The sequence below is a fragment of the Zingiber officinale genome, chromosome 6B (assembly GCF_018446385.1).
Source record: "Zingiber officinale cultivar Zhangliang chromosome 6B, Zo_v1.1, whole genome shotgun sequence".
Classification (NCBI taxonomy): Eukaryota; Viridiplantae; Streptophyta; class Magnoliopsida; order Zingiberales; family Zingiberaceae; genus Zingiber; species Zingiber officinale.
The window spans coordinates 8,458,832-8,530,920 of NC_055996.1; the positions used below are offsets into that span (position 1 = coordinate 8,458,832).

The 72,089-nt window shown below is 40.9% G+C and overlaps 3 protein-coding genes across 5 annotated transcripts; 1 reads left to right on the plus strand and 2 right to left on the minus strand.

Annotated features, from left to right (window-relative positions):
* Window positions 1-7,857: 7,857 nt before the first annotated feature.
* Window positions 7,858-10,126, plus strand: LOC121991868 (SPX domain-containing protein 1-like). The gene is made up of 3 exons (XM_042545936.1): window positions 7,858-8,264; window positions 8,547-8,679; window positions 9,494-10,126. The coding sequence occupies exons 1-3, from the start codon at window positions 7,980-7,982 to the stop codon at window positions 9,916-9,918; spliced, it is 843 nt and encodes a 280-aa protein (XP_042401870.1). The 5' UTR covers window positions 7,858-7,979; the 3' UTR covers window positions 9,919-10,126.
* Window positions 10,127-26,934: 16,808 nt separating this feature from the next.
* Window positions 26,935-28,472, minus strand: LOC121991869 (2-alkenal reductase (NADP(+)-dependent)-like). Of its 2 annotated transcripts, none has more exons than XM_042545938.1 (4): window positions 28,077-28,472; window positions 27,812-27,989; window positions 27,487-27,718; window positions 26,935-27,406 (listed from the first exon to the last, which is right to left on the minus strand). In XM_042545938.1, exons 1-4 carry the CDS (start codon window positions 28,302-28,304, stop codon window positions 27,022-27,024), a joined length of 1,023 nt encoding a protein of 340 aa, XP_042401872.1. In that variant the 5' UTR covers window positions 28,305-28,472; the 3' UTR covers window positions 26,935-27,021. The 2 variants fall into 2 exon arrangements, with proteins under 2 accessions (XP_042401872.1, XP_042401871.1); XM_042545937.1 differs by having other exon boundaries at window positions 27,487-27,736; window positions 28,077-28,470.
* Window positions 28,473-43,958: 15,486 nt separating this feature from the next.
* On the minus strand, window positions 43,959-45,689 carry LOC121991870 (2-alkenal reductase (NADP(+)-dependent)-like). 2 transcript variants are annotated; one of them, XM_042545940.1, is made up of 4 exons: window positions 45,100-45,681; window positions 44,839-45,016; window positions 44,502-44,751; window positions 43,959-44,421 (listed from the first exon to the last, which is right to left on the minus strand). In XM_042545940.1, exons 1-4 carry the CDS (start codon window positions 45,325-45,327, stop codon window positions 44,037-44,039), a joined length of 1,041 nt encoding a protein of 346 aa, XP_042401874.1. In that variant the 5' UTR covers window positions 45,328-45,681; the 3' UTR covers window positions 43,959-44,036. The 2 variants fall into 2 exon arrangements, with proteins under 2 accessions (XP_042401874.1, XP_042401873.1); XM_042545939.1 differs by having other exon boundaries at window positions 44,502-45,016; window positions 45,100-45,689.
* Between the last annotated feature and the right edge of the window lie 26,400 nt (window positions 45,690-72,089).

The window sequence follows — 72,089 nt, forward strand, 5'->3', positions numbered from 1 at the left end:
AAGTCTTTTTACCGTCAATATTAGAACCATGTGTCTAATATTTCATCTTTCTCGACAGCATCAATGCCTTATCAAGAATGCACACAATTAGGCATGCCATGAAAGTGATGGACATGGAACAAGGCGTCACGTTGCTACCAAACCTCTCTTAATCGAATTGCTTAAACGGTTCCTTCTCTTTTTTGGATGTCCAAAGTCTAAATTTCTCTTGATGATGTACATCGACTCTTGTTTGATAGAGAAAGGCACTGTATATTATTGAGATTATGCTTGTTTTGCTCCAACTAGTTAACAGAACAATGGTAGAATACAGAAATGGCTGCCATCTCCTAACGTCAGTTCATATGGGCCTAATAGAGTGGATGATGCTCTTACTCGAAAATATCATAAAGTCTAAGAACAAGGACATTAATGCCTTCTTAGTTGAGTTCAAGCCCCACTTACTATTTCGTGCAAAAGGTGAAACGCTTTGTCCTAGCGCTCCTGTCAACTAGTCCCACAGTCAACATATAAGAAGTAAATCGATTCAATTTCTGTAAGACAGGACAGGTTATTTCTAAAACTAATCAATTAAAAGAATTGAATACCGGTTGCCAATTAAAAAAAACACAGCAATGAAGATTCATATTGCATAGAAATCAGGCACACGTCAGTTATTTAAAGCTGGGGCAGAGGAGCCATCGCAACGGAGGGTTCCACAGGCAGCTGGGTTTCAATCAATGAGGCATATTATTGACGTAATTCAGTGAAATTGTCTCATGATTTCCATGTTCACCTTCAATTTTGGGGTATTTTAAAGGAATTGGTTGCAGTATTAGTTTGAGGTTTATTAGGGTAACAAATAATAAGCTCACCTGGGAAAGCACCATTAGGGCATTACTATGTGGATCATAGGCTGTTCACTATTAAGCAACGAATGCTACTCACTTTAAATACTGTTAAGCACCATTAAGGCCCCGAGGCACTGGTGCAATTGTAGATCATTCAATAGATATCTAAAGAATTTAAGATTTCAATTTTAATTATGGCACACTGTAAGAGATTTTTCTTGTAATGTGAAGTGGATCTAAGAATATTAATTGTCTGAATGAGCCTCCATTAGTGTTTCTTAATTTATTTTAATGGTCAGTAGAAAATTTTCATTGGACTAAATTAGTCATTTTAAAAAATAGTCGGTTTGAAGAGTTGGATACTTGATTAAAAAAACAATAAAAAAAAAAGAAAAGGGCAAGCACCATTAAGGAACTTAAATACATTTTAAATAAACTAAATACTCATTTTGTAATTATGATTGTTTGGGCTATTGAAGAGTTTGATAAGTTGGAAGAAACAAGGGTTTGATGGGGCCTAACTCTTGAAAAGATTCATAGAACTATAGGAGAACACAATCCTTTAAAGTAGTAAAGGTTTTGTTAAGGCATCCTTTAAAGTAATAAAGGTTTTGTTAAGATAGTGTCGGACCTAAATGATCTAATTAGAAGACTGAGTGGATAAATGATACTTTTGTTGATTGTCATATGTATATATATTATTTTTAGTCGGCACCATATATCTAATTTACGTCGATAAACAAAGATAATTCCTTGTCGAACCGATAAGATTTCATAGTCCAAGTAATCTTGGTATTAAATGCAATTGTTGGAAACCAAGGACTATGCCAACTAGATTTCACCATCAATTGATTATAAGTCTTCGATTCTAGCACTAGTCGACTATTGTTTGAACAAAACAGAATATGTTTATTAGATTAACTAATCAACTAACATGGTCTTGTTGACTGACTCAGTCAATTGGAATCTAGGTGATCTCACTTCCATTTGTGTTGGAACTCCTCCAATCCTCTATTAGAGTAATTGTAATACTAGGTTCACAATATCTAAGAAATTGGATTTTGTAAATCTAGCAGCATTGCAAGGTTAATGGATTTTTAAAACTCAAGAATTCAGCATCTAAATTTGGATGCTAGTTCAGCAATTTTTTTTAAAAGAAAATATTTAGTGGCGCCCCACATGTGACGCCCACTCCGTTTTTTTTTGTTTTATTTATTTTTTAAAATATATAAATTAAATGGGCCAAATATTTTTTTTTTTAAAAAAATATTTTTAAAATATGCAAATCAGCTAGAAACAGTTATTTTTTTATTAAAAATTATTAAATAAAACTAATATATATTATTAATAAATTAATTAATATGTATATTATAATTATATATTTATGATAGTATATAAATAAATATTATAAATAATGATAGTAAATAAAAAATATAGATAATGTTGTGTGAATTAGTGAGATCTAATATAAAGTTATTTTTTGGGTTTATAATTGTGGGGAGAGGTTTATAAAAATTGTTGATTTTTTATTTTTGATATGTAAGTGATATGACACAATTAGTCCCATAATAAAGTTAGGTTTATAGGTTCAGAATTACGATTACCTTTAATCACAAGACGTTTATAGCCGCGGAAAATTGTAAAAATAAGATTCATTTCACAATCATTCTGAAGGCCCACAAGGATTTCCCTCAAAATAAAGGCCCAGTTCATGATCCAACTCAAATACATAATTTATTTGAGTTGAAAAATATAATTTATTTATCTGTATTTTACGGTGAAATCTGACGATGCACGATATCAAATTAAAAAAAATATTTGAAAAAAATGAAAGCTATATTAATAATTAATGATAGACTTGGACCTAGGCTTGACAAATAGTTTGTTCGTTCAAAATTGATGATTCGACGGTTTAGAGATAGGTCGATCCTTAACCTTGGCTGCTCAAGACAGTTATGGTTCATGGTTCGGAAGCGCCGTTTCATTATTTACCACGGTTCAAGATTATTATATTAAAAAATTTAAAATTTATTTACAAAAAGAGCTTGCACTCATTTAAATTTCCTACGTATTCCCTTAGGGTATAAGAGAATCAAAATCTATGTAGTTTTTTTTTATATTTTTATCCTTTTACATTTGACATTGACATTGTTACTCACTTCCATTTCTCGTTCCTATTGTATTCGTTCCTTCAGTATCAAAATCTTCAATTTTGTCATCTGAAAGTTGCATTCTTTGAATTCTTTTCTCGGCTATAGTCCAATTTGTTGGGTAATCCGATGCAGGTGTGTGCTAAAACACATTTCATAAACATACATAGTAGAAAATAAAAATAATAATAATTTCTAATTATTACATCATACACACTACACGCATACAAGGATACAACATGCTAGGCATGATAGTATAATTAAAATTTTATGGAAAATAAATTTATGTCAGGTATATCTGTCGGATGATGCGTAGAAGATTCTATTCGATGATTCAGAGTGGGAGGAAGATCAACCAAGCAACGCACGAGTTTCGCCTCTATTTGTATCAACGCCGAGTTATCTTCGAGACGACTTCAATAAATCCAAGTCCTGTCTCCGCTTTAGTACTAGCCAAAGGTGGGAGACGATTCGATCTGATAGAAGGATGCTGGATGACAGTCTAATTTGTACTCGGCGACCGAAGCAACCCGGTGACAATGATATGTGGTGAACAACAAGGTTTTAACAGCAACCTTTTGCTATCCAGAACAACAGCTTTGTGCGGCAGAATTGGGCTGCCAGCTTAGCCGGAATAATCCTACAGTAACACCTTGGCTCAGAACAAAGTGGGGCAACTAGAGGACCTCATCCTCTTGTCTGGCGGCAAGAAGGGGCAGCAACTAGAGGACCTCATCCTCCGGTCTGGCAGCAAGAAGGGGCAGCATGTTGTCGGAGGTTTGGCAACCTCGGGTTGGCGGCGGCGCAAGTCCTCTCTTTCTCTTCTCTCTCTCTCTAGATATATATATATACTCCTCCGTGTTGGTCATGGGACGGGTTGGCGGGGGCGTTGGGGGTGAGCGTATTCGCCTTTTACCTATATATATATATATATATATATATATATATATATATATATTGAATAAACTCGTAGTATCTGTGACCTTATAGGTTCCCGATTATGTTGGTTGTCCATAATTAACCATTAATTATGGAACGATCATGAGTGACACCTAGTACATCATGATTCCCAATTAATCAGAAAATCATACGTTGATCTCGAAATCACTTCCAAACCCTTCAACAGCTACAGTAAGTCGTGTCATGTTCCTTTTACTCATCTTATACCCACTTGTTTCAGGAATGGTCTAGGTGTCAGCTCTCACTAGGTTGACTATGTTACACTTAGCCCAAGTAATACTTCCTTGTTCTACGAATTCAAATTACTCTGACGTGTCTAAGAGTCTCGTACTCTTAATATATGATGCTTTGGCTAAAGACTTTGAGTAATAATCTTAACGAGTGACCATAAGGTATACGTCTCCTCTTAAGGAGCGGTGAATTCTCTGTGGCTATCCAAACACCTTCAGATACTTCGACTTATACCCAATCATCCCGGGTCCACATCTCCAAGAAAATGCTACTTAAGATGTCAAAGTATAAGCTTCCATGACTAAGGTGACTTGTATACCTTAAGTCGAAGGAAACTTGCACTCGAGGTATGGTACAAGCTTTATTGGCATATCTATATATAAAGTGAATCATATGAAGCATTACAGTATATCACTCTAATGAACTAGTTACTATAACTAGTATCCATGTTTAACTCTCGACATCCCAATATCTCTAGCCAGTGAGAAAACAATTGCTTGGCCAAACCAAGGAGTATAACTCGTGCTAGTTTATCATAATCGATGATGTTTGAACTCATCAATTCATTGACTAGGGAATATTCCAATACATTCATAATTGCACATGTAGAGATTCTCACAAGTTGTGATTTAATCACAAGTTATCTCATGCTATGAATCGTATCGCGGACATTCAGTATATGAGTTTAAGATCTAATCATACACATGAAGAATGTGCACTCAAATAGTAAATATATATTTATCAAATAAATAAGGTGATTGCCTTAGGACATCTATCAAAATCCAACACAATCGTTGAGTAATGCTTAGGCTTCCAATGAGTCGAGAGATAAAGTTGATCGTCGTTCATCTAATATGTTACTGCCGACACTGAAGGTCTGCTCTATAGCAATAGTTGATACTGAACAAGCTAAAATTTCTTTGATAACCATGGAGAGGATAAGAAAACTTTGAGCCTCTGTGACCACCACTTTAAGATATCAAAATTTTCAGTATTTGCTTTATTAAAATCAAAAGAAGTCGTAAAAATAATTTTCAAGTTCCTATATAGAACTTGAGGGTCCTCGTGGACGTTTCGTCCGTTCTTTTAATAAAAGTTATGTTTTTGTAAGTTTTAAATTACTATTCAGAAATATTAGTTTGTTTCCATATTTTGTATAATATTAATTATAAATAGCATATATATAAAATTTAACTTTATATATAATATTAGCGGGATGAGGAGAAGAAAAATCTTTAATTAAAATTAAAGCATCGTAATATAAAGTTAACATTTCTGATAAAACTTCTGATCTAGCTAGGATCTAAAGCAAATGTAATTAAAAAAATTTTAGGAATAAAATAAAAATATTTTTTTCATTTAGTTTTTATAGCTAATATGCAAGAAGATAAAGATTCATTATTGATATGTTTATTTAAAACTAATAATATATTAGAAAAATTTTCTAAAACTAATAGAACAGGGGATAATAAACAGAAAATCATTAAATATTTTTAAAATTTCACAAATCCTGCTATAAATATTTCATTGTTATAAAAATAAATACATATTAGTATTAGTATTTTGTGCAAAAAATAAACATAATAATTCTTTATATTGAAATGAATCTTCTAATAATTGATATGTTGAATTCCAACGTGGTAGGAAATTTTTAAATCTCATTCCATTAGTTTTACAAAACCTATCTCATGATTTCATTACAAATGGATGCGACCATAAATAAGAAATTACAATTCTAATTAATTTAATATAATCTGTAAAAAAAATTTAATTCATCTTAAACACATAAATTTAAAACATAGCATACACTACGAATATAAAAAAATAAACTACCAATAATATATTGACAAACAAATTTAAGATCATCAATACAAGTGATATGGAACTAGCATTATCTAATGATATTGAAAGAACTAGCATTATCTAATGATATTGAAAATATTTTATGAGTTAATTCATTTTCTTCTAAAATTAAACATAATAATTGTACGATGTTATGAACATTATATGATTAATTAAAAACTCTGTAAGTTAACAATTTTTTTTTTGAAGATTTCAAGAATTATGATCCAATGGCAAGTCATACTCATATATGAATGTGTTTGCCAATGATCACTCCAAATATCGGAACACAAAAAAATTTTATTATCTAATTTTCATCAATTAAATTATCTTTTCCTTGTTTTACTAATTTTTTAATTATATAAGTAAGTGTAGTTCTAAAAATATATTTAGCACATGGATCAAGAGATTCTTGACAAAATTCTTCAAATGTGCATTTAGATCTAAAATGAAAAGAAAGATGTTCTATGAAAATAAATTTATCTAATAATTCTTTTAATTTATTATTCAAATATAAAAATAAACCGAAATCAGTAGTACTGCTAGTAGAAGAAAATTTAGATAATTGTATTTGAGAACGGTCAAGTCCATATTCCGTCGGGTGCTTCGTTTCTACATGTCGTTTCAACGACTCATAGTCACCGCCGACTTAGAATTTATAGGAAGTATTACAGTGTTTATATTTTGCACTCAATTCTCTTAACGGAAGAGTGATATTCTCAAAATATTTAATGAAAATAGAAAATTTTAGAGGAGGAATTTTCCGAATCTTAGAAGTAATTGCATCAGTACTTTCTTGTGTTTCGAGTGTCCACTTTGGAAGGCGCTCGATCTCATCATCGATAGATTGAATGTTGGGTCCTCACGTAGATTCACTATTTCCTTTCCCTTCTGAGATCGAGATGATGCACCTCCACGACTTCCTTCTATTGTAATTGAAAATTGGAAATGAAAATGCTTATAAATGAAGACAAAAATGTACAGAGAATACGAAATTGAGATTAAGAGTAGAGAAAATGAGTGTAAACATGATGAAATGAACTCTTTATTTATAGAGTTTGGATAGTCACTTATAGCCATTGATAAAAAAATAATTAAATGATCTTAACCATTGAAAAAAATACTCAAAAAAATCCCACTCCTCCCTTAACGGCTAATTGGCGATTCCAACAGCTAGGAACCATTCCAACTGACAAAAATAAAAAAAAAAAAAAATTATTTAGGTGAATCGGTGGGCTGAACCAATGATTAACCGATGGTCCATTAATTTTGAACTATGGAATCGAAATTGATCTGACAACTTATTGGATCGGTTTCAATTTGGCCTGATGAACCGGGTCAATAATCAATCAGCCTATTGACTTAATTACGAGAGTCGGGCCTACTTGGACCGCTGGTGATTTATGCCCAACGAAGGAGGAATCTTGTAATCCTGGAAAAGCATATCTACTAAAGAATATTCCAGCGTAGAGAATATTCCAGCACATTCGTTGATCCACTGCAAGTGGCCAAGACTTAAACACTTGTTTAAATCGCTTTGGTTTTATTTCTTTTTATCCATCACAATAAATATTTTGTAAATTCATTCCAATCAGCAGATCTCTCGTAGAAATTGTTTTTGCTCATTAAATAAATAAATAAATACTTTTCATTGAAAATATTAATATTTCGTTTCTCATGCCATGTCAGCGTGAAGTGGCATATACACGCCACCCATTGTCATACCCGCGAATGAGAGAGGCTACAGCGGAGCTCATGTCAAACAAAACCTTATGTCAAATAACGATAGGAAGAGGGAATAAAACCCAAGAAATGCTCTCCGCCCCCGCATATTCCCTTCTCATCCTACGGCATATTCGCCCTCCTTCCTTTATATCTTCCCCTTTCTCCTTCACCTCTCCTTAGAAAAATTCCCCCTTTTCTGCGCTCGTTGCCTCTCGATCCTTGTTAGCTTCGATTCTTGGAGATGAAATTTGGGAAGAACCTCAGCAACCAGATCGAGGAGACGCTGCCGGAGTGGAGGGACAAGTTCCTCTCCTACAAGGACCTCAAGCGGCGGCTCAAGCTCATCTCCGTCTCCGAGCGGCCGGCCAAGCGGTCCAAGGTGGCTGATGAGGACGCATCCGGCGACGTCGCTCCTTCCTCCACGGCTGTGGAGGAGGAGGAGTTCGTGAGTCTCCTCGAGGCCGAGCTCGACAAGTTCAACACTTTTTTCGTTGAGAAGGAGGAGGAGTACATCATCCGACAAAAGGTATGGTGTGTATTCTTGCTCGGTTTCGAGTAGTAGTATGAATTGATGAACAATCGATTGAGTTGGAAGGCTTCAATTTTGATTCCGAATACCATAATCTTATGTTATTTTGTACATTGCATCTACTCCTCTTCATCCAAAAGAGAGAGCGGGTAGATAAGTTGATCTTGAGAAGGATACGAGTGTTCGTCTGATTCAGTTTTCCTTGTTCCTGGTTGCTTTTTATATTTCTTACTTTCATGGCTAGACTAATTGTATCAACATGAATGTGTGAATTTGCAGGACCTGCAGGATCGAGTCACTGAAGCCATCTCTAGGGATTCCAAGGAGGAGTTGATGAAAGTGAGGAAGGAAATTGTAGACTTTCATGGGGAGATGGTTCTTCTGGAGAACTACAGTGCCCTTAACTACACGGGTAGGTTTCCGTGAGAATTCAACTTTTTCTTGATCTATTCTTATGTAATCTATGGTCCACATAGCATATTTTCAGTATTCTAACATATAAATTAGTACACTTCCGTAGATCCTCCAAACTATCTAAGTTGTAATGGATTGATATCCCTTTATGTTCCGAACCTTTGTTTTTTTTTTTGGAGCTTGTATTTCTCATTGCAAACAATCCATATGGTGTATGAATTACATTCAGTCCAGTATAAACTTAGCACTTTCGCTTCAGGAGCAATTTATGGATTTTATTCTACATTCATGTTTACTAATTGATCAGATTGATTAGGAAGGGCGTTGGAGTAGCTTGGTAAATTTGTTTTGCTAGGTTATGATAAATTAGCATTCAGCAGAATAGATGTTTGGATTTCTTCTTCAAATCACACACTCACTACATAGTACTATTTCTCTTGTCATTGGTGAAACAATCAATCCACTCTCATTATAACTTCCACGACAGAAAATTTTATGTTATATGTCTATTACCAATGCAGTTTAACTGATTTACATTGATTGACTGAACAAGGTTGCTTTTATTTAGGTATCAAACTCTCCCATTTGTTTTAGATATTACATGTCTTGTTTGTTAATTTCTCCAAACCATTATTTCTCAATTTGTTAACAAGGAAACTCATGTTAGCATAGTCATGATCAGAGCCTAATTATAGTTTACAATTATCTGAGTGTTGTTGATTAACTGTTCTGTCCTTTCTTCCGGTTCATTTTTTTTTTAAATTTGTGCACTCATTTAGATGGTTTATTATGCTTGTTTGTGATGATTTCAGGTCTAGTGAAAATACTGAAGAAGTATGACAAGAGAACAGGAGCACTTATCAGGCAGCCCTTCATCGAAAAGGTGCTGCAGCAGCCATTCTTTACAACTGATCTCCTATACAAACTCGTGAAGGAGTGTGTGGCTATGCTCGATCACCTCTTCGCCAGCAACAACCTGTCAATTTCAGCAGAATGCGACGGACAGAATGGAGTGCCAAAGCCGGCGCAATCAGGTGGGAGGGTGCCGGAGTTGGAGGAGATTAAATATATGCAGAGCTTATACATGAAGAGCACCGTAGCAGCGCTGCGGTCCTTGAAACAGATTAGGAGCAAAAGTTCAACAGTCAGTTTCTTTTCACTGCCTCCTTTGCAGAGTACTGGAATGGAAGAAAGGTGGAGCAACAATGTTCCAGTGGTAGAACAGGTAGCCAAGTAACGACATTACGCTAGTGACCTTCTGTTAATCTATAATCTGCTTCGAAGTGGTTTCACTCTCTATTCCCATAATTTTCACATGCTTGTACGCTAATCTAATCATACATGTTAATTCTAAGAATATAGGTCGTATCATCTTGTGCAAAATTGGATGTTCTAGAGACTGAAGAGCACAGTGAAAAATGGAAATCACTTGAGATTACCTTGAATTCTTCATTGTTCATCAACGGTGCAGATACTTAAAACTAAGTTTAGGATGTCTTTTTTTTTCCCCTCCTTGATGCGTCTTGAACTCGCTGCTTGGATGAACTTACACCAGGCAATTTTGAAACATTAGTCGTCATTTGACAGAAATCGGTGCGTTACGGAGGAAACCTCAACGGACTAAAGGGCTTTACTTCTGCAGTATTTCTGTAAAGATGTTGCTCTATTATTGTGTCATAAACGGCGCCTCGTATTATGCTTTTGTTCAAAGGATGCCTTGTTTTTACCTATTAATTTTAAAGGGATAAGTAAGTTCATGAACTATTCAAAATTATTATTATTTTTAAAAATAAATATTTAAAAATTATAAATTTATAAAAGAATAACGGTCGGAACCACATTCAACCGTCAGAATCAATCCATTGACCCGGTTATGGGTCTTGATCGGATCCGAGTTTGACTTGACTTAACATGATGTTGGATATATATATTCAATGACTTTTATTATATATGTAATTTTATTGCTAAAAAAATAATTTATTATTAGATTTATTATACAAGTTAAATAGTTTTTATAAATTTAATATTAACCAGAAGATTTAATAGTCTCATGGCAGTTAGGTTGTAAAATTAAGAAAAATGATATGTAGAGATAAAAATCTTAAAAAAAATAAAAAAATCTTAGGAATATATACAATCTATGAAAATATAAAAGTAAAAATAATGAACCATTAATATATATGTCTATTCTTAAACTTTTCTTTAAGATTTTTTTCTTTACATATCATTATTCTTAATTTTAATAGAAAAATAGAATATCCTATGTTAAAAAAGATTTTAATAGAGTATATATATATGTTAAAAAAGATTTTAATAGAGTATATATATATATATATATATATATTACAGAGATGACGTACTAGGTATGATAGATAAATTATTGATTACCAGAAGATCTTTCTCTCCTAGGAGTAGTTTTTTCTCCGATCCTACTCACAAGAAAACAAGTCAACAAAACGCTAGTGCCTAGAAATCAGAAGGAGTCCATGGTGAAGACCCTTCGACGCTCAAGTTAGTACGAGTCCTGACGAGTAGATGAAGAATAGTAAAAACATATGCGTGAGAGTAAAGTTATAGATGTTAGTGAGCATATATTTGCCACGGAGAAGACTCTCCTTTATATACCTCCTCACCTAATCTTAGCAGTCATGAGGTGGTAGAATGTGTCAGAGTCTGTTACGTAAAGGGAATTGTACAACTTATGTAAGGTGTAATGATTATCCGAGGAATCCTCTCTTCACCCAAACGTATACTTCTTTTGTCGTTTATATCTTCTGTTATGGCTATGACTGTTAAAGGAATATGCTGTTATAATTGGTTTGCTGATAGGAGACACGATGATCTCTAAAGAAAGTTCCAGAATAATATTCTCTGATACATGGTTGTTATTCTGACAAGTTGTTAGGATGTTGTCTGTTGATCATAATTTGGCCAGTTTTTAAGCCAACCGCTCTATTAGGATGATGTTGTTTGCTGAACATAACTCAGCCGGTCCTTAAACCAGCCGCCCTGTTAGGATGATGTTATTTATTGAGTATAACTCGGCTAGTTCTTAAGCCAGCAGCCCTGTTAGGATGATGTTGTCTACTGAGCATAACTCGACCGGTCCTTAAGCTAGCCGCTTCTATTGAGTCGTTCGGTTACATTCTGCATAATCTGTTCTGTCATGTATTATACCGTATGTATCTTGACTGGTCATTAAGCCATCCACCTTTTAAACCGTCCACCTTTATGTTTGTCTTGGTCATTAAGACGCTCTGTACTATTCTGCGCAATCTTGAAACATTCGTTTGGAGAATGACACCGTGCCTTAGTCATGTTGGAAATCTGCTCGAGAGATAATATAATACCTTATGCTTCCTGAAAATACCTCTTGTAATCTATGCTTTGGTAGAATTCTGTCCGGACGATAATGTGAGGATAAGCACCGTAGGCCCAATCATCTTTTTACTCGACCGAGTATATAATAGGCTACCTAGAGAAACACGCTTCGTTCTGAGAGATTTCGTCAATATATTAGGCTTCATCCTAGCTGACCCATAAGGTCGGCCGACCTCAATCTTAGTCGTCTTAATGATTTGACTGTCCTTAAAACATCCAACTTCCCGGTTCGCACGGCTTAAGGACGGACTGTCTCAGATTGTGACTCGGCTGAGACATATAAACTTGTCTGACTTTGTGATCAGACGGGTTTACTTGCATACTATCCCCTACGGTTGGTCTGTTATGGAGTGAATCGTTCATCTCGTTCGGCCCATAAGGCCGACCAACCTCATTCTTGGTTGCCTTAAGATCTGGCCATCCTTAAAGTATCCAACTTCCCAGTTCGCTCGACTTAAGGACTGACCGATCGGATTATGACTCAATCTGGTTTGAATTAAAAAACCTATCACTAGGTGATTAATCAAACTCAAATGAGGAGATATTATCCTTTCTCAAAGGTAACTGCCACATTATCTTGACTTTGACCATTCCATCATCTTGACTTTAACTTCCACGTCATATCCTGGACCCGCTTATTTCTTAACGTGGCACGTATGTGGGAGCATTTGGATATGTACGTGAGAACGTTCCAAGTCGTGTGTGTGGGAGCTTATCTCAAAGGTAATATGGACTCGTAATTCATAACGTGACGACACCCGCCTACGTGACTCTCCAAACGATAACATAAATATGTTTGGTTGGGTGTAATGTAATCTAACTTGTAATGTAATCAAATTTGTAATGTAATGTAATGTAATCTTGATTACATTGCTATGTTTGGTAATGTAATGTATGCAATCTTTGATTACAAGGGTGATTACATTATTTTATTTAGTGTTTGATGTGGATATAACCTTGGGGGCTTGGGAAGAATTAAGAAGAAAGATGGAGCCATTTTTGTCATTTGGAAGGATGAGGACTTTAGGGTTAACAGTGCTTATAAGCACTGTTCACCACGATGCAAAAAGGAGGGGGGGGGGGTTTTCGTGATTCTAGGCAGTCGCCGCCAGCCCTCTCGCGCAGGAAGCCGACGCCGATGCCGGTCAACTTCCCTCCCTCTCTCTCGTCGCTGACGCTCCTCTTCTCTTCTCCTCACCGCGACGCCGCTACCGGGCGGCCACTTCATGTCTTTGCTTCTTCGCCACCACCACGATGCAAGGGAGGCACAGCCGCCACTGCTTCTCCCACACCACAGGCGAGCCGCCTCCCTCCTCTCTCCCTCTCCTCTCGCTGGCAGGGCCTCCCGCCAGGGCTCTCTTTTTTCCTCCGCCTGAAGCCATCATCGGAAGCACTCTGATCTGCCGCCATGGAGAGACCAGCGACGTCGCCGATCGCACACGTCACCGGCGATGGTCGCACACCTCCATCGTCGCCGCATATGCTGACGCTGCATTCAGCGGCCCTCGTCGCCGCGTCCAGCGGCCTCCGTCTCCGCGTCCAGCCGCCTCCGCATGCGGCAGCCACCTCCTTGCGCTGGCAGTCACTGCTGCCCCCTTCTACGACCACGTTCACCGCTGGCAGTCGCCGTCTCTAGTGGATGTCGTCACCTTCTGGGTCATCGCAGCCTTTATACTATTTATCCTCGCCGGCTTGCGAGCCGAGAGGGTGCTCGGCCGGTAAGCCAATTTGGTTCCGGCCATCGAGCCGCTGTGCTTCTCTATTTACACCGTTATTATGTTTGTTATTAGTATTACCAGGCCTGCGTGCCGTGTGTCGGCCTGCGAGCCGAGAGTGTGGCAGGCCTTTGTGCCGTTATTGTATCCAGGTCTGCTAGTCGATGGAGTGTTCGGCTTTCGTGTCACTGTTGCATTCCGGCCTATGAGTCGAGGCTGTAGTCTGACAGTGTGTCGTCCTGCGGATCCATATCGCGTCTGGCTTCGAGACATCGGAGCCAGCTACTCACCTGAGGGGCATTTATCTACCATTCATGGTCACGACGACTCAATCAGTATCTCGACCAGCTCACCCATCCATCCGAGGACGTCCCCTGGGGGCCAGGGTACGTTCTCGTACTCCTTATTCATGCATTTATTTCTCTATTATTATCTGGCTGCTCATATGTTCGTGGGACCCACCTCGAGCATCGAGGTACCAGGGATCGGGGCAACCCGGTCGCTGGCTGCAGGTGTTGTTGACCAGAGGACTTTTGATAGCCTGGTCAACGCAGAAGATAGCTCACCACTGGGTCATGAGGATGCGATCAACCTTCCAGACACGTCACGCCGACAGGTCCGTTTTCTCAGCTTCCCGACAGGATCAAATTGGCGCCATCTGTGGGAACACACCTGGTCTGGAATGTGAAGACGGACGACACGGAAATTTTTGCCATCCTCATGGCCTTGATGAGTTTCGACGAGTATATCGTATCCTCCTCACTCCACGAGTATTCGGGAGTCGAGAAATTGAGTCAGATCCCTTGCTGGTCGGCAGGTCAGTTTTTCAGTTATATTCTCTTTCGGTCATAAAATTTATCATAGTTTCTCGAGCGAGGACTCCCGTGCCGATCGGTCGGGTGTATATTATCCGAGCCCCCGGCTCAAAGACCCCGTGTCGATCGATCGAGCGTGTATTATCCGAGCCACTGGTTCGATGTCGAAGACCCCATGCCGATCGGCCGGGCGTATATTATCTGAGCCCCTAGCTCGATGTCGAAGACCCCGTGCCGGTCGGCCGGGCGTATATTATCCGAGCCCCAGGCTCGATGTCGAAGACCCTGTGCCGGTCGGCCGAGCGTGTATTATTCGAGCCCCCGGCTCGATGTCGAAGACCACATGCCGATCGGCCGGGCGTGTATTATCCGAGCCCCCGGCTCGATGTCGAAGACCCCGTTCCGGTCGGCCGGGCGTATATTATCCGAGCCCCCGGCTCGATGTTGAAGACCCCTTGCCGATCGGCCGGGCGTATATTATCCGAGCCCCCGGCTCGATGTTGAAGACCCAGTGCCGATCGGCCTGGCGTATATTATCCGAGCCACCGGCTCGATGTCGAAGACCCCGTGCCGATCGGTCGGGCGTGTATTATCCGAGCCACCAGCTCGATGTCGAAGACCCTGTACCGATCGGTCGGGCGTATATTATCCGAGCTCCGGCTCGATGTCGAAGACCCCGTGCCGATCGACCGGACGTATATTATCTGAGCCCCGGCTCGATGTCGAAGACCCCGTACCGATCGGCCGAGCGTATGTTATCCAAGCCGCGAGCTCATTATCGAAAACCCCGGCCGGGTTTGAGTTATGTTTGAAGACCGTCGAGCGGCAACGTTAAATCCTAGTGTCCAACCGGCGACTATAAAAATCCCGGCTTGAAGACCGTCGAGCGGCGACGTTAAATCCCAGAGCCGAACCGGCGACTATAAAAATCCCGGCTTAAAGATCGTCAAGCGGCGACGTTAAATCCCAGAGTCGAACCGACGATTATAAAATTCCCGGTTTGAGGACCGTCGAGCGATGACTTTAAACCCCAGAGTCGAACCGACGACTATAAAAATCCCGGCTTGAAGACCGTTGAGCGGCGATGTTAAATCCCAGAGTCGAACCGGCGACTATTAAAATCTTGGCTTGAAGACCGTCGAGCGGCGACGTTAAATCCCAAAGTCGAACCGGCGACTATTAAAATCACGGCTTGAAGACCGTCGAACGTCGACGTTAAATCCCAGAGTCGAACCGACGACTATAAAAATCCCGTCTTGAAGACCGTCGAGTGGCCACGTTAAATCCCAGAGTCGGACCGACGACTATAAAAATCCCGGCTTGAAGACCACTTCATGGACCAATTCCTTGGATGTCCTTTCTCCCCCATTCGGGGTCGAGCTTATCAGAGTGTGTATCTCCCCCGTTCGGGGTTGAGTGACCGGCTTATCAGATATTTTATCTCCCCCGTTCAGGGTCTAGTGATTATCATTGATATCAGACCAGTTTTAGATATTTTATCTCCCCCGTTCGGGGTCGAGTGTCTTCACTAGTCTCGGACCAGCTTATCAGATCTTCTATCTCCCCCGTTCGGGGTAGAGCGATCGTCACTGGTCTTGGACCAGCTTATCGGATCTTCTATCTCCCCCGTTCGGGGTCGAGTGTCTTCACTGGTCTCGGACCAGCTTATCGGATCTTCTATCTCTCCCGTTCGTGGTCGAGTGTCTTCACTGGTCTCGGACCAGCTTATCAGATATTCTATCTCCCCCGTTCGAGGTCGAGCGATTGACACTATCATATATTTTATCTCCCCCGTTCGGGGTTGAGCATTCTTGGTGAACATCTATCTCCCCCGTTCGGGGTCGAGCAGTATTCACGAGCATTTATTTCCCATGTTCGGGGTTGAGCACTCTTCGCTGGTCTCAGACCATCATATCGGATCTCATATCTCACCTGTCAGGGTAGAGATGTCTTCATTGGTCACGGTGCATCAGAGCAGCTTATCTCCCCCGTTCGGGGTCGAACTATCTCCAATGGTCGCGAACGAGAGTATCTCCGCTAGTTTCGGGCCATAATATCTCACGGGCTCTATGCCCGCTCAGCTAAAGACTTTCGCATCCGTGCGCCTCTATTTCCCGGGCTATGCTTCCGTTCAGTTCACGGGTGAGGCGTCCGCTTAGCATCATCCGCCCGACATCTATTCATCCGATCGACATCCTACCGACCGCCTGATCGGCTTCTTCGCGGTCGCGCGCTCGACAATCGCTCGCGTACCAGTATACAACGAGTTCAGCAATTTGATTTTAATATCGAGAGCGGTTCATCCCGTTGCGATAACTGTCTAGTTAGTCGGACTAGCACCTTCTTCGACTAGACTTGAAGGGGAGACTTGTGATATGGATATAACCTTGGGGGCTTGGGAAGAATTAAGAAGAAAGAGGGGGCCATTTGTGTCATTTGGAAGGATGAGGGCTTTAGGGTTAACAGTGCTTATAAGCACTGTTCACCACGATGCAAAAAGGAGGGGGGGGGGGTTTCGTGGTTCTAGGTGGCCGCCACTAGCCCTCTCGCGCAAGAAGCCGACGCTGATGCCGGCCAACTTCCCTCCCTCTCCCTCGTCGCCGACGCTCCTCTTCTCTTCTCCTCACCGCGACGCCGCTACCGGGCGGCCGCTTCGTGTCTTTGCTTCTTCGCCGCCACCACGATGCAAGGGAGGCACAGCCGCCACCGCTTCTCCCTTGCCACCGCGCGAGCCGCCTCCCTCCTCTCTACCTCTCCTCTCGCCGGTAGGGGCCTCCCACCAGGGCTCTTTTTTATCCTTCGGGCGAAGCCATCATCGGACGAACTCTGATCTGCCGCCATGGAGAGACCAGCAACGTCGCCGATCGCACACGTCGCCGGCGATGGTCGCACACCTCCATCGTCGCTGCGTATGTTGATGCTGCATCCAACGGCCCTCGTCGCCGCGTCCAGCGGCCTCCGTCGTCGCGTCCAGCAGCCTTCGCATGCGGCAGCCACCTCCTTACACTGGCAGTCACTACTGCCCCCTCCTACGACCACGTTCACCGTTGGCAGTCGTCGTCTCTAGTGGATACCGTCACCTTCTGGGTCGTCGCAGCCTTTATACTATTTATCCTCGCCGCCTTGTGAGCCGAGAGGGTGCTCGGCCGGTAAGCCGATTTGGTTCAGGCCTTCGAGCCGCTGTGCTTCTCTATTTACATCATTATTATGTTTGTTATTAGTATTACCCGGCCTGCGTGCCGTGTGTCGGCCTGCGTGTCGTGTGTCGGTCTGCGAGTCGAGAGTGTGGTCGCCCTTCGTGCCGTTATTGTATCCAGGCCTGCGAGCCGATGGAGTGTTCGGCCTTCGTGCCGTTGTTGCATTCCGGCCAGCGAGTCGAGGCTGTAGTCGGACTGTGCGTCGTCCTGCGGATCCATATCGCGTCTGGCTCTGAGCCATCGGAGCCAGCTACTCACCTGAGGGACATTTATCTACCATTCATGGTCACGACGACTCGGTCAGTATCTCGACCAGCTCACCCATCCATCCGAGGGCGCCCCCAGGGCCAGGATACGTTCTCGTACTCCTTATTCATGCATTTATTTCTCTATTAATATCTGGCTGCTCATATGTTCGCGGGACCCACCTCGAGCATCGAGGTACCTGGGATCGGGGCAAACCGGTCGCTGGCTGCAGGTGTTGTTGACCAGAGGACTTTTGATAGCCTGGTCAACGCAGAAGACAGCTCACCACTGGGTTATGAGGATGCGGTCAACCTTCCAGACACGTCACGCCGGCAGGTCCGTCTTCTCAGCTTCCCAACAGGATCAAATTGGCGCTGTCTATGGGAACACACCTAGTCTGGAACGTGAAGACGGACGACCCGAAAAGTTTCGCCATCCTCATGGTCTTGATGAGTTTCGACAATTATATCGTATCCTCCTCACTCCACGGGTATTCAGGAGTCGAGAAATTGAGTTAGATCCCCTGCTGGTCGGCAGGTCAGTTTTTCAGTTATATTCTCTTTCAGTCATAAAATTTATCATAGATTCTCGAGCGAGGACTCCCGTGTCAATCGGTCGGGCGTATATTATCCGAGCCCCCGGCTCGATGTCGAAGACCCCGTGCCGATCGGCCGGGCGTGTATTATCCGAGCCACTGGTTCGATGTCGAAGACCCCGTGCCGATCGGCCGGGCGTGTATTATCCGAGCCACTGGTTCGATGTCGAAGACCCCGTGCCGATCGGCCGGGCGTATATTATCTAAGCCCCTGGTTCGATGTCAAAGACCCCGTGCCAGTCGGCCGGACGTATATTATCCGAGCCCCCGGCTCGATGTCGAAGACCCAGTGCCGATCGGCCGAGCGTGTATTATCCGAGCCCGCGGCTCGATGTCGAAGACCCCATTTCCGATCGGCCGGGCGTGTATTATCAGAGCCCCTGGCTCGATGTCGAAGACCCCGTGTCGATTGGCCGGGCGTATATTATCCAAGCCCCCGGCTTGATGTCGAAGACCCCATGTCGGTCGGCCGGGCGTATATTATCCGAGCCCCCGGCTCGATGTCGAAGACCCCGTGCCGATCGGCCGGGCGTATATTATCCGAGCCCCTGGCTCGATGTTAAAGACCCCGTGCCGATCGACCTAGCGTATATTATCCGAGCCTCCGGCTCGATGTCGAAGACCCCGTGCCGATCGGCCGGGCGTGTATTATCCGAGCCACCGACTCGATGTCGAAGACCCTGTACCGATCGGTCGGGCGTATATTATCCGAGCCCCCGACTCGATGTCGAAGACCCCGATGCCGATCGGCCGGGCGTATATTATCCGAACCCCCGGCTCGATGTCGAAGACCCCGTGCCGATCGGCCGAGCGTATATTATCCGAGCCCCCGGCTCGATGCCGAAGACCCCGTGCCGATCGCACGGGCGTAAGTTATCCGAGCCGCGAGCTCATTATCGAAAACACCGAGCCGATCGGCCGGGTTTAAGTTATGTTTGAAGACCGTCGAGCGGCGACGTTAAATCCCAGAGTCCAACCGGCGACTATAAAAATCCCGGCTTGAAGACCGTCGAGCGGCGACGTTAAATCCCAGAGTCGAACCGGCGACTATAAAAATCCCGGTTTGAAGACCATCAAGCGGAGACGTTAAATCCTAGAGTCAAACCGGCGACTATAAAAATCCCGGCATGAAGACCGTCGAGCGGCGACATTAAATCCCAAAGTCGAACCAGCGATTTAAAAATTCCCTGTTTGAAGACCGTCGAGCGGTGACGTTAAATCCTAGAGTCGAACCGGCGACTATAAAAATCCTGGCTTGAAGACCGTCGAGCGGCGACGTTAAATCCGAGAGTCGAACCTGCGACTATAAAAATCCCAGCTTGAAGACCGTCGAGCGGCGACGTTAAATCCTAGAGTCGAACCAGTGACTATTAAAATCCCTGCTTGAAGACCGTCGAACATCGATGTTAAATCCCAGAGTCGAACCGGCGACTATAGAAATCCCGGCTTGAAAACAGTCGAACGACCACGTTAAATCCCAGAGTCGGACCGACGACTATAAAAATCTCGGCTTGAAGACCACTTCATGGACCAATTCCTCGAATGTCCTTTCTCCCCCATTCGGGGTCGAGCTTATCAGAGTGTGTATCTCCCCCGTTCGGGGTTGAGTGACCGACTTATCAGATATTTTATCTCCCCCGTTCGGGGTCTAGTGATTATCATTGATATCAGACCAGTTTTAGATATTTTATCTCCCCCGTTCGGGGTCGAGTGTCTTCACTAGTCTCGGACCAGCTTATCAGATCTTCTATCTCCCCCGTTCGGGGTCGAGCGATAGTCACTGGTCTCGGACCAGCTTATCGGATCTTCTATCTCCCCCGTTCGGGGTCGAGTGTCTTCACTGGTCTCGGACCAGCTTATCGGATTTTCTATCTCTCCCGTTCGGGGTCGAGTGTCTTAACTGGTCTCGGACCAACTTATCAGATCTTTTATCTCCCCCGTTCGGGGTCGAGCGGTCGTCACTGGTCTCGGACCAGCTTATCAGATATTCTATCAACCCCGTTCGAGGTCGAGCGATTGACACTATCATATATTTTATCTCCCCCGTTCGGGGTTGAGCATTCTTGGCGAACATCTATCTCCCCCGTTCGGGGTCGAGCAGTATTCATGAGCATTTATCTCCCCCGTTCGGGGTTGAGCAGACTTCGCTGGTCTCGGACCATCATATCGGATCTCACCTGTCAGGGTAGAGATGTCTTCATTGGTCACGGTGCATCAGAGCAGCTTATCTCCCCCGTTCGGGGTCGAACTATCTCCAATGGTCGTGAACGAGAGTATCTCCGCTGGTTTCGGGCCATAATATCTCACGGGCTCTATGCCCGCTCAGCTAAAGACTTTCGCATCCGTGCGCCTCTATTTCCCGGGCTATGCTTCCGTTCAGTTCACGGGTGAGGCGTCCGCTTAGCATCGCCCGCCCGACATCTATTCATCCGATCGACATCCTGCCGACCTCCTGATCTGTCTCTTCGCGGTCGCGCGCTCGCTCGCGTACCAGTATGCAACGAGTTCAACAATTTGACTTTAATATCGAGAGCGGTTCAGCCCTTTGCGATAGACTGTCTAATCAGTCGGACTAGCGCCTCCTTCGACTAGACTTGAAGAGGAGGCTTGTGATGTGGATATAACCTTGGGGGCTTGGGAAGAATTAAGAAGAAAGAGGGAGCCATTTTTGTCATTTGGAAGGATGAGGGCTTTAGGGTTAACAGTGCTTATAAGCACTGTTCACCACGATGCAAAAAGGAGGGGGGGGGGGTTTCGTGGTTCTAGGTGGCCGCCGCTAGCCCTCTCGCGCAGGAAGCTGACGCCGACGCCGGCCAACTTCCCTCCCTCTCCCTCGTCGCCGACGCTCCTCTTCTCTTCTCCTCACCGCGACGCCGCTACCGGGCGCCCGCTTCGTGTCTTTGCTTCTTCGCCGCCACCACGATGCAAGGGAGGCACAGCCGCCGCCGCTTTTCCCTCGCCACCGGCGAGCCGCCTCCCTCCTCTCTCCCTCTCCTCTCCTCTCGTCGGCAGCCTCCGGTCGTCTTTCTCCTTTGTCACACAGCCATAACCATGCTAATATCAGCCGACGACTCCGACGCAATGGTCGCACACCTCCATCGTCGTCGCATACGCTGACGCTGCATCCAGCGGCCCTCGTCGTCGCGTCAAGCGGCCTCCATCGCCGCGTCCAGCGACCTCAGTCGCCGCGTCCAACCGCCTTCGCATGTGGTAGCCACCTCCTTGCACTGGCAGTCACTACTGCCCCCTCCTACGACCACGTTCACCGCTGGCAGTCGTCGTCTCTAGTGGATGCCGTCACCTTCTAGGTCGTCGCAGCCTTTATAGTATTTATCCTCGCCGGCTTGCGAGCCGAGAGGGTGCTCGGCCGGTAAGCCGATTTGGTTCCGACCATCGAGCCGCTGTGCTTCTCTATTTACATCGTTATTATGTTTGTTATTAGTATTACCCGGCCTGCGTGCTGTGTGTCGGCCTGCGAGCCGAGAGTCTGGTCTGCCTTCGTGCCGTTATTGTATCCAGGCCTGCGAGCCGATGGAGTGTTCGGCCTTCGTGCGTTGTTGCATTCCGGCCTGCGAGTCGAGGCTGTAGTCGGACAGTGCGTCGTCCTGCGGATCCATATCGCGTCTGGCTCCGAGCCATCGGAGCCAGCTACTCACTTGAGGGGCATTTATCTACCATTCATCGTCACGACGACTCAGTCAGTATCTCAACCAGCTCACCCATCCATCCGAGGGCGCCCCCCCAGGGTGCGTTCTCGTACTCCTTATTCATGCATTTATTTCTCTATTATTATCTGGCTGCTCATATGTTCGCGGGACCCACCTCGAGCATTGAGGTACCAGGGATCGGGGCAACCCGGTCGCTGGCTGCAGGTGTTGATGACCAGAGGACTTCTGACAGCCTGGTCAACGCAGAAGACAGCTCACCACTGGGTCATGAGGATGTGGTCAACCTTCCAGACACGTCACACCGGCAGGTCCGTCTTCTCAGCTTCCCGACAGGATCAGTGTTCATTATTTTTTATAAGGAATGTAATTTGTGTTATTATAAAATAATAAAAATATCCTACGACCTCTACCGACGATCGCCGCACCTTTGTCGGAGTTTGCGGCAACCAACGGTGGCCACCACCGGCCGTCGGCAACCGACAACCGGCGGCGGCAATGGCGATGACCGACGGTAGTGGGCGGCGACTGCGATGAACTAAGGGTATATTTGACATTTAAATTTTGGTTAAACGGTGACCCCGTAAAGTAATCGGATTATATATTATTTACTTTGTAATTCAGATTACAAAACTTTACTATCTTTTGTAATCCAGATTACATTACTTTACAAGTTTAAAATTAAACCAAATAAAATAATTAATCTTATAATATAATTCTGATACGTTACAAGATATATTACACTCGACCGACGACGGCAAGGAACGGTCGAGTCTACATTGGCCTTTAGAGTTATAGAAAATCTGCTTGGGCCTTTGGAGTTACAGAAAGAAAAATGATATGCTCAAGAAAAAAATTTAAGAATAGACACATAAAGTGATAGGGCCCAAAAATCCCAGCTTGAAGACTGTCGAGCGGGGACGTTAAATCCCAGAGTCGAACCGACGACTATTAAAATCCTTTCTTGAAGACCGTCGAACGTCGACGTTAAATCCCAGAGTCGAATCGGCGACTATAAAAATCCCAGCTTGAAGACCGTCGAGCGGCCACGTTAAATCCCAGAGTCGGACCGACGACTATAAAAATCCCGGCTTGAAGACCACTTAATGGACCAATTCCTCGGATGTCCTTTCTCCCCCATTCGGGGTCGAGCTTATCAGAGTGTGTATCTCCCCCGTTCGGGGTTGAGTTACCGGCTTATCAGATATTTTATCTCCCTCGTTCGGGGTCTAGTGATTATCATTGATATCAGACCAATTTTAGATATTTTATCTCCCCCGTTCGGGGTCGAGTGTCTTCACTAGTCTCGGACCAGCTTATCAGATCTTCTATCTCCCCCGTTCGGGGTCGAGTGTCTTCACTGGTCTCGGACCATCTTATCGGATCTTCTATCTCTCCCGTTCGGGGTGGAGTGTCTTCACTGGTCTCGGACCAGCTTATCAGATCTTCTATCTCCCCCGTTCGGGGTCGAGCGGTCATCACTGGTCTCGGACCAGCTTATTAGATATTCTATCTCCCCCGTTCGAGGTCGAGCGATTGACACTATCATATATTTTATCTCCCCCGTTCGGGGTCGAGCATTCTTGGCGAACATCTATCTCCCCCGTTCGGGGTCGAGCAGTATTCACTAGCATTTATCTCCCCCGTTCGGGGTTGAGCACTCTTCGCTGGTCTCGGACCATCATATCGGATCTCATATCTCACATGTCAGGGTAGAGATGTCTTCATTGGTCACGGTGCATCAGAGCAGCTTATCTCCCCCGTTCGGGGTCGAACTATCTCCAATGGTCGTGAACGAGAGTATCTCCGCTGGTTTCGGGCCATAATATCTCACGGGCTCTATGCCCGCTCAGCTAAAGACTTTCGCATCTGTGCGCCTCTATTTCCCGGGCTACGCTTCCGTTCAGTTCACGGGTGAGGCGTCCGCTTAGCATCGTCCGCCCGACATCTATTCATCCGATCGACATCCTGCCGACCGCCTGATCGGCCTCTTCGCAGTCGTGCGCTCGCTCGTGTACCAGTATACAACGAGTTCATCAATTTGACTTTAATATCGAGAGCGGTTCAGCCCTTTGCGATAGACTGTCTAATCAGTCGGACTAGCGCCTCCTTCGACTAGACTTGAAGGGGAGGCTTGTGATGTGGATATAACTTTGGGGGCTTGGGAAGAATTAAGAAGAAAGAGGGAGCCATTTTTGTCATTTGGAAGGATGAGGGCTTTAGGGTTCACCATGATGCAAAAAGGAGGGGGGGGGGGGGGGTTTCGTGGTTCTAGGTGGCCGCCGCTAGCCCTCTCGCGCAGGAAGCCGACGCCGACGCCAGACAACTTCCCTCCCTCTCCCTCGTCACCGACGCTCCTCTTCTCTTCTCCTCACCGCGACGCCACTACCGGGCGACCGCTTCGTGTCTTTGCTTCTTCGCCGCCACCACGATGCAAGGGAGGCACAGCCGCCGCCGCTTCTCCCTCGCCACCAGCGAGCCGCCTCCCTCCTCTCTCCCTCTCCTCTCGCTGGCAGGGGCCTCCTGCCAGGGCTCTCTTTTATCCTCCGCTCGAAGCCATCATCGGACGAACTCTGATCTGCCGCCATGGAGAGACCAGCGACGTCGCCGATCGCACACGTCACCGGCGATGGTGGCACACCTCCATCGTTGCCGCGTACACTGACGCTGCATCCAGCGGCCCTCGTCGCCGCGTCCAGCGGCCTCCGTCGCCGTGTCCAGCGGCCTCCGTCGCCGTGTCCAGCGGCCTCCGTCGCCGCGTCCAGCGGCCTCCGTCGCCGCGTCCAGCGACCTCCGTCGCCGCGTCCAGCCGCCTTCGCATGCGGCAGCCAACTCCTTGCACTGGCAGTCACTACTGCCCCCTCCCACGGCCACGTTCACCGCTGGCAGTCGTCGTCTCTAGTGGATGCCGTCACCTTCTGGGTCGTCGCAGCCTTTATAATATTTATCCTCGCCGGCTTGCGAGCCGAGAGGGTGCTCAGTCGGTAAGCCGATTTGGTTCCGACCATCGAGCAGCTGTGCTTCTCTATTTACATCGTTATTATGTTTGTTATTAGTATTACCCGACCTGCGTGCCGTGTGTCGGCCTGCGAGTCGAGAGTCTGGTCGGCCTTCGTGCCGTTATTGTATCCAGGCCTACGAGCCGATGGAGTGTTCGGCCTTCATGCCGTTGTTGCATTCCGGCCTGCGAGTCGAGGCTATAGTCGGACAGTGCGTCGTCCTGCGGATCCATATCGCGTCTGGCTCCGAGCCATCGGAGCCAGCTACTCACCTGAGGGGCATTTATCTACCATTCATGGTCACGACGACTCAGTCAGTATCTCGACCAGCTCACCCATCCATCCGAGTGCGCCCCCCCGGGGCCAGGGTGCGTTCTCGTACTCCTTATTCATGCATTTATTTCTCTATTATTATCTGGCTGCTCATATGTTCGCGGGACCCACCTCGAGTATTGAGGTACCAGGGATCGGGGCAACCCGATCGCTGGCTGCAAGTGTTGTTGACCAGAGGACTTCTGACAGCCTGGTCAACGCAGAAGACAGCTCACCACTGGGTCATGAGGATGCGGTCAACCTTCCAGACACGTCACACCGGCAGGTTCGTTTTCTCAGCTTCCCGACAGGATCAGTGTTCATTATTTTTTATAGGAAATGTAATTCGTGTTATTATAAAATAATAAAAATATCCTACGACCTTTACCGACGATCGCCGCACCTTTGTCGGAGTTTGCGGCAACCAACGGTGGCCACCACCGGCCGTTAGCAACCGACAACCAGCGGCGGTAATGGCGGCGACCGACGGCGGCCGACGGTAATGGGCGGCGACTGCGATGAACTATGGGTATATTTGACATTTAAATTTTGATTAAACAATGACCTCGTAAAGTAATCGGATTACATATTATTTACTTTGTAATTCAGATTACAAAACTTTACTATCTTTTGTAATCCAGATTACATTACATTACAAGTTTAAAATTAAACTAAATAAAATAATTAATCTTATAATATAATTATGATACGTTACAAGATAGATTACACTCGACCGACGATGACAAGGAATAGTCGAGTCTACATTGACCTTTAAAGTTATAGAAAATCTGCTTGGGCCTCTGGAGTTACAGAAAGAAAAATGATATGCTCAAGGAAAAAAAAATTCAAAAAAAAATTTTAAGAATAGACATATAAAGTGATAAGGTCGATAAAAAATAAAATAATGAACCATGACTTTATGTATTTATCCTTAAATTTTTACTTAAATTTTTTTCCTTTTTTTCCTTTTCTTTTTCCTTTTCCTTTTCCTTTTCTATCAGTGCTCCTACAGAAAATTGAAAGTAAAAACAAACCTTACGCTGTAGCTTGAAAGCGAAAACAAACCTTGCGCTGTAGCTTGTAAGTGAAAACAAACCCTATGCTGTAGCGAGACAATCAATTAGGGGACTAGATGATAAAAAATGTGCCAATCTGGTGGAGACAATTTATTATTTTTTTAATACCATACATCCATGAGTAAATCCAGAAAAAGCTCTGGCGCTCCATCTTCATGACTATTCAATAGTCATAGGCGTGTTCTGAAATTAAATCTAGAGTGGATTATTATATGATAGGAAAATGTTCTGAATTTATGGCGGACATATGCGGAAATTGAATGACGTTCCATCGAAAGTATTATTATATATTTAATTGAAATTAAAACAACACACACATGGATTTTCAGTAGTTGATGCTCAGCCTTCTAATTCACCCACCCGTACGAGCTTCTTCCCTACGTTATCACCTCTGAAGAGCCCCACAAATGCCGTCGGCACGCTCTCGATGCCGACGGATACGTCTTCTAGCGAAATCATTCTGCCACGGCGAAGGTGGTCCGAGGTGGCGGCCGAGAACTGTTCATGCAAGTGGAGGTGGTCCAAGACCAAGAACCCACGCAGCGTGATGCGCTTGTAGATTATATCAATCAGGTCCGGCGCCGCTCTCTCGCCGGCGTTCGTGTACTCCGATATCGCCCCGCACATTGCCACCCTGCCGAACGAGTTCATGTTGGCCACTGCTGCCTCCAACATGGCGGCGCCGACGTTGTCGAAGTAGATGTCGATTCCTTCGGGGAAGTACCTGTTGCGAAAACAGAGCATCCTAAGTTTCACATGCACCGGGAATCAATCGGCCGGCCGTTAATTGTGAATTGGAGGTACCTTCTCAGAGCAGACTTGAGATCGGCTTCTTCCTTGTAGTTGAACGCGTCGTCGAATCCTAGCTTGCCTTTTAGCAGATCCACCTTTTGCTTGCTCCCGGCGCATCCGACGACATAACAGCCTGAGAGTTTGGCGTACTGGCCGACCAAGCTCCCGACTGAACCCGACGCCGCCGAGACGAAGACCTTCTCCCCCTTCTTGGGCTTGCAAACGTCGTAGAAACCGGCGAACGCTGTCAACCCACTCGTTCCTGTAGCAGTCGTCAACAAATTCGGCGCATCCTTCTTGTGTTCTTTAATATGGTGCAGATCGAGAGAGTACTCACCCAAAACGCTGGCGTAGCACGAAAGAGGGAGATCCTTCGCGTCCACCTTCATCAAGACGGTCCCCGGCCGGACCACCGTGTATTGCTCCCACCCCAGCATTCCGGCCACCACATCACCCTCCTCCAGCTCCGCCCTCCCCGAGGACACAACCCTCCCCACCCCGTTCGCATTGATCCTCTGCAACAAGAAGAGCGAAGTCGTGAGCTGAGACCAGGCGACGAAAGCGTTACCTGAGCGACTAGTTAGTGGCCACGCAACGCGTGCCTGCCCGGGCTCGATTTGGGCGGCGGCGGGGCAGGTCGTGTGAGACGAACTGTAGCGCTTCATGCGGTTGAGCTGGTAGGGGTCGATGGAGAGGTAAAGGTTCTTGACGATGACTTCGCCGGATCCGGGGGCGGGCTGCAGCGGCGTGGTGGCGAGCTCGAAGTCGGATTCCGACGGGTAGCCGTTGACGTGGTGCTTGAGGGAGACGTACTTGTTTACCACTTCCATTGTCCACGGCGCGCTCGATCGCGGTCTCTGTAAACTCTCCTTGCGGATCAATGGTTCTTATGAAGAGATTCCGCACCGGAGCTACGCTGTCGTTGTCTTCCAGAGGAGAGCAGAGGAAGAGAGAAGATTCTTGGTGGTAAGAAAAAATTATGGAAGAATAATTGCACGAGGAAAAGCAGGTAACGTGAACTTAAACATGCTTTTTCGTTTGTCAAAATTAAAAATATTTCAGATATATTAGGACATTCGACTAAGGATATTTCTTTCAAATATTTATGATTCTATTTTCATTTTATTCTTTAAATATTTTATTATTTAAATATCTCAACTTACATAATGAAATATTCCATCAATCAAATTATTTATAGGTCTCACCCATCAAATATTCACTCTCAAATATCCTCAATTTCACAATCAAATATCTCACCAACTAAATATGTATGGGACCCACGACCATTTAATTAACTTATATTTAATTTTAAGAAAAATACAATAGAAGACATATAAATTTAAGTTCATACAAATATAAATATTTTATAAATTTAAAATTAAAATACAGAGATACAAATCATATTAAATTAATAAAATACATAACGATAAACTACAATTAATAAAATAAACATGAAACGGATAAAATAAACTATAGAAATTAACTACATGTTTAATTTTTTCTTCAGTTGTTCACATATCGCTAGATGATTTTGAAGTTGTTCATCTGTCATGGCTCGTGCATCCTTTACGAGGAGTTGATGTGCTTGGATGAGTTGATCAACTTTCTTATTGTTATTATACTCTTCCAAATGTGCTATTGATTGTTGCATAGCCTGATTCAATTCATCAATCATGCGTACTCTTTCTTTGCCTTTCCTCTTTGCTGTCTTCTGTCCCATTGGACGAGATCGAATTTCTCTATCATCTATATCAACAGTTGTCTTAGAATTAGAAGAGTCAATATGTGCACTTGATGATTCTGATGTATTTGGAGTACGTGAGGGAGTCCGAAAAAACACCTTTGCTTATCACTCTTCCATAGTTATGACTTCACCTCCTAAAGTAAACAAAAAAATCCCGAGGTTGACTTACTATTATCCATATCCGATTGGAAGTCAAAATCCGTGCAACCCATAGGGACCAAATTATCTGCCTTGTAAGCTAGCATATAATCTCAAGTTGCTCTAAGGTACTTCAATATATGCTTTACCGCAGTCCAATGTCCTTGTCCAGGGTTATTTTGATATCTGCTAACTATGCCCTCGGCAAAATAGATTTCTGATCTCGTGCATAGCATACATTAGGCTTCCGACAGCCGAAGCATAAGGAACTGCCTTCATTTCCTTTATATCCTTTGATGTCTTCGGAGACATGTCTTTAGATAAAGCTACTCCATGCTGAAAAGGTAAGAAACCTTTCTTGGAGTTTTGCATGCTTAAAACGAGCAAGGATTGTTTCGATATATGAAGCTTGGGATAAGTAAAATATTCTTTTCTTGTGATCCCAAGAATATATGCATTCTCCCAAGTCCTTTATATTGAATTGTTTGGACAACCATACCCTTACTTCTGACAACACTTTGATATTGTTTCTAACTACCAAAAAAATATTATCTACGTATAATACAAGAAATACCACCACGTTTCCATCACACTTCTTGTATACACAAGACTCATTCGGTTATTAAATAAATCCATAGGTCTGGATTACTTTATTAAACCGGATGTTCCAAGAACTTGAAGCTTTACTTCAGTCCATAGACTGATTGAGATTACACACAAGATGCTCTTTTGCTCTTTGCAATGAACCCTTCTGGTTGCTATATATGGATGTTTTCTTCAAGAATCCCATTAAGGAAAGCTGTCTTGACATCAACTTGCTAAATCTCATAGCTAAAAGAATCCGGATAGACTTAAGCATGACTACTGATGAAAAGTTTCCTTTTTCATCAAGCCTTGCTTTGAAAGTTTCTACCTTCCTCTCTATCCCTCTTTTCTTATTGTAGACTTATTTTCACCCAATGACTTTTACACCATTTGATGATTTTATAAGCTCCCAGACTCTATTAGAATACATATATTCTAATACTGTATTTATTACCCTTTGCAAAGATGCTGCATCTTTATCTTGGAGTGCTTCGTCATATGTCCGGGGATCAGGTTCATGTCCACCAGGGATCAAATCCAAAGACTCTCCCAAAACATGAATATTTTAGGTTGCCTAACAACCTTCCCACTATAACGAGACACTTTCTGTAATTGTGTATCATTTGTGATGCGTGTTGCAGTTTCTTGTGATATTTCATCTTGTACAGTTGGTACTAGATTAGACGTGTCCTTTAATTTCCTTAAGAACAATTTTTTTTACTCATGGGCTTGTGGTTCATAGTATAGTCCTTTTCTAAAATCGGGCATTGATGTCAACAATGACCTTCCGATTTTAAGGACTATAAACTTCTTTTCGTTTTTGTAGGATAACTCACAAACAAGTGAACTTATGTTCAACTTATCAGTGTCTCTCATGTGCTAGACCACCCAAATCCGAATATGCTTCAGACTAGGCTTACACCCATTCTGCAATTCTATAGGAGTAGAGAGTTCTGACTTAGAAGGTACTATGTTCACTTCCGTTTCCAGTGTATATCCTTAAAATGAATTTGGTAATTTTCTGAATAACTCATCATCTATCTAATTATTCCATAAGAGCCTTATACCTTCTTTCTACTACACCATTCTGTCGGGGTGTACCAGGTGTAATTAGTTGGGATTGAGTCCCGACTTCTGATAAGTGACTCCTAAACTCTCCTAAGAGGTGCTCGCCACTACGATCTAACCGTAGTGTCTTGATACTTTTACCTTGACGTTACTCCACATTAGGCTAGTACTCTTTGAACTAATCAAAGCACTTAGACTTGCGGTACGTCAAGTAAATGTATTCTTATCTCGAATAGTCATCTATAAAAGAGACGAAATATTCGAAACAACATCTTGCCTAGATAGTCAAAAGTCTTCACTAATCAGAATGAACCAATTCCATCATATCTTTGGCTCTATTACCCCTTATACTTAAAAGCTTCTTGGTTATTTTTCCTTCCAAATAAGATTCGCAGGTTGGAAAGATTTCCACTACCAATGAACCCAAGAGTTCATTGGTTATTATCCTTTGAATTCTACTCAAGTTAATATAACCTAGCCTTAGATGCCAAAAATATGATTGGTTCATTTTCGAAGGTTACTTTCTCTTATTTAGAAAATATGTTATTAATTTTCATTTATTGCATCGTGGAAGTTATTGGATTATAAATGGTCAACCAACGTACCAGAATAGATAACTTCCCTATTTTTCTTGATAACAAGTTTGTTATCAAAATAGACAGAATATCTATTTAGAAACCGAAATCAGGTTCTTTCTAAACTTAGTACGTAAAGACAATTTCTGAAAATCCATATTTTATTCCTATCAGAGGATAAATATCTCCCGCTGCAACAGCTGCTACTTTTGCAGTAGTGCCCATGTAGACGGTGTTTTCCTTTTCATATAGTTGTCGGGTTTCCTGGAACCCTGCAATAAATTGCAGACATGATCAGTGGTTCCCGTATCTACACGCCAGGTACCGGTAGATAACTCCACTAAACATGTTACAAATAATGAATAAAATACACCTAAATTGTTCTTAGTTCTAAGAAGACAGTCTACCTTAATGTCCAAGTCCTATTTCCAATCATTACAATTGGGACTACTAAGTCTATTCTATAGTATAATAACTAGGGGATTGGTTAACATTTGAAATCCTAAGAATCACAAAAATATTTGGTCAAGACCAACATCTCAAAATCCCCGTGAATTTTGTATGCCACGATAATGTGGACGTATACAAATTCTAAAAGGAGATTTTATCCATTAATTTTATTATTTTGTCAACTTATGACAAATAAAATTAATAGTTGGTCTGTCTTTAATCAAATATTTGGTCAAGACTCTAAATTTAAAATAATATTGATTCCTCTAACAATACTATTTAAATTTACCAACACCTCAAAACATTGTGAATTTTGCATGTCATGTTAGTGTGGACGTATACAAAATCAACATTTGTAAGAGGAGGGTTTTACCCATTAATTATCTTGTTAACCTAACTTTATGACAAATAAAATTATCTCAAACACCATTAATTTTGTATGCCATGTTCGTGAGAACGTATACAAAATCAATCATTTGTAAGAGAGGTTTTAACCCATTAATTTTATTATCTTGTCAACCTAGTTTTATGACAAATTAATAGTTGATTTCCTTTTGATCACACAAGTAATAGCAATGACTCCGTTGGGGATGATACTATTAGATGCATATAAGTGTATACCATTACTTTGATACTAAGTCCATTAAATAGAATTGTGCCCCTTCAGTTGGAGAAGATCACACACATCCTAAATAATTTCCTATAACCATCCATTAAGGAAGTTTGATCTAGTGATCCGCAAACAAACTCATCCGTTGTGGAGGGAGGCACTCAGAGCCAACACGCAAGCTTGTTGCATCACTTACAAACTAGTAATAGAGACCGTGGGATTTATATACTAATCCATCTCCCACTTAGTTATTTAAAATGAGGAATTTTAACCTATGCTAGCATATAACACATGCACACACACAGTAAATAAAAGCAATAAATTTGAAAATTAATTTTCCAACTATTATGGCATTTTCATCACTGTCCTCCGTGTGCTCCAACCCTAGCTGTTGCCATCTTTAACCACCGCCATCGGGTCGAGTTGTCACATCTATCTTACTTCTTATTCCGCTGCGCCTCTGGTCCTCCGATAGCACCACGCCTCGCAAGGATACGATCCGCGATAAATATAGAATTTTACATACATCGATCCTATATTCCATAAAAGAATGTACATGTATTCTACATCGAACAAAAATAAAATTCTAAAAATAACACAGCTCCTGCTGTATTTGATACATACAATCATGCACACAAAATAATGCCCTTGACATGTCCAAGGGTCCAATCACACACAATATCTATATGCCATAATAATTGGAGTCTGCAACCAAAGAGTTAGCACATCCTACTATTATCCTGCCTAAATTATGTATGACATGTGCATAATCTATTTGAAAACCAAACACGCAGAGGCAAACCCTAGCTCTGATACCAATTGTTGGTTAGTTCTAGGAAAACCGTACCGGCTCCACTGTACAAATTTTTTGTACAAGTGTCGAACCTTTCATTAAATAACTTATTGTATTCTTTAGAAGTTAAATTAGGAATCGCAGACGGAACTTAACATCATTGGTTCCAAATTTAACTTATTTGTTTTTAATGGTTTAGATTTGAATCACAAGCGGAACTTAACACTATTGATTCAAATTCACCTATGTTATTAATTCCATTAAATATTAATTTCCAAAATTAACTTACAGGACTACATGGCGAGGCATATGACCTTCTTGGATATGGGAGCAACCACCACCGCCTAGACAAAGCCTTTTAAGGAAAGTTAATATTTAATTTCCTTAAATAACTCTAGGTTAACCAAAAAGAACAATCGAATCACAAATTTGAAAAATAAAAGAAAAAAAAACACAACTTCGAAACAAATCCGAAAACTCTAAAATTATATGCCTCTTGTGTTTGGTATTTCCAAAAATAACTATACAAAGAAAACTAGTATGATGCGGAAAATAATTACTAGTTGTACCTTTCTTTGTAAGCAAATAACCTCTTAATCTTCTACCGTATTCCTCTTCTTATTCCGGACGTTGTGTGGGCAACGATATACTGAGATGAGAATCCACCTAAGCCACCTTCTTCTCCAAGCAAGATTCAGCCACCACAATTCTCCAAGAGAAGTAGAGGTCCAGCCACCACCACCAAGTTCCAAGGGATGTAAGAAATAAAACCTCCTTTCTCTCCTTCTTCTCTTAGCTAGAACCGACCACCATTAAGAGCTCCAAGAGAGGATAAAACCGGCCACTAAAGAAGAATAGAAGAGGAGAGGGAAAACCTCCAGGATCGGCCAAACCAAGGAGAAAAAGAGAGGAAGAAAAGAATAGAGTTAGCACCCATGAAGGCACCTCTACCCCCTCTTTTATAATCCTTGGTCTTGGCAAATAAGGAAAATTTAAATAAAAACTTCCTTATTACTTTACCATGAAAAGGAACATTTAATTAATTAAAATTAAAATCCTTTTCATAATTGTAATGGTCAGCCACTTTAATCCCCAAAACAAGGAGAGTTTTAATTAACACAAGAATTAAAACTTCCTAATTTGTTTCCGAAAATTTATAAAAAATTTCTCCAATAATTTTTCCCTTCATGGTGGATTATAAAAAGGAATTTTTATAAATTAAAATCTTTCTTTTAAACATGTGGATAATTTTCAAAAAGGAAAGTTATCTCTAAAAATTAAAATCTCCTTTCAATCTACAAATAAGAAAAGATATTAAATCTTTTCTTAATCTTTTGTAGAAACTTATAAAAGAAATATTTAATTTTTAAACTCTCTTTTAAATCAAGAACATGGTTAAAAAAGGAAAGTTTTCTTAAAATTAAAATCCACCTTCCAATCTACAAATAAGGAAAGTTTCCAAATCTTTTCTTAATCTTTTGTAGAAAGCTATAAAAGGAAATATTTAAATTTTAAACTCTCTTTAAAAATCATGATATCCACATTAAGAAAAGATTAAAAATAAAATCCCTTTTAATGTGATGTGGCCGACCACACTAAGCTTGGGTTCAAGCTAGGGCTGGCCACACCAACTCAACTCACCCTATTTACTTGGCCGACCCAAGCTTGGGTTCCAAGTTTGCTTTGCTAGCCCCAATAGGATGGGTATAAAGGTGGGTAAGATGTGGGTATGTGGTGGGTATAAATCTATATATACAAGAGGCTACGATAGAGACCGAGAGGAGGAATTGGTTTTGGTCTCCCGATGAAATTAAGCTTCCCGTGTTCGTCCCGAACACACAACTTAACTTCATCAATAATAATTCATACCACTAAAGAATTATTATTGAACTACCGCACCAATCCCAAATTACATTTTGGGCTCCTTCTTATTATGAGTGTGTTAATCTCCCTGTGTTTAAGATGTCGAATGTCCACTAATTAAATGAGTTACTGACAACTCACTTAATTAATATCTTAGTTCCAAGAGTAGTACCACTCAACCTTATCGTCATGTCGGACTAAGTCCACTTGTAGGGTTTAACATGACAATTCTTATGAGCTCCTCTTGGGGACATTATCAACCTAGATCACTAGGACACAGTTTCCTTCAATAATCAACAACACACACTATAAGTGATATCATTTTCCAACTTATCGGGCTTATTGATTTATCAAATTAAATCTCACCCATTGATAAATTAAAGAAATAAATATCAAATATATGTAATTGTTATTATATTAGGATTAAGAGCACACACTTCTATAATAACTGAGGTCTTTATTCCTTTATAAAGTCAGTATAAAAAGAAACGACCTCTAATGGTCCTACTCAATACACTCTAAGTGTACTAGTGTAATTATATAGTTAAGATAAACTAATACTTAATTACACTACAACCTTCCAATGGTTTGTTCCTTTCCATCTTGGTTGTGAGCTACTGTTTATAATTTATAAAGAACCGATAACACGATCTTCTGTGTGTGACACCACACACTATGTTATCTACAATATAAATTAATTGAATATCTACATTTGGTATATATAAATGTAGACACTTGACCAATGTGATTCTTATAAATGTTTATACAAAAGCTAGGCTTTTAGTATACACTCCAACAGTGTTAAGCTGTATAAAACTGATCGGCGTTGTTATCGACCGGTTGTATGAAAGAGGGCTTGCTCATGAGTGAAAGGCCCGTAGGCTCGATTAGATGTTGGGTCGACCAGCTATATACTAAGAGTCATACGGTAGCAGTGGGGCACAATATCTCGTATGCTCGACCGATGTGTTATGCTCGACATGCACGTTAAGGTTGGTCGGATTTGTTCTGTGTATCTATGGTGGCAAAAGGCGACTACGCTCTCCACCAGCACCTCTGCCAACCCGTCCCAAGGCCAATATGAAGGAGGTAAATCACAGGTAGCTACTAGCCTTTGGAATAGTGACAAGCGCATGAGAGAGACATTTACCTCAGCTATGCCGAGATTTGAACCCCAGACCTCATGATGGTAGTACCTCATGATGGTAGTACCTCATGCACTAGCCACTAGGCCATCCCAAGGGGACTTGTTCTGTGTATCTAGGTAATGAGTGAAGCTGCCCATCCTGGCAATTTGACCAGCTTTAGGGCTGACTAACCATATGTGCTCTGAGAATGAGAAGATAGATCCCCTGAGTCTAGTCGAATGTAAATACAACCGGCATCATTACAGATGGGCCATATATTAGACCCGATCAGCTCATGGCTAACCTACTATATACTAGATGTCTTAGCATAGGAGTGAAACACTAGGTACCTCGAGTCCGACCAACTCTTGGGCCAGTTACCCTCCTACCAAGGGCCTTCCTTGGCATTGGGTGAGAAGCAACAGTGACACGTTGGCTGCCACCTCCCATTGACTTTGATCACCATATCATCTTGACTTTGACTGTCACATCATACCTGGGTCCGCTCGCGCACACACACACAAACATATATTACCCTTCGATTAACCTTGAGATAAACGATTTATCCCCATATTCCACCTACCAGATAAATCTAGAAAGTGTAATGGTGCCTGCCATGATATCTCAACTTCACTAGTAGTTCAATCGACGTATATGTAACCTACGTGAGAATTGAACACTTGCATGGATTATTATGTGATAGGAAAATAGTTTGAATTTATCTCATTACCCTTGATATAATCAGTGGCGTAGCCAGAATTTACAATCAGGGGGGGGGGGGGGGGCGAATTCAAGCTAACCATGGCACGTTGTTGAGGTCATGCTTGATCTCGCCACCTCGCTTCAAGGCCGTAGCCCAGGCAAAACCTCACAGCGAGGTCACGACCAAAGCGAGATCTCTCCCTGTGACGTCGCTGCCAAGCTATCTCTAAGAGAGGAGAGGGAAGGGGAGAAGATCGAGCATACCGATGGGACGATGCATACTGGTGCTAGAGATCGAAGAGGAGAGGAGAGGAACGTGCTAGATATTGGAGAGGTGGTCGATTAAAGAGGAAGATTTTAGGGCGCTGGGAAGAAAAATCGAGAATAAAAATCTTAATTAGAAAATTAATTAATGATGGAAACTTAATTCAATCACTAAAATAGCAACAGAAACTTAGTTTGTTGCTAAATTAGTGACCATAATTTATTTTGATTTCTAATTAGCACAGAAATTAAATTTCATCGCTAATTGTGAGTTTTCTTGTAGTGAATTATATGATGAGTTGCAATAAATGATATGATTTAATTGATCAAATTTTTGAAGGCTCATAAATTAATCACCTTCATATAACAAATCAAACAATGCTTGACTAGCAAACAAAAATATAAATATATGAAAAATTAACATTATATATTTTTCCAACACTTAAATTCATAATCGAAAGAAATAAAGCAAGAAAACTTTACCTTAATCAAAAAGTATTTGCTGTGGAGTATCAGTGAAGCGACGATGACAACGTTGGCAGCAAAAGATATCAGTGCTAGTGATAGCGGCGTTCGACGATAACATGGGCGACAACGACATCAATGTGCGGCGGAGGATGTTGAGGGTAAAATTAGGATTAGGGAAAGGGAAAGAATAATAAGGGGATTATAAGAGGAAGACGACCACGGGAGTGAAAAAAGGAAAGGGGATTAGAAGGAAGAAGAAAATATGGGAAGTAGAGCCGTCAATTTGGGTTGGGCCCGTCGGGTTGGCCCGCCCCGCCAAACAATTTAAGCGGGTTGGGTTGGAATTTTATTAACCCAAGTCCGCCGTGGGCCGACCCGCCTAGGCCCGCGACCCGCGCGGGTCGGCCCGCTTGGGCTTGGGTTGGCCCGTGGGTTGAAAAACATATGTAAGTTAAGTTTTAGGCCAATTTATTATCTTTCTTTGTTATAATTTTGAAATAAAAATAGTATTTTTCATCTAACATAAGTACTCGTTTGTGTTCATTTATAATTAAAATACATGTTTATGTATATTTTTAATTGTAGAAAACTTTTTCGAAGTAAAATGTTGAAGATATGAAATGGTTTTTAATTTTTTTTAAAAAATTTGATGGGCCCGCGGGTTGGCCCGCCAAACCCGCAACCCGCCTTAGAATGGGTTGGGTTGGAAATTTCCCAACCCGCTAAGTTGACGGGTTGGCCCGCCCCGCCCCGCCAAATGGTTAGCCCGTCACGGGCCGACCCGCCCCGCCATGGGTTGACCCGTCTGACAGCTCTAATGGGAAGGGAGAGGGGAAAAAGTACAGACAATGGGAGAGAAAAAAATATCGAGAGAAAGAAAAAAATTGGCTGAGAGAAGAAAAAAAAAAGTTTAGATTCTCTTATTTGTTTTAATTGAACAATTTGTAAAAAATTTTTTTTTGATATTTTTAGAATTTATAATTAAATTATTTTTTAATAATTTCACTGTATTAATTTTTTCCTTAAATTTCAGGGGGGGTGGCCGCACCCCCTTGGCCCTATGTAGCTACGCCCCTGGATATAATGGAGATAGTCGGAATCATGTGCCATAGTCAAGTCAAAAGTCAAGATGAATTGAAAGTCAAGTCAAATTGAGCTCGAGCTAGGTCAAACCAAGCTCGGGTCTAGTTAGTCTCCGCTAGAGGACCTCAAGTTAAGTTCATATGAGTCACATCTGAGTTTGATCTGCCTCAATTTGAAATTCGGATTCGGCATGACGATTATTGAAGTGCCAATCACCAAGAAGTGTCTCTTGGTAGAAAAAGAAGAGGTGTGTCGTTTGGGAATCAAGTCATCTTTTCACTCTCTATTTAGGTAACTTCCTGTAGCATCAATACAAACAATTCCATTTTTTTTAACTCTCTTTCATATTTGTTTTCGCCGTTCGTTCTTTTCTTTTTTTCTTCTCCGAGTTATAACTTAAACGTCGGAGAATCTTGCCAAGGTTCATCTTGACTCCCCTTCTAACATCCTCCTTAATCTCTCCACGTCTTTGATGATCTCGTTGAAGCTCGACTTTACTGAATCCTCTATTTAAAGATCTCATTGAAGTCTAATTTTATTGAAGCCTGACTTGACTTAAGTCTGATCTCATCGAAAGTATTATTATAGATTTAATTGAAACTAACACAAAACACACACACACACAATGGATTCAGTAGTTAAAGCTCAGCCTTCTAATTCCCCCACCCGTGCGAGCTTCTTCGGAGGAGTGATAACTATGAAGGAGTGATAAGCATAAGTACTTTTTCGGGCTCCACTGTAGAAGCTGAGTATGTGGCAGCCTCTGAGACAGTCATAAAAACTATATGGCTCAGATACTTCAAGATTGACTTAGATATGATTCCTGGTTTGCCCAAAATTATTTGGTGCAGTAGCAAACCCAAAGGAACCATGAGCTCATAAGACAAGTAAACACATAAAGTGCAAGTATCACCCAATACGAGCATCGTATAACGAGAAGAAGTTGTTGCCGCCTAGATTGCATCAGATGATAACATGAGATATCCTTTCACTAAGGTCCTTAAGGTAAGAGCTTTTGATGGACATGTTGAAGGTTTGGGAATCAGATTTATGACAAGGTATATGACAGCATAGTCTTTTAATATAAGTGGGAGATTGTTAGAGTGTATAGTAAAAGTTTAGCTTTTTGTATAAAACATTCATTTAGAAATAAAGAATCACATTGGTCAAATATCTACATTTATGCTAAGTGTAGTTGTTCATTTAATTTATATTGTAGATAACATGGTGTGTGGTGTCACACACAGAAGATCATGTTATCAATTCTTTATAAATTATAAACAGTTGCTCACGACTAAGATGGATAGGAACAAACCATTGGAATAATCGTAGTGTAATTTGGTATTGGTTTATCTTGACTATAAAATTACACTAATATACTTAGAGTGTATTGAGTTGGACCATTTAAGGTAAGTTCTTTTATACTGACTAAATAAAAGAACAAGACCTTTGTTATTATGGAAGTGTGTGCTCTTAATCCTAATATAATAACAAGCACATATATCTAATATTTATTTCGTTAACTTATCAAAGGGTGCGATTTAGTTCGATAAATCAATAAGCCCGATAAGTTAGGAAATAATATTACTTATAGTGTGTGTTATTGATTATAGAAGGAAACTGTGTCCTAGTGATCTAGGTTGATAATGTCCCCAAGAGGAGCTCATAAGGATTGTCATGTAAACCCTGCAGGTGGACTTAGTCCGACATGACAATAAGGTTGAGTGGTACTACTCTTTGACTAAGATATTAATTATAGTGAGTTGTCAGTAACTCATTTAATTAGTGGACATTCGACATCTTATACACAAGGAGATTAACACACTCATGATAAGAAGGAGCCCAAAATATAATTTGGGATTGGTGCGGTAGTTCAATAATAATTCTTTAGTGGAATGAATTATTATTGATGAAATTAAGTTGGGTGTTCGGGGCGAACACGGGAAACTTAATTTCATCAGGAGACCAAAACTAATTCCTCCTCTCGGTCCCTATCGTAGCCTCTTATTTATAAAGTATTATACCCACCTATACCCACCTCTATACTCATCCTAAGGTGGCTGGCCAAGAAAGCTTGGAACCCAAGCTTGGGCTGGCCAAGCAAATAGGATGAGCCAAGTTGGGTGGCCGGCCTTAGCTTGAATCCAAACTTGGTGTGGCCGGCCACATTAAATTAAAAAGGATTTTATTTGTTAAATCTTTCTTATGTGGAAGCCATGGTTTTAAAAGAGAGTTTAAAATTTAAAATATTTCCTTTTATAGCTTTTTACAAAAGATTAAGAGAAAGGTTTGAAATCTTTCCTTATTTGTAGTAAAAAGGAAGATTTTAATTTTTGATAAAACTTTCATTTTTTGTAACCATGCTCATGATTTAAAAAAGAGTTTTAAAAATTATAAATATTTCCTTTTATAGATTTCTACAAAAGATTAAAAGAAAAGATTTGATATCTTTCCTTATTTGTAGAATTAAAAAGAAGATTTTAATTTTGAATAAAACTTTCCTTTTTGAATTCATCCACATGTTTTAATAGAGAAATTTTAATTTATAAAAGTTTCCTTTTATAACCAACCATGAAGGAAAAAATTAATAGAGAGATTTTTATTTTAAAAAATTTTCGGAAACAAATTAGGAAGTTTTAATTCTTGTGATTAAAAACTTTCCTTGGAGGATTAGATGTGGCTGACCACTTTAATAAAAGAAAAGGAAATTATTTTTTTTATCAATTAAATTTTCCTTTCCATGGCAAAGAAAATAAGGAAGTTTTTATTAAACTTTCCTTATTTGCTAAGACCAAGGATTATAAAAGAGAGGGAGGAGGTGCCTTCATGAGACACAACTCTCTTCTATTCCTCTCCTCTCTTCCTTTGTGTGGCTGGCTCTTTTATTCTCCCTTTTCCTTTTTCTTTCTTCTCCTTGGCCGAACCTCATCATCTCTTGGAGCTTGGAAGGTGGCCGGATTTTGCTTGGAGAAGAAGGAGAAAAAGGAGGCTTTGTTTCTAGCATCCCTTGGAGCTTGGTGGTGGTGGCCAAGACTTGCTATCTCTTGGAGAAATTAGCTTGGCCGAAACTTGGAAGAAGGAAGAAGGAGGCTTGGTGGATTCTAATCTTGGTAGATCGTTGCCCACACAATGTCCGAGATAAGAAGAAGAATACGATAGAAGATCAAGATGTTATTGCTTACAAAGAAATTAAAGGTATAACTAGTAATTATTTTCCGCATCATACTAGTTTTCTTTGTATGAATTCCAAACACAAGAGGCTAGAGATTCTAGGTTTCGAATTTATGTTTCGATTTGTGTTTCTTTTCTTTTTCGATCTTGTGATTCGATTGTTCTTTTTGGTTAAACCTAGGGTTACTATAATTAGATTAAATATTGAATTTCTTTGAAAGGTTTTGTCGAGGCAGTGGTGGATGTTCTCATACCCAAGAAGGCTAAGTGTCTCGCCATGTTTGACTTGGGAACCAATCTTAGAAATAAATATTTAATCAAATTTGTAACATAGGTGGATTTGGATCAATAATGTTAAGCATCATTTGCGATCCAAGTCTAAACCTCTAAGAACATATAAGTTAAATTTGGAATCAATAATGTTAAGTTCAGTTTGCGATTCCATATTTAATTTCTAAAGAATAAAATAGGTTGTTATGAAAGGTTCAGGACTTGTACAAAATTTTTGTATAGGGGAACCGGTACGTTATTACGAGTAGCAGCCAACACCTTCTATATTCCAAAGTTTGATGAACGATATCTTCAGGCCTTACCTCCACAAGTTTGTTTTGATTTTCTTTGATGATATCCTTGTTTATAGTTTATCATTCGAAGATCATTTGCATCACCTTTATAAAGTACTCATTCTTTTACGTGAGCATTCCTTTTTTGTGAAAAGATCTAAATGTAGCTTTGGGACAACTAAGGTGGAATACCTTGGTCATATTATAAGCCAAAAAGGAGTAGCTACTGATCCCTCAAAGGTGCTAGTTATGAAGGAGTGACTCACCCCTAAGAATATCAAGGCATTACGTAATTTTCTGGGTCTCATAGGTTATTATCATAAATTTGTAAAAAATTATGGAAAGATTAGTGCTCCACTAACGACTTTGTTAAAGAAAGATGCATTTAAATGGTGTCCTGAAGCAGAAAACACATTTCAAAATTTAAAGGAGGTTATGACGACAACACCAATTCTTGCACTACCTAATAAGTAATTTGTCATTGAACCCGATACATCTGAAGTTAGAATCGAAACAGTACTTATGAATTATATGATACCATTCAAGAAAATGTTCCAGAGTTTATTGCTAAACAACCTCGAGGACAAGGTTGTTTTGAAGGGCGGTGGAATGATATGACCATTGGATGGATCTATTCAAATAAATCCTTTAACTTTATTTTTTTTTCTAAAATAAGTTTTTGATTTTTTTTAGATAAATTTTAATAAGATATTTTCTCTTGAAAATATATTTTTATTTTATTTTTCTTTTAGATCTTTTCTTTTGAAAAGGTAGTTTAAGTCTCTATTTAAAGAGAAGTTATGTAAATTTGGAGGACAATTAAGTTTCCATTTAGTTAATCAATTTCATCTGATTATTGGAGGTCGATTCCCTCGAAGTGATCACCCTATCTCCTTTTTATTTTTCTTTTTTCGATTTTTCCACGTGATAGGTCCCCGGGTTCTATCACTAGGGCTTTTGTGCGGAGGCGGCGCTGGAGGTCGAGAGGCTAGGGTTTTTGTGCGAAGGCGGCGCTGGAGGGAGGTCGTGGAAGGGAGACGGCGCTGGAGGAAGGTCGCAGGCGACGAGAGAGGCGACGCTAGAGTTCGCTAGGGTTTATGTGCATTGGCACGTGCACGCATTTTACACGTGGAGGAAATTTTTATATTAAATATGTAATCCAGTAGAGGATCAGAAATAAAAGGTCGAAAAGATCCGGCCTCCAATCTTCATAATTATTCAATAGTCATATTATTATATGATAGGAAAATGGTCTAAATTTATGGCGGACATAGGCGGAATGACGTTCCATCGAAAGTATTATTATAGATTTGATTGAAATTAAAACAACACACACATGGATTTTCAGTAGTTAAAGCTCAGCCTTCTAATTCACCCACCCGTACGAGCTTCTTCCCTACGTTATCACCTCTGAAGAGCCCCACAAATGCCGTCGGCACGCTCTCGATGCCGACGGATACGTCTTCTAGCGCAATCATTCTGCCACGGCGAAGGTGGTCCGAGGTGGCGGCCGAGAACTGTTCGTGCAAGTGGAGGTAGTCCACGGACAATAACCCACGCAGCGTGATGCGCTTGTAGATTATATCAATCAGGTCCGGCGCCGCTCTCTCGCCGGCGTTCGTGTACTCCGATATCGCCCCGCACACTGCCACCCTGCCGAACGAGTTCATGTTGGCCACTGCTGCCTCCAACATGGCGGCGCCGACGTTGTCGAAGTAGATGTCGATTCCTTCGGGAAAGTACCTGTTACGAAAACAGAGCATCCTAAGTTTCACATGCACCGGGAATCAATCGGCCGGCCGTTAATTGTGAATTGGCGGTACCTTCTCAGAGCAGACTTGAGATCGGCTTCTTCCTTGTAGTTGAACGCGTCGTCGAATCCGAGCTTGCCTTTTAGCAGATCCACCTTTTGCTTGCTCCCGGCGCATCCGACGACATAACAGCCGGAGAGCTTGGCGTACTGGCCGACCAAGCTCCCGACTGAACCCGACGCCGCCGAGATGAAGACCTTCTCCCCCTTCTTCGGCTTGCAAACGTCGTAGAAACCGGCGAACGCTGTCAACCCACTCGGTCCTGTAGCAGTCGTCAAAAAAATCATGGCGTCGATCTGTGCATCCTTCTTATGTTCTTTAATCTGGTGCAGATGGAGAGAGTACTCACCCAAAACGCTGGCGTAGTACGAAATAGGGAGATCCTTCGCGTCCACCTTCATCAAGACGGTCCCCGGCCGGACCACCGTGTATTGCTCCCACCCCAGCAATCCGGCCACCACATCACCCTCTTCCAGCTCCGCCCTCCCAGAGGCCACAACCTTCCCCACCCCGCACGCGTCGATCCTCTGCAACAAGAAGAGCGAAGTCGTGAACTGAGACCAGGCGACGAAAGCGTTACCTGAGCGACTAGTGGCCACGCAACGCGTGCCTGCCCGGGCTCGATTTTGGAGGCGGCTGTGATGGCCGTGTGAGACGAGCTGTAGCGCTTCATTCGGTTGAGCTGGTAGGGGTCGACGGAGAGGAAAAGGTTCTTGACGATGACTTCGCCGGATCCGGGGGCGGGCTGCAGCGGCGTGGTGGCGAGCTCGAAGTCGGATTCCGACGGGTAGCCGTCGACGTGGTGCTTGAGGGAGACGTACTTGTTTACCACTTCCATTGTCCACGGCGCGCTCGATCGCGGTCTCTGTAAACTCTCCCTGGCGGATCGATGGTTCTTATGAAGAAATTCCGCACCGGAGCTACGCCGCCGTTGTCTTCCAGCGGAGAGCAGAGGAAGAGAGAAAAATTATGGAAGAATAATCGCACGAAGAGGAAAAGCAAGATAACGTGAACTTAAACTTGCTTTTTCATCCGTCAAAATTAAAAATATTTCCAGACATATTAAATGGCTCAGGTAACACCACTATCTTCACCCATAATTTCCATGAACTCCGATGAATTTAGACCATTCCTCCATTACCACTGACACCATTCATTTCCATCCCATCTATCCATTACTCGACACTCCGGCCATCTCATTCATCAACTCACTAATTCCATATCTATCCAAAAATCAACAAGATAAAGCCAAAAGAATGGGTTGAATATACGCAAATTCAGAGCAACAATGTAAAAAGTATCCGCTGCTCATTCTGAAACTAACAAACGGTGATCTAGAGTGAATTATATGTATTTTTTTTTTTAAAAAAAAAGTGCATATAGTAGAAAAAAGTTAAGTGAAAATAAGTAAAAAAATAACACATGGGCATTACTTAGTTAAGAATCTTCAACAACTCCTATTTCAAAATATAGACCCTTTAGACTTTTTTTGACGGATAATTTATTAATATTTTCTACCGATAACTTACAGTAGAATAATCGAATATATAAAAAATTGAGATGTAACAAACTTACACTTATGCAATAATCTAATTAAATAAAATTTGTTACCTAACACGAAGATGGAGAATTTGATTGAACTCGTGTATTGATATTGGTCTGTCTATAGTAGTCGGGCGTAGAAGCGTCGCAGCACAGTGTAGCATGAAGATGGAGCAACAAAAAGATCAAGGAAGTTCATAAAGAGGTTGTTCTTTAGTTGTTGATGGAGACTTCCTTATATAGGGCATTAGAGGTGCCTCTAATGACCTGAGGCGCCTCTAATGGCGTTGATCCGATTTGCATTTGTCGTGATCTCTATCCACTTGAAGGTGCCTCTATCAACTCTGAGGCATCTTCAATCACCTCTGAGAACCCTCCAATGGGCAAAACTTCATCTGTGAAACTTATCTGGACAAGGGGACCTCTATTCGGTCCAAGGTGCCTCCAATGCCTCATCTAAGGCGCCTCAAATCAGCTCTTAGGCGTCTCGAGCACTGTTCATTCGAGATTGACATTTTGCAATTAACTCATGCAAAAATAAATTAAACACGGGGAGATTAACATACTCATAATAAGAAGGAGCTCATATAGTAATATGGGATTGATGCGGTAGTTCAATAATAACTTTTTAGTAAAATGAGTTATTATTGATGAACTCGAGTTGGGTGTTCGGGGCGAACACGGGAAACTCAAGTTCATCAGGAGACCAAAACCAATTCCTCCTCTCGGTCCCTATCGTAGCCTCTTATTTATAAAATATTATACTCACTCATACCCACCTTTTTTCCCACCTTAAGGTGGCCGGCCAAGCTTAGCTTGGAGCCCAAGCTAGGGCCTGCCAAACCAAGGTGAGTTGGTTTGCTTAGGTGGCCGGCCCTAGCTGAACCCAAGCTAAGGTGGTGGCCGGCCATAATAAAAATAAAAGGATTTTATTTTTAAAATTTTTCTTACGTGTTAGCCATGGTTTTTAAAAAGAGTTTAAAATTTAAATCTTTCCTTTTATAACTTTCTACAAAAGATTAAGTGAAAGGTTTGATATCTTTCCTTATTTGTAGTTAAAAAGAAGATTTTAATTTTTGATAAAATTTTCCTTTTATGAAATCATTCTCATGATTTTAAAAAAGAGTTGTAAAATTAAATCTTTCCTATTATAGTTTCTACAAAAGATTAAGAAAATATTTGATATCTTTCCTTATTTGTAAATTGAAAATAAGATTTTAATTTTAGAGAAAACTTTCCTTTTTGGAAATCATCCACATGTTTTAATAGAGAAATTTTAATTTATCAAATTTTCCTTTAATGACCAACCATGAAGGGAATTTTCTAAAGAGAAATTTTTATTTTCGGAAACAAATTAGGAAGTTTTATTTTTTATTTAAAACTTTCCTTATATGGATAATGTTGAGGTGGCCAGCCAAATAAAAACAAGAAAGGAAATTTTAATTAAATTTTCCTTTCATTGGCAAAGAGAATAAGGAAGGTTTTATTTAAATTTTCCTTATTTGCCAAGACCAAGGAATATAAAAGAGAGGGTAGAGGTGTCTCACCTTATAACAATCGATCTTCTATTCCTTTCTCTTTTCTTCCTTGGTGTGGTCGGCCCTCATCTTCTTCCTCTCCTCCTTTTCTTCTTCATTGGTGGCCGGCGGCATCAACCCTCAAGGAGCTTGTTGGTGGCCGGATTTTGCTTGGAGAAGAAGTAGAGAAAGGAGGCTTTGTTTCTAGTATCCCTTGGAGCTTGGTGGTGGTGGCCGAACCTCATCCTCTCTTGGAGTTCTTATGGTGGCCGAAACTTTCTTGGAGAAGAAGGAAGCTTGGGTGGATTCTCGTCTCGGTAGATCGTCGCCCACACGATATCCGAGATAAGAAGAGGAATACGATAGAAGATCGTGAGGTCTATAAGATATAAAAGATATAACTAGTTATAAGTTTCCGCATCATAACTAGTTCATCCTTTTTGTTTAGATCATGAAATACCAAACACAAGAGGTTAGTGATTCTAGGTTTCGAATTTTTTATTCGAGTTTGTGTTCTTTTGTTTTTTTCGATCTTGTGATTCGATTGTTCTTTTTGGTTAAACGTAGGGTTACTATAAGGAGATTAAATATTAAATTTCGTTAAGAGGCTTTGCCGAGGCAGTGGTGGATGTTCCCATACCCAAGAAGGCCAAGTACCTAGCCATATTTGACCTGGGAGCCGATTTTCGAAATAAATATTTAATTGAATTCGTAACATAGGTGGATTTGGATTTATAATGTTAAGTATCGTTTGCGATCCAAGTCTAAACCTCTAAGAACAGATAAGTTAAATTTGGAATCAATAATGTTAAGTTCTGTTTGCGATTCCCAATTTAATTTCTAAAGAACATAATAGGTTGTTAGGAAAGGTTCAGGACTTGTACAAAATTTTTGTACAAGGGAACCGGTACGATATTCCTAGTAGCAACCAACAGGAAGTTGGGGCAGATTTTATACCTAAGTGTGCTTAAAAAGCTTTTTGTGCCTCCTCTATACTTTTGTACAACATTGGAGGTATACAGTCGTCGTCCGGGGTATCTTTCATTACCTATATATGCACCCCTTTTGTAACTTACGTAATTAATGAGGCAGTTGAAGGAATATGCTATCATAATATTGTTAGATGATGGAAAGGGTAAAGTCACCACTACAAGAAATTTTGGATTTAACCACACCTAATAGACAATAGTTTTTCAAGAAATTGTTGTCTTTTTTCCATTTAACAACAGTTTTATTGAAAACTGTTGTTGTTCACCATAATGTTTTTTAAATAACAACAGTTTTTCAAAAAACTGTTGTCTAATGTGTGTCAAAGACAACAGTTTTAAAAAACTATTGTCTTTTAGTGTTGCTTATGTGATAATATACAATATTTTTATTAAACTGTTGTCTATTGAATGTTGTTGAATCCTAAAAACACAACATTTTTTTTAACTTCATGAAAAAAACCTAAAACCCACTTCTTTGTGACTCTTCAACGAACAAAAACCTATCTCCGACTCCTCCTTCGCGACTCCTCCACGAAAGACGCTCCTCGTCGCTCTCGCTGCTTTGCCTTTAAAGTGTTAGCGCATCAACTTTTCGGCGCTTCCTTGGGAGGTAGAATTTTTTAAAAAATTTTAGAATTTTTTTAGAATATAAACAGAGTCGGTATGACACATTTAATAGGATAAATCGATTAAACTTAGAGAAAGCCTATTTCGAGTACTAATAAAGTGGGAGTTTATTTATTTAATAACCTACATATATAAATCTAAACAATTTCATTTTTTTCCCCATTCCTCCTCTTCTCCTGCCGATCTCACCGTCACCGCGATCTCCTCTTCATTGCTGACCTCCGACGCAGTCGGCGCTGCCCTCACATTCCCGAAGACACAGCCATCGCCAGCCGTCGAGGGTGCTGCCGGTTACTCCCAATCATCGCCGCCCTTTCCCCTCTCCCCGTGCCCTAGTTTCCTATTGCAGTCGCACCACCGCCCTTTCCCCTCTCCCGTGCCCTAGTTTCCCCTCGCCCGATCTTGCCGACGTCGAGCTCCTCTGTGAGATATCGGAAAATTAATTAAATAGGATTATTTAATTAATAGCCTTATAGAATTTTTTTCAGAATTTTTAGAAATTTTCTGGGAATTTTTCGGAGCTCATGCGACGTGTTTTGAGGGGACAAAATTATGGGTATGGATAAGACCTGTTTGGGATACTCGTTTAAATGAGGAAATATTTAATTATTTATATTCCTTTTCTTATTATTTCTCCCTAACGCCGATGCCGATCCGAGTTCCTCACCTCTCCCGAACCTTTTCCTTTCTTCCCTTCTTCCTCTGTTCTTTCTCGCGGACAACACTAAGGCGACGGGCAACAGAGTTCTACCTCCGATGATCGTCGACGTCGACTGGTAGCATGTCGCCGGAGCTTGCTAGAGATCGAAGCCCGGATCATCCTGATCTCTTCTTATTCTCAACTCTTTCCACCCGAGCCCTAGGTTTTTCCGTCGCCGAGTCCTCCCTCTCCTCTCTCACGCGACGCCGACACTGCCGAGCTCTCCCTTCCTTCGCAAAGCCGTCATCGCCTTGGCTTGAGGACAGATCGACAACGCCGTTGATCGAGGGAGTGCGTAGGTTCCCTGTGCTCCGATTTCCCCTGGATTGTCGCCGGCGTCTGAGGTATAGCCGTGCCTTAATTTTTGTTCTGGTGCCGTGGGATCAAGCTAGAGCCATCCGATCGCCGGCATGAGGTTGACTTAGGGCTTCGAAGGTAAGCAACCAGCCCTAATATCTGAAGAGAATCACCATTGAATTTCGTTTTAATACTCTTTTTATATTTTGGATGATAATTTGCTTCATTTTGATTCAGATTCGGTGATTTTTTACAAGACAAAAAGTCATTGCAATTAGGGCCTGAGGACAACCTTTATGTGGAGGGTTTTGCATCAAATCTTTTTGCAAAGGCAGATAAGCAAGATCATGCTGGTCGTGCAGATCTGTATGTGAAGGAACATGTTTCTTTATCATTTTCTTATCTATCTAGGCATATCTATTAAGACATTTCACTGGCTTTTCTTAGTCTCACAATGGTTGGGAAATTAAGTACTAGTAATATTACAGGAATACTGCAAAAAAATTTTATGCTGCAAGTATCTTTTTTTAGATACTATATCAATTTGGTGGCCTTCAGCCTGAAGTAAGTTTTGCACTTTGACATTTTATAAAGGACTATTTTTTTGGTTCAATATGAGCAAGCAGACTAATTCTGATCATACTCTACTTTCCAGATTGAGCAAAAATAGAAGTATGCAGTTTGGAAAGCTGCAGATATAAGGAAAGCTCTTAAAGAAGGCTAGAAACCTGAACCAAGTCCTCCAGGTGGTGATCCTGATCAATCAATTTCCTCAGGCCTCTCGAGTTACACTTATGTATGCTCTATCACCCGTATTTCATAGCCAACTAAAAAAAATACAGAATGTTTCCTTTTTATGAACCATAACATAATGTTGTGGAGAGGCTTTTCTTTTGCTTGGTTGGCCTAATAATGTCATGCTTTTTTTTATCTTTTGTTAGGGCACACAACCAAGCGATGGATTGTCATCTAGTCAGCAATTTGACAATGCATCGCCTCAGCATATACACAAAGTCAATTTGAATGTGTAATTTGTGCATCGCTTGCTACATATTTCTTGCCACAGTATTGTTGAACCTCGTCTATTTTGTTTTTCTTTTTCTTTTCCTGTACATAATTCAGAAGGAAGTGAGCATTTTGTGGATAATTATAGAAATGCTTATTTACCCCCTAAAAATGTTGGTGAGCCACAGGGTTTTAGTCAAGCACCACATGATTTAAATCTAGAATTAAATCGTAAGTTAGATTAAATTACAGTTACTTTATCATTTCTTAGTTTTTTTTCTAACTTACATTTGCAATATTTGCATCTCCATTCATTATAGAAATGCGTATTTACCCCCTAAAAATGCTGGTGAGCCACAGGGTTTTAGTCAAGCACCACATGATTTAAATCTAGAATTAAATCGTAAGTTAGATTAAATTACAGTTACTTTATCATTTCTTAGTTTTTTTTCTAACTTACATTTGCAATATTTGTATCTCGATTCATTCGATTATGTTCACTTTGTATTCAACATGAAGCTAAAAGGTGTTTTGTACATATTAAAGACTCTTTGGTGGTTTTTTTAGTTTCAATCTACTGCTCTTTTTAGCATCTTTATCCTGCTATAATGTTATTCTTTAAGATTATGTTGCATTGATTTCTAAAAGTTGCATGACATCTCTCTACTCTGCCTTCAAAACTAACGATTTATGTTGTTTCAGGTAATTATTACAGTCATTCCTACTATTGTTTCAAGAGGTTACCATTTATGTTACATAGATAACGCTTTTTGCACTTCTATTAGATGACTATATCAAATGGTTTTTATGGTTATGTAACATTTATGTAGTGCAATTAGAATCACGCGTACAGTTTAGTTTCTAATTTGTAATATATATCTTTATTCGAATAGGTGTCCTCAAGAGTATTGGGAAGAATGCCGACAAGCTAAAAAAATGGAGAGACTTTAACAAATTAAGGAGCACTAGGAGCTGCAATCCCTCCTCTTCACCGACATCTAAGTAGAAAATCTCGTGTTATATTATTCTACCTTTGTTTTAATAGTGTTATCATTTTGTTGGTTGCTTATGAAATTTTGTTGGTTGCTTATGAAATTTCTTCAGAATGTTATAGATATAATTTTTGAATGTAAAAAATTGTATATTAAATTTTATTTTGAAATTTAGTATTTTGAATGATTTATAATATTAGAAAATTGTGTATTAATTTTTTTTATTTTTTATCTAAAAAAGACAACGGTTTTTCACCGTTGTCGTAGATAGTTTAAAACTGTTGTTGAAGACCCTGTTATTAAAGGTAGACGCTCAAAGACAACGGTGAAAAACTGTTGTCTTTGAAGGAAAAGACAACAGTTTTTCACCATTGTAAAAATGTTGTCTTTGCCTTCAAAGACAACGGTTAAAAACTGTTGTCTTTGGGCACCCCTTTTAACAACACGGCCTTTAACAACAGTTCAAAATGGGCTACGACAACGGTGAAAAACCGTTGTTAGGCTTTTTTCTTGTAGTGCACATTCAAAGAAGGTTCTATTGAATGCTCATGTTACAATAGAAGAATATTCTCTAACAAATGGTTATTACTCTCTGACAGCTTGTTGTGATTCTCTGACAACATTATCCTCTAAGGATATTGTTACGCAACCGCAAGTGCATAGTTTTGTCGTTAGTATAAAAAGATATCGAATCCACATGGACTATTGATTAAGCACTAGTTAACTTTGCATGGTGAATTATCTAAACAAACGTGAGATTAGTTGAAAAAGAGAGAATGAAGAAAAGAGAGATTGTAAAGAGTAGAGAAAGAGGGAGAGTTGGATTTGGGGATGGATAGATATTAGGATTTCAATTTCACTATAATGCTAGTTAATGTCCCTATGCATTGTTCATCTCCCTAACTCCATGCTTACACTCGTGTTGGAGTTCTAACTAGAGACCGGTACAATCCTATGAAAATTGGACCGAAGAGTTTACTCAAGTTATACCGCCATTAAGTAGAAGAGGTAATTTAGAAAGTCCGATTATAGAGAACATCTTTCTGTCACAAGGGCCCACAGTCCACGTTCCTAGATTACCCAGATCACTTCCTAACGATAGATTAATGCAATTAAGTAGAAGAGGTAATTTAGGAAGTCCGATTATAGGGAACATCCTTCTCACACAAGGGCCCACGGTCCACGTTCCTAGATTACACAAGTCAATTCCTGATATTAATTTGGGAGAACCCTCTAAAATCTAATTAATCTTCCTAACAAGAATTTATCCCTATTTCAAGGAACTGCCGTAGAAAGTAAGGGATACCTTCTGTCACAAGGTCCCATGATCTTACATTCCAAGGTTCTTCCTCTACATGATGATCTAACCCTACATCTACATGGATTTACCTCACACACATTTTGTCAAATGCATACAAGGCACAACACATATAGATGATGATATAAACACTTCATTGCATAGGAAAGTATCTAAATACATAGTTCATACATTCACAATCACATCACAACTACTTCCTACATCCTAGATCTAGAGATCTACAACATAGCAAAGGATTTACAAATAAGAGATAAGAAATTAAACATTCCACACTCCAAAATAAGAAATAAGGAAGAGAGGAATGCTTATCTATGTGTCGCCGGTCTTCTTACTTCCAAACCTTGCTCCGGAGGTGGACGGATCGACGAAGATGGAAGATCTAGGGTTCCCCAAAGGGGGAGAACGCTTCTTCAAGGAATGGAGGCTAGCCCTAAGCCAAATATTTCGTGAAAAGGGGAGAAATACCCCCTTTTATAGGGCAGGGCATGGGCGCCACACGACCCATGACATGTCTGTGTGTATCCACACAGCCTCATTCTTCTTGATCTCGGCCAAGGTGACACAGCCGTGTGGATCTACATGGCCTTACCCAACTTCCTATTAGATTGAGTCACACGACCGTGGCATTTTTCTTCACTGTTGACTTCACATGGCCGTGTGTGTCACACGGTCATGACCTTCTTTGCTTATGGAATGTTGGCACGGGGAGGTTCACATGGTTGTGTGGGTCACATGGCCTGGGTACGCACGGCCTCTAAAGAGATGGCACGATAGTGCCATTTGGCACGGCCAGTGCTTGCTTGGCCTCTGGTTTGTTGGCACAGCCGTGTGCTACCTGGCCACTGGGAGACTAGCACGACCATGTGGGTCACACGGTCATGGCTTGATTTCTTCTGAAGTTATTCTCGTGTGCGTTTTCGCTCCATTTTCGCTCCAATATGCATCCTGTCAATCAAAATATGCAAAGAATAGATCTCCGAACAGAATATAATGGAAGTATGACATTATAATGAAATAGGGTGCAATAAACATGTAAGAAGCGACCCTGTCGAGAGTGACACACTGACTGCCACCTCCTTTAACTTTGACCATCACATCACCTTGACTTTACTATCACATCATACCTAGATTCATTCGTAACACCCAGTATTACTAGTATTCCTTTCAAGTCTAGTCGAAAGGGGCTCATAGCCGACTGACTAGACCTAAGTCTTGTCTTTGCCTGATCACCCAACTTATTGATCCGACCGAATGAATCTGCCTCTGACCCGACTGTCCAACCATGCTCTCAGTCATACTTTAAATATTGCGCTCAACTTTTATCTTGGAAAGATGCATGATAGGCTTTTGATAAGCCAAGTAATGTGCCAATAATAAAAGGAAAGGTGTTTTTCAGTATAATGATGTGGTTATCTTGTTCATCATATATACCAATTTGTAGCCAAGTGCCACGTATCTCACTACCTCATTCTTTGAAGCGATAGCTGACGCATGCCTTTTTGTACGGACCAACGTACTCTATTTTTTGCAATCCAACGATCACCAATGAATAAACTGTTTTGATCAAACGGTTGAGATTAGAAAGTATCTCATGACTTTTGTTTAAAAACCCTAAGTGATGAAGAAACCAATCACTTGTGCTTCATCTTCTCTAACCTTCCCTTCGGCGATTTCCCTCAATGACCTTCTTGCAACCAGTGCCAGTAAGTTCCTCCCTCTATATTTTCTCATGGCTCAAGGATCTTTTGCTCCTTGGTATACTTTCACTCGTTCTGACTTCGTAATACGGACCAAGAGATAATTACCTTGCAATACAAGATCACCAAAAACTATCGTATTCACCTTCCTTTCCCCCAAGATCGTCCTCATCACCCTTCTTCTAGCCATGCTACTTTTTTCAAGGATCAAATTGTAGTTGGTTTGTGTTTCCCAATCCCCTCCATTCTTTCTGAAATAGCTTGTTATTTTAACATCCCACTTTAATAACTCGCACCAAACGCATTTCGCACTATGTGCAGAATGCTCATTTTGTTTTGTCTATACAATATTCCTCCAACTTCCTACAACTTTCATATGTTTTATTACCCCAATAAGTCAGAATAAGGAGTTTTTTTTTTTTCAATCTCATCCTAAGGCGGTGTTTTTCAAGGAACTGTCTTCCTCAAATAAGGGATGGGAATCCCATTTTTTTTATTCAAATGCCCAAGTCGGCCTCCTGATTGACCGAGTGGAGATCCGACCTTCCTCCTATTCCTGGCTTTGAGAACTTTAAACTCAACCTGACCTTCATTTCTTGTTCAAAGAAGTTGGGCAGCATACAATTCAAGGCTCCCAAGTTGCTGAAAGAGGGTCTTTTATATTTGTTCAGATTAAACCCTATTCAGGTGTTGCTTCATTGTTCTTTCAGTAAGCCTTATCAACTTGCCCATTATGTTATCACTAAGGTCTTTTTTATTTTATGTTATGGATGCTTTTTTGAGGTTTTGATCTCCGTGTGCATTCAGTTGGAGGATGAAGAGTTCACTTAGCGGGAGCAAATGCTTTTGGCTAAGTGAGGGCAATAGCTGGTCGTCCCCTTTGGTGAAGCTTTAAATAGTCGGGCGGTCGAATCCAGCCCCACGACTACCCCAGAAGAGATGCCTTCCGACCCTCTCCTAGCCTCCGAAGATTCTCCCTCTGACAAAGCTAAGGTGACTTTAAAGAGGAGACGTAAGAAGCATCAACTTGTCCCTTCTACACAAGTTCCCGAGGGTTAAGCGTCTCCAATCAAGGTTCCTTCGTCTCGTCTTCCACCCATTCGGGAGGAGACCCTGACACAACCTTCCGAGTGAATTTTGTCCGCTCTTCCCTCTAGCATTCTAATGCAAGAGGTTACATCTCAACTGGTCAGCTCTCTAGTTGCCACTTCTCGTTCACTAGCCGCCCTTCCCATTACTCCTCTCACCAAGGCTCCGCTCGCTGCAACTTCCGTCAACGAGACGAAACATCTTCATCAATTTTTAGCGGCCTATGACGTTCTATCTGCATAGACAATAGCTTCTACATTAGCTCCTAAACCGATCAACGATCGAATATTGCTCAAGGGCTAGTTAATGAAGGCTTGGGAGCTAGCAATGAGCAAGTTGGAGGAGCACATGCCTGCAGAGATGGCTGACGGGTACTCGCACGATGTAACTGTGGTAAGTTACAACTTTTCAATGCTCTTCCATTTTGAACCGCCTTTGTGGTGTTTGTTCTGTAGCAATGGGTAATATAGATGTGCTTGATGCAAAAACTAGCAGATCTAGCCTGGGAGAATGATGCTTTAAAGGAGCATCTGTCAGAGGCTGGCTCTATGCACGCCCCCACCCACTCGCCACAGGAGTGTCAAGCGCAACTCGATCGGCTGGGCGAGCTAGAAAATCAACTTCAAAAAGCTCAATCATTGATGAATATTGAGGTAGAGCGAGTGCAGAAAGCAGAAACTGCTCTGAAGATTGCTTAGGATACTGTTGATTCTTGTGCCGCTGGTGAGGGGGTGAATTGCCTATAAAATAAAAAATAACCCTTTCCCGATCTTTTAACTTAGATTAGTAGTATAATTAAATTAAATTAATTGAGCAACTAATAAAATAAAAGAGACGGAAGAGTTACTTAGTTACAACGTAGGTGGTTGTTAATCTAAGGTAAATAAAAGCACTATAAAGTCTCTTTTGTTGAAGGCAGAGAAGCCTCTTACACTGTTGAATGCTCAGAAATATACTAGGAAATGAATATAGGAGTTGTTGAATATTTTTTATCTTTGGAGGCCTTTTTATAGCTTCTGGAAAAATCTATCTGAAGTTGGAAGGCGCTTTCAATAAGGTTCAAGGCGCCTTCAATAAGAGAAATCTTATCGCCGAAGATAAAACTTTATCTTCGACTAACAGTGTAAGATACAACACCCAAATAATAATTAACTAATAAGAGTTATTGGAGAAATAAATTTATTAGATTTTTTAAAAAATTTTAGAAATTTAAACGGAAGTCGTATGGCACATTTTAAGGAGATACTTCTATTGGGCATGGAGAAAGCCGATTTGTAATACCCAGTTCAGATAGGAGTTGATTAAATTAATTAATCTAGGTTTATAAATCTAAACCTAAGTTCATTTTCTCCTCAGTGCCCGATTTCCCCTTCTTCTCCTCATCTCACCAACACTTCTCTTCCTCCCCTATCTCGATCCCAATCACGTCAATTGTCGGCCGCCAGGCATTGACACTGACGACCACAAAAGGGCAGATATCACTACTCCGCCTCCTCCACTGCTTATGTTGCCTAAGCTCCGTTGCCTCGCCAAGCACCGACGTCGGGATTCTTCACAGCTGCAGACGCCACCTCTTCTCCCCGACTACAGCAGCTGACCACACCTCCTTTTCATCACCGACGTAGATCTACTGATCTCCTCATATCCGTCTAGCTGTCTTGGCCCCGAGTCACCGCCCTGTGCGGGCCGACCCTTGGCCAAGAGGTGGGGGGGGGGGGGGGGGGGCAGAATCAGAGCCCTAGCTTCGGTTCCTTGTAGCAGCACCTGTGCACCGTGTTGTCGCAGTGGGGGTCGGCAAGAGGGGGGTGAATTGCCTACAAAATTAAAGATACCCTCCTTAAAACTTTCAACTCAAAATAAATATTAATAATAATAAAGTAATAAAACAAAAATAATCAAAGAAGATCATAAGTTGACTTGGTTACAACCAAGATGGTTGTTAATCCAAGGCGATGAAAAGCACACTAACAATCTCCTTCTCTGAAGGTGGAGAACCCTTTTACACACTAAATGCTCAGAACTATTGCTAGAAATGAATACAGAGTTGATTGCTTGATTGATATAAAAGATCTGGACCAAGGCTTTATTTATAGTCTTGGTCGGGGCGCCCTGAAGGGTTTCGGGCACCCTGGGGGTATAAAATTTTATCCCCCAACATTCAGATCAAGTTTTGACTCGATCTGGTCAAAATCCAACTCCGGGCGCCCCGGTCTGTTCCAAGCGCCCAGACATAGAAGTCAACTCAGGTTTGAATTTTGGTCCGGGCCTTCTGCTCCATTTCAGCTCGTCTCGATCCGAGTCTTTTCCGCTCTGGCTCCGTTTACTTGGGTGATCTCCGCTATCCGGAATAGGGCTCATCCGAACTCATCTTTGGGTCTTTTCCTCGAGCAAGCTTCCATCTCGGCTTCTCATCCCTCAAACGCCACACACGTTCTTCTCGTCCACCGGAGTACTCTTCCACAGCTCTCTCGTCCTTCAGACGCACCGAGCCTGTCGGCTCCCTTCCCGTGTCGTCCTTCTCGCTAGCTGGGTCTTCTGCTCGACTTCCTGCGCTCCTAAGTTCCTGCACACTTAGACACAGGGATCAAATAACAAGTAGGACCTTAACCTAACTTGGTTGATCACATCAAAACAATCACGGGGTTCAACAATCTCCCCCTTTTTGATGTGCATCAACCCAAGTTCAAGTTAGGGTATAAAAACAAATAGTAATTTGAAAGAAATTACTAACTAACAGTTTAAGCATAAAAATTGCAAAAGGAAATTTGCAATACCAAAAAAAAAATTAATTTGTCAATTTTCTTAACTCCCCCTTAACTTGTATACCTACCTCTCCCCCTTTGAACACAACAAAAAGAATGGGGTAAAAAAATATAAGGTAATGGTTTTTCAGAGGTGATTTTGAAAATATATATATGTTTGAGAAGATTTTTTAAAAAAATTCTGAGTACAAAATCAGTTATTTTTAAGAAGATTTCTAGGAATTTCCTTAAGATTTTGCAAAAATTCTAAGTTAATCCAAGATTTTAAGCAAAAAAAAATTCTAACTTTTAGAGGACTTTTTAAGTTAGGAAAAAATAGTTTAAAAGATTTTCCAAAAAAAAATTAAATTAAAAAATGATTTTAAAAGAATTTTCGCAGGAGAATTTCTCTATAGATTTTTTTTTTAAAAAAATTAACTTAAACAAGAATATTTTCTGAAAAAAATATTTTTGAAGGAAAAAAATTGTTTGAAGAACATTTACAAGCATTATTTAATTCTAATTTTAATACTTTTTAAGAAAGTTAATTAAACATTTCATTTCTATATTTGGCTTCCAAGCAGTGGCGAGGCACTAGGCCTTCTTGGTTATTGGAGCAATAACCACTTTCTAGTCAAAGCCTCATAAGAAACTTCACTGTTTAATTTTCTCACTAAAAGTCTTTAACTTTTTAAATTTAATCTAGCAATGGTTTTGGAACCCAGTAAAGGTTCCTTCCTACTGGATTAATCAGAAACTTAGGGGGTATATAGTTTCTTGGAACTTTCCTAAGTTGTCCCTGATGTTTTCTAATATACCAATTTAACTTTCCAAAAGTTCTTAGTTTTGATTTTGAAAATTTATTTAAGCATGCATGATTATTTTTCAACTTCTCAATTTCAATTTTTAATCTTTCATTTTCTAATTTTAAATTATCATACATTTCTAGTGGGCATGCTTTTGTTAAATTCAATTTCAATTCAGCATTTTATTTTTTCTAATTTTGCTAGATCTTTCGTAAGCACTTTGATAAATTTAAAGGACTGAGTAAGGGTGAGATCACGTACCTTGTGTTGGAGTGTATACTGAAAGCCTAAGCTTTTGTAAACATTTGTTATGAATAAAGAATCACATTTGGTCAAATTATCTACATTTGTTTGTAGTTGTTCAATTAATTTATATTGTAGATAACATAGTATGTGGTGTCATATGGAGAAGATGATGTTATCAGTACCTTATAAATTATAAACAGTAGCTCACGACCTAAATGGAAAGGAACAAATCATTAGAAGGTCGTAGTGTAATTAGGTATTAGTTTATCTTGACTATATAATTACACTAGTACACTCAGAGTGTATTGAGTAGGACCATTTGAGGTTGTTTCTTTTATACTGACTTTATAAAGAAACAAAGACCTCAGTTATTATGGAAGTGTGTGCTCTTAATCCTAATATAATAACAAGCACATATATTTGATATTTATTTCTTTAATTTATCAATGGGTGAGGTTTAGTTCGATGAATCAATAAGCCCGATAAGTTGGGAAATGATATTACTTATAATGTGTGTTGTTGATTATATATAGAAGGAAACTGTGTCCTAGAGATACTGGGTTGATAATGTCCCCAAGAGGAGCTCATAAGGATTGTCATGTTAAACCCTGCAGGTAGACTTAGTCCGACATGACGATAAGGTTGAGTGGTACTACTCTTGGACTAAGATATTAATTAAATGAGTTGTCAGTAATTCACTTAATTAGTGGACATTCGATATCTTAAACACAGGGAGACTAACAAACTCATAATAAGAAGGAGCCCAAAAATATAATTTGGGATTGGTGCGGTAGTTCAATAATAGTTCTCTAGTGGAATGAATTATTATTGATAAAATTAAGTTGTGTGTTCGGGGCGAACACGGGATGCTTAATTTTATTGGGAGACCAAAACCAATTCCTCCTCTCGGTCCCTATCGTAGCCTCTTATTTATATAGTACTATACCCACCTATACCCACCTTCATACCCATGATAAGGAGGCCGACCAAGCTAGCTTGTGGTTCAAGCTAGGGCCGGCCAAGCCTTGATTCATGGGTGGCCGGCCCTAGCTTGAACCCAAGCTTAGGTGGCCGGCCCCCATTAAATTAAAAAGAATTTTAATTTTAATTTTAATTTTTTTTATGTGGAAGATATAATTTATTAAAGAGAATTAAAATTAAAATATCTCTCTTAAAAGGTTCTACAAAAGATTAAAGAAAGAGATTAGATCTCTTTCCTTATTTGTAGATTGGAAAGATATTTTATTTTCTCTTTGAAAATTATTCACATGTAAAAAAATTAAAATTATAGAAATTTCTTTTTATCAATCATGAAGGGATTTTTGAAGAGAAATTTTATTTTTAAAATTTACGGAAACAAATTAGGAAGTTTTAATTTGTCGATTGAAACTCTCCTAATTTGCTCTTTTGATTGTGGCCGGCCATCACAAGGTTGATTGGGAAATTTTATTTTATTTTTCTCAATTAATTCATGTCAAGGAAAATTAAGGAAATTTTATTGTAATAAAATTTCCTAATTTACCAAGGCTAAGGAATATAAAAGAGGAGGTTGGGGTGCCTTCAAGGGTAATAACCTCTATTATTTTTCTCCCTCTTTTCCTTGGTGTTGTGGCCGGCCATCTTCTCTTCCCCTCTTCTTCTTTGTGGTGGCCGAATCCTTCCTCTTGCTTGGAGCTCTTGTGGTGGCCGGATACTACTTGGAGAAGGAGAAGAAGAAGAAGAAGAAGGAGAGAAAGCTTGCATCCCTTCGAGCTTGGTTGGTGTTTTTCTTCATCCTTGGTGAAGCTTTTTGTTTTGGCCGAACCTAGCAAGGAGGATGGTGCTTTGGTGGTTTCTCATCTCGGAAGATCGTTGCCCACACAACGTCCGAGGTTAGAAGAGGAATACGGTAGAAGATCAAGAGGTCTTTCTAAAAGGTATAACTAGTAATTTTTCCTTTCCGCATCATACTAGTTATTTTTGGAAATAATACCAAATACAAGAGGCTTACGATTCTAGTATTTCGAATTTATTTTCGATGTAGTGTTCTTATGTTTATTTCTTTTCCTTGTGATTTGATTGTTCCTTTCGGTTAACCTAAAGTTATTTTAGGAAATTAAATATTAGCTTTCCATAAAAGGTTTTGTCTAGTCGGTGGTGGTTGCTCCCATATCCAAGAAGGTCATGTGTCTTGCCACGTCAGTACTGGGAACCAATTATGGAAATTAATATTTAATGGAATTAATAACTTAGGTGATTTGGATTGAACGTGTTAAGTTCCGCAGGAGATCCAAATCAAAACCTAAAAGAACAAATAGATTAAGTTTTGGATCAAACGTGTTAAGTTCCGCAGGCGATCCAAAATTTAATTTAAAAGAACACATGGTTGCTAGGAAAAGGTTCAGACCTTTGTACAAAATTTTTGTACAGTGGAACCTCTAGGTTTTCCGAGTAGCAACCAACACCTTGCTTACCTCTCTTGGTGATGCTCCCCCTTCGTCGCAGCTTTCTTCTTCTTCTAAGGATCCTCCCCCTTCATCTATGCTCATCTCTGAGCTTGAGTCATCTTCAAAGATATGGTTGGCGATCAGTGCTACTCCTGAGAAGGCTTCGACTTCTGATTCGGATGATGAAGAATCATCCCAAGTGGCCTTTAGACTTTTGCGTTTAGTGGATATCGATCTCTGAGACTTGTCCTTTTTCTTTAATTTGGGGCAGTCATACTTGATGTGCCCTTCCTCATTGCAATTGTAGCATCGAACTGTCTTTTTATAGCGTTGATGCTTTTTCGACTGCGATCTAAATTTGTTAGTTTTAATAAATTTATTTAATTTTCTTACCAGAAGAGCTGCTTCAGTTTCGTCGATTGATGCTTCAGAATCGGGATCGTCCTTTTCGGCTTGTAGGGCAATATTGAGATTTGTCTTCTCTGTTTGTTTAGGCTCTACGATTCGAGACTCGTGAAGTTCAAATGTAGAAAATAAATTTTCTAAACTACTTACCTTAAGGACCTTAGAGATGTAGTAAGCATCTACTAAGGACGCTCACTCTAGAGTTCTTGGGAAGGCGTTGAGCGCATACCGAATAGAGTATCGGTTCATTACCGGTTCTCCGAGGTTGGTCAGTTGAGTTATCAACTCCTTAATTCTTGCCTGGAGTTGCGCTACCTTCTCGCCGTTGTTCATCCGGAGGTTCGTTAACTGGGTCCGAAGGATGTCGCGCCTCGCTAACTTTGCTTCTGAGGTGCCTTCGTGGAGCTCGAAGAATTTATCCCAGAGGTCTTTAGCGGAGTCGTAGCTTCCGATCCGACTTATCTCCTGGGGCGGCAGAACGTTGAGTAGGTGAAATTCCGCTTTTCCGTTGGCCACGAAATCGACCTACTCCTTCTTCATCCAGTTGTATTCTTCTTTGTCTTTTGGCGCTGTATATCCATATTTCATTATTAAAACGATATCAAATTTGGTCTTAAAAAATACCTCCATTTTTCGCTTCCAAGTAGCGAAGTCTCCGTCGAACTTCGGGGGATGAATGTTCGCGCCAGCCATCATCCTGATTTTTGTACTTCAGTCAGCGGTTAGTCCTTCTGAGGTTGTCGGGCTCTGATACCACTTGTTATCGCAACGGGGGTCGGCAAAAGGGGGGGGTGAATTGCCTACAAAATTAAAGATACCCTCCTCAAGAATTTCAACTCAAAATAAATAGCAATAATAATAAAGTAATAAAACAAAAAGAATCAGAGAATACCAGAAGTTGACTTGGTTACAACCAAGATGGTTGTTAATCCAAGGCGATGAAAAGCGCACTAACGATCTCCTTCTCTGAAGGCGGAGAGATCTTTTACACACTAAATGCTCAGAACTATTGCTAGAAATGAATACAGAGTTGATTGCTTGATTGATATAAAAGATCTGGACCAAGGCTTTATTTATAGCCTTGGTCGGAGCGCCCTTAAGGGTTTCGGGAGGGGGGGGGGGTAAAATTTTATTCCCCAACATTCAGATCGAGTTTTACTCAATCTGGTCAAAATTCAACTCTGAGCGCCCCAGTCTGTTTCAGGTGCCCGGAGGTCCGGGCGCCCGGACATGGAAGTCAACTCAGGTTTGACTTTTGATCTAGGCCTTCTGCTCCATTTTAGCTCGCCTCGGTCCGAGTCTTTTCCGCTTTGGCTCCGTTTACTTGGATGATCTCCACTTCTGGAATAGGGCTCACCTGAACCCATCTTCCGGTCTTTTCCTCGAGCAGGCTTCCATCCTAGATTCTTGTCCCTCGAACTCCGCGCACGTTCTTCTCGTGTACCGGAGTACTCTTCCGTAGCTCTCTCGTCCTTCAGACGCACCGAGCCCGTCGGCTCCCTTCCCGTGCCGTCCTTCTCACTAGGTGCGTCTTCCGCTCGACTTCCTGCGCTCCTAAGTTCCTGCACACTTAGACACAAAGATCAAATAACAAGCAAGACCTTAACCTAACTTGGTTAATCACATCAAAATAACCACGAGATTCAACACACTGCACCTCCAGCCATCCCACCTTTCCCTTCTTTACCGTGGAACATTGCAAACCAAAGCGCCGATGCTGTCGATGGCTCGCATTATCCTTGGCATAGCTGACGGTTGTCACTGATCTGGTCATAAGAAGGTATGGTGTGTTGTTGATTCTTGTTTCCCTTTTTTGTCCGATTGTCACCATGGTTTGTCACTGGATCAATGATGTTCTGGATTATGGATCCCTACATGTGGCGACCCCATCCCAAACATGATCGCCAGCCATAGTGCTCATTCGATCGGCTCACTGATCGTAGATCCAAGGTTGCAGAATCTCGGCCTGATCACTGTTCTTCCTCCCTATCTGATCGCCAGCGATTATCTCTTTGTCAGAATCCTAGCCAACATAGAAGGATGGTGATCCCTGAGGCATAGTGGGCAGCTGGGGGACAGATCTGTAACTGTCGGAGAGGGTTTAGGTAACAAGTTAGCCCTAGTAGCTAGGTGTTTGAGATGTTAGAGATATGATTTGGGGCATCTGTTTTAGTGGTCAGCAGTGTCATCTAGCTCTGGCCACCAATTTCTAGCATCAAACTTCTGCGGCCATGGGTCAACAACAGCACGATCAAATTTAGGTGAGTTTTTGGATTGGATTGTGCATGAATGTAAATCTTGATTAGGTGATGATCATGTTACATTCAGGGTCACTTTAACTAGTTTTCAGAATTAGCTTTAGCTATCTGGATTCATACAAAGATTGTTGAATTGTACACATGGATATAGGGCTTTGACTATTGGAGACGGTACCTTGGCTTGGGATTAGCTTAGGACGATTTTCGTTTAAGGCAGGTATTTCTTTCTTGACCTCTATAGTTCTTTGAACTTAGTACATGGATTATTTGATGGATTAGGTTTCTTTATCTTAATTCCACTCATATTTTATCTATGCTTGATACTTATATGTTTGATCTTTGAGATGATCTTTTTATTGTTTATACAGTCTCATTGTTTGATATTCCTACTATGTAGTGTACACATGTGTATGGTGTGTACTGTAGGGGTTATTATGCTGATTATGCATTATTAGTGCGCACACGTGTATAGGTGTTGCTATGTATTGTAGATGTTGTTGGTAGATACATGTTGGATCTTTTCATACATATAGGTGTATGTGATTGATGGATCATGATTCTGGATCTATCGTGTGTTGTGTGTGTGCATACATGTCAGGTGAGTATTATTAGAAGTATCTTGCTGATTATACCTTTGTTGTTATGTGTACATGTGTCCAGCATGTTTAGTTGGAAGTATCTTGATAATTATACTTATGTTGAGAGTATACACATGTTTGTCGTGTGTATAGGTGGCTGGTGAGTAGTATTGGAGGTGTCCTGTCAATTATACCTGTGTTGTGGTGTGTGTACATGTGTTTAGTGTGTACTATTGGAGGTATCTAGTTGATTATACCTACGTTGAGTGTCCACACATGTCGGGTGTGTATTATTAGAGATATCATGATGATTATACCTATGTAGTGTGTGCACACGTGTCTAGTGTGTATTATTGGAAGATCATGTTGATTATATTATACCTATGTTAAGGGAGTTATTGCATTGATGATCATTGTATTGGTATCATGGTTATTTACATCATGTTTATCATTGCACTATATGCATACTGACGACTATTGCTCCTTAGTGGTATGAGCTAGTTTGACGACCATTGCTCCCTTTCGGTATGAGCTAGATTGATGACCATTGCTCCCATGTGGTATGAGCTAGTTTGACGATCATTGCTCCCTTGCGATTTGAGCTAGTTTGATGACCATTTCTCCCTTGTGATACAAGCTAGTCTGACGGCCATTGCTCCCATGTGGTATAAGCTAGTTTGGCGATCATTGCTCCCTTGTAGTCGGAGCCAGTTAACAGTAATTGTTATACATCTAGATATGCATGTCTCCTATCAACTAGGGCTCTCTCCCGTTGTAAAGTGAGGTCAGACCAAGTCGACGGTGAGTGTTGTATCATGGGCTGCCCACAGTGATCTGTGGTAGAGTGATCTCGCGCAGCCAGTGGCTAGATAGCTACTTCCTGTCTGCTCACAGTCATCTGTGGGAGAGTGATCTTGCGCAGACAGGACCCTGACATTTCGGACTGCTCACACTAATATGTGGTAGAGTGATCTCGCACAGTCCCTAGCTAGATAGTTAGATGTTTTAGTCACTTATATTTCTTATGGTGGAGCGTCGCTCCCTTATATTATAGTTTGCTTATGGTTTTATTCTCGGGTTATTATACCATGGGCTACCCATAGTGATCTGTGGTAGAGTGATCTGGCGCAACCCCTAGCTAGATAGCTACTTTCTGTTTGCCTACAATAATTTATGGTAGAGTGATCTCGCATAGACAGAGACCTTAACATTTCGGACTGCCCACAGTGATCTGTGGTAGAGTGATCTCGCGCAATCCCTAGCTAGATAGCTAGACGTCTTGGTCACTTGCGGATTGTTTGTGGTGGATCGTTGCTCCCACAGATTGCAGATTGTTTGTGGTGGAGCGTTGCTCCCACATATTACAAATTGTTTGTGGTGGAGCGTTGCTCCCACATAGTGCGGATTATTTATGGTGGAGTGTTGCTCCCACATATTGTGGATTGCTTGTGATGGAGTGTTGCTCCCACATACGACGGATTGCTTGTGGTAGAGCGTTGCTCCCACATATGACGTATTCTTGTGATGGAGCGATACTCTCACATTTGATGATTTATTAATGTTTATCATATATATATATTGCCCAGGTGTTATGAGCAGGTTTGTTGCTGATCCCTAGTGAGTTACTAATCATTATACTGTTTGTGTTAGACTGGTACGGGTATGTATATTTGTTATGTCATATATATATGATCATGTTCTTATTTTCTACTGAGACTATATATCTTTGATCACCTTACACTTTTGTCCATGCACTACCATATTCTTATTACCCACTAAGTGATCCGCACTTACCACCCCTTGTACTAGTTTTTTTTTTTGCCAGGAAATAAGTAGAGGATTTATAGAGTTGCTTAGAGGATCCTAGCTGCCAGCCCCACATCATATCTAAGATCAGTTTTCCATGCTATTTCATATTGCGCTTTGGTACTTTATATTTGGTTTTGATATTGTGTTATGTGTTTTGTATATGGTTTTGAGCCTTGTGGCCACTTCTATTCAGTTTGGGTTTTATTGTAGTGTTACTCATGCCGACATGCAGTTAGTCTAGTATGTTGTGTTATTTTTATGTTTTGCTTATGTCTTCCGTTGTGTTTTGTTTTAGCCATGTGAGCTATTTATCAACTATGTGGTTGTGTTTACTTCCAGCCGAATGGGTTACTTATAAACTGCGTGGTTATATTTATTTCTAGCTGTGTCGGCTGTTAATAGCTTGTGAGTAGCCTTGTGGCATTATATACATATTTCATTTGTCACTGCTACAGGGGAGGTGCTGTTCGATTTTCGTCGGACAACCTTACCCTCGGGGCGTGACAAACAGTCACTAGAAAGTGTTGGATCAATCGCACATGAGAGGAGGGGTGAATCACTTGATTTTCAAAAACTTGTTTTATCAGTTTTAAAATCACAAGTATGTACAGCGGAAAGTACATATGAAATTGAAATTAAAAATACACGAGAAAGACACAAGCGGTTTACTTGGTTCGGAGCCTTCTGCGACTCCTACTCCAAGATCAGGTTCCACGGACCTATCGATGGGTAATCCACTAAAGGCCTCTTCTGGTACCTCCGGAAGAGAAAATTGAGTATAAAGAAAGTTAGAATAAGTGCAACACATTGCACTTGTTCTTTTGCAGTAATCAAGTACACAAATGAAATATTATCGACACTTTTAGAAATAGAAGTAGGAGCACTCATGTGTCGGTCTAATGGCCACGATTGGAAGTTCTCAGAGTAGTTGTTGGGTGCAGCAGCTTCGCAGCAGAATCGTAGTAGGAGCCCGGAGCAGTCGGAACCTCAAACAGGTGCGTAGTAGCTCGTATGGAAGTTGTTGAAGGTTGCTTGATTAAGCTTGCCTTATATAGGCTATGGAAGGTGCCTTCCATAGGCGTAGAAAGTGCCTCCAATAAGTCAAAATCTATCCCGAACTTCGCTGGAGCTTATTGCTGAACAAGTCAAATTTTATCCTGGGGAAGGCGTCTTCCATAGCCATGGAAGGCGCCTTCATTGCTGGAAGGCGCCTTTAGACATTGTTCAATCAAAGGCCAATTTTCTCCTTTATCTTGCAAAACAATGTTAGTCCAAATAACCTGCAACATAAGTATTAGGACAATAATAATTAATAAAGAGTAGTAATTAGTTTCTGTCCTCCTAGGACTAGGAACTAGTCAAGATATCAGTTTAGGGATCCTAAATGGACCTAAATTAGACTAACGCCTACTGTCTCTCAACCGGGACGCGTTCTCATAAGGTCACTCTCCTCTAGTGACTTATCTTAACTTACCAACTTGCCAAACATCTTATCAGCCCATCGACTTATCTGGACTTAATGCCAGCTATTCGGTCGGCCTGTTAACCTAGCTGGACTTCTCGCCAGATATTCGATCAGCCTGTCAACCTATCTGGACTTCGTACCAGCTATCTGGTCTGCCCGTTGACCTAGCTAGATTTTCTGTCAAATATCTGGTCAGCTTGTTGACCTATCTGAACTTCGTACTACACACTTAATCATGTGGTTAGATCACAACATAACCTAATTTAACTTATTTGTCATTCAGTAAAACCTGAGTTAGATCGTTAGTGCAAATTACACCAACAATCTCCCCTTTTTTGATGTAATGACAACTTGGGTTAAGTCGGGAAAAAATATGCAAAGTAAGCATAAGAAAATATGAGTAAATTAACTTTTGTTGTGGGGTTTAAGTTGTTTTGTTTTTATTTGGTTTGCTAACTTAATCTCTAACCCTCTCCTTTTGACATTCATCAAAAAGACATGAGTTAATAAGTAAGACCGTGAAATAAAAACTTGTTAAAAAAATGGGCAATAAAAATAAGGTTCAGAATTATGGAGAATGTATTTAAAAAAAAATGAAGGTTTGCAAAACACTTGTAGGTCTTTAAAAAACTAACTATAAAGTTTAAATAGTTATTAAGAAACTTAAAAGAAATAAGTTTTACCAAAAAATTTCAGGGATCAAATTAAAAGAGATAAAAGAAAATTACCAGAATTGACCGGATCAAATCACCAAATCAAATCAAATTAGTATTTAGATTATTCTAATAATTCTGTTATAATTATTAAAATAATTCTCAGAATTATTCTTAGAATAATTCTATTATTTATTAATTGGTTAATTGACCAAGTATTTTTTTAACATTATATATCGTATTGTCCTTAGGGAAAATATCAATGAACAATAGATTTTATTGCTCTCTCCCTATTCTTCTTCTTACTTAGTATCAGAGTCATCTCTTTTTATCTTCCCTCAACTTCTTGAGGCGGAGATCCAATAAACAGCGAACCCTTTTTAATTTTTTTTTTCCCTCAAGCCTCTTCTTCTTTCCTATGTATTTTCATTTTCTTGATCTTCTATGTTTTCTTCCGCCGCCAACCCCTTTGTTTCTCTTTCCTCTTCCTTAATCTCTGTGTTTCTCTTCCACAAAAAAAAGCTTTCCTTAACGATTCTGTCTCTGTGGTTTTTCTCCACGGCGATCGACCACAAGGTAGAAGCTCTTTCTTGTGACGTCGGCCCACAGCTGCCACCGGATAAGTTATTTTTACTTTAGATGTCAAATACTCAACAACATCAAAGAGGTCAAAAGCAAATTTCAGACCGATGTCAAATTTATCACATCGTTGGTCATACTGGAAATATATGCCCTAAAAGACTTGATTGGTCTATGGGTAAAATGTAAAATTTCTCTCAGAAATGGACATTTTGATATTCAATGTCCTAGTCCATTTGACTCAAATTTCATTGGTGGTCCTACATCCTCAAGACAATCATCTATTTCACAAGTATATCCTTAAGTCCTCTCATCTGTGCCTACTTGTGGTAAAATCCCAGCGTTTTCATCTATTGATTGGTATATTGACACTGGAGCAACTCATCATGTCACATCAGATTATAATATCCTTACAGACGTAATGTCATATTATGGCTCGGATATGGTTCAAGTAAGCGATGGTTCAGGTTTGCAAATTGCTAATCTTGGAAACACATATGTTCATTTATCTAATCGAACTTTTCACAAGTGCAATGTCTTTCATGTTCCATCTATCACTAAAAATTTACTTTCTATACGTCAGTTTTGTCTTGATAATAATGTCATTTTTGAGTTTCATCATAATCATTATCTTATAAAGGATAGAGGAACAAATGCTATTGGGGTTTTTGGGAGAATCAAAAATGGCCTCTACTATCTTCATAGTTCTTCAATCAAAGCTTTTGTTGGTAAACTCACAAATAAACCAGCTTGGCATGCTCGACTTGGTCATCCTTCCCTTCATATTGTTCAGTCAATCATCAATAGGTATGGTTTACCTATTTCCATTACCTCCTCCCCATCTCATTCATGTAGGGCCTGCATGGAATCTAAAAGTCATAAACTACCTTTCTCTTCATCTGATCATGTTTCTAATTTTCCACTTGAAATAATCTATTCTGATATTTGGGCCCTGCACATATTTTGTCTAATCAAGGTTTCCAATATTATGTTACCTTCATTGATCATTTTAGTAAATATACTTGGCTTTATCCTATGAGAAGGAAATCTAATTTATTTGATATATTCTGTAATTTTCAAATTTAAGTTGAACGATATTTTAATCATAAAATACTCTCTTTTCATTCTGATTGGGGAGACGAATATCAAGCTCTTCATCGTCATCTTGTCTCTTGTGGAATTGTTCATCAAGTTTCTTGTCCTCACACTCTAGAACAAAATAGCTTTGCTGAGAGAAAACATAGACATATAGTTGAAATTGCCTTAGCTCTTCTTCATCATGCATCGGTTCTGCGTAAATTTTGGGATGAAGCTGTTAGCACTGAATTATATCTCATAAATCGACTTTCTACTCCATTGCTCAATCATAAGTGTCCTTTTGAAAAACTTTATAATCAAACCCCTGATTACAAGTGGCACCTTCTTGATGCCACCTAATATTGTCAGAAGTGATTGCATCCTAGGTCTTGCACTGGAACTCTCTAATACCTCCCCTATACCATCAGGATCACCTCAAGTTGCTGCTCCAATCTTGGAAGCCTCGTCGGTCAAAGATAATATGTTCTCTAGTTCTGGATCCTCGGAAAATGCAAGTCTGTCATCTACATCACTATGTTAGCATACTTCCTCGTCGCCATCAACAAGTGATTCAGATGATAATGCTCCTCGTCGCATGCTTCCCGTTAGTGACATTTATGAGTGTTGCCCACCAAATGCAACTCGATATCCCCTTCCACGAGCTCTAATGGTCTCTTCAAAATCTATTGAACCAACTTGTTTTAAACAAACAAGCAAGAATCCAAACTGGCGTAGTGCAATGGCTACAGAATTTGATGCACTTCTTCAAAATGGAACATGGAGT

Bases quoted from the DNA above. Each gene is read 5' to 3' on its own strand.
- LOC121991868 (XM_042545936.1), top strand. From the start codon at position 7,980: ATGAAATTTGGGAAGAACCTCAGCAACCAGATCGAGGAGACGCTGCCG. The intron at 8,265-8,546 runs GTATGGTGTGTA...GTGAATTTGCAG, and splicing joins AGTACATCATCCGACAAAAG to GACCTGCAGGATCGAGTCAC. The intron at 8,680-9,493 runs GTAGGTTTCCGT...TGATGATTTCAG, and splicing joins CAGTGCCCTTAACTACACGG to GTCTAGTGAAAATACTGAAG.
- LOC121991869 (XM_042545937.1), bottom strand. From the start codon at position 28,304: ATGGAAGTGGTAAACAAGTACGTCTCCCTCAAGCACCACGTCAACGGC. The intron at 27,990-28,076 runs GCACGCGTTGCG...TTCTTGTTGCAG, and splicing joins CCCAAATCGAGCCCGGGCAG to AGGATCAATGCGAACGGGGT. The intron at 27,737-27,811 runs GTGAGTACTCTC...CGACTGCTACAG, and splicing joins GTGCTACGCCAGCGTTTTGG to GAACGAGTGGGTTGACAGCG.
- LOC121991870 (XM_042545939.1), bottom strand. From the start codon at position 45,327: ATGGAAGTGGTAAACAAGTACGTCTCCCTCAAGCACCACGTCGACGGC. The intron at 45,017-45,099 runs GCACGCGTTGCG...TTCTTGTTGCAG, and splicing joins CCAAAATCGAGCCCGGGCAG to AGGATCGACGCGTGCGGGGT. The intron at 44,422-44,501 runs GTACCGCCAATT...TTTTCGTAACAG, and splicing joins CTCAAGTCTGCTCTGAGAAG to GTACTTTCCCGAAGGAATCG.